This window comes from Gossypium hirsutum, chromosome A05 (genome assembly GCF_007990345.1).
Source record: "Gossypium hirsutum isolate 1008001.06 chromosome A05, Gossypium_hirsutum_v2.1, whole genome shotgun sequence".
Lineage (NCBI taxonomy): Eukaryota > Viridiplantae > Streptophyta > Magnoliopsida > Malvales > Malvaceae > Gossypium > Gossypium hirsutum.
In genome coordinates, this window is record NC_053428.1 from 103676057 (window position 1) to 103730465 (window position 54409).

Below are 54409 nucleotides of genomic sequence, written 5' to 3' on the forward strand. Positions count from 1 at the left end.
CAAAATAAACAACTAAAAAAAATCCAAAATCTAATGAAATAATGCAATTTGATATAGTGAAACACTAATTTCACTTTTTGGACCACCTAAGAGAACTTCAATTTAAACCACCTCAAATTGAAATCTAATAGTTTGCTAATGGTTTAAAAGTCATAATCACTCTAAACCTCTCTTAATTACCAGTAAGAACACTGAGAATTTCTTCTCTCTCTTTATATATTCACCTTGATTCAAAATTTCAAAAACTTACTTACCAAATCTTATATTTCTTTGTTTTAAAATTATTCTAAACTTAAGAATACTCCAAATCTAATCTAAAAATCACTAAGAGCACATCAAAGTCGAGTGCTTCCTCTCACTACCTCCTTACTAAGGTAAGTTGAAAGGATGAGAAGAAAATGATGAAATCTCAAATTCAAGAATTAAATTGATAAATTAGTAGAAATCCCATTTACCTCAATGAATTTAATGGGTTAAGATCAAACTTCCTCTATTGTCACCGATTAAAGAAAGAATGAAGAATATGATGAAATTGATTTTCCTAGAAGAAATTTGTAAGAGATTGACTTACCAAACTGAAATAAATGAATTAAAATGAAGATCTATCATGAAATGAAAACCAACTCAACTATCCCCTCTTTTGGCATCCATCAAATGGTTCTTTTGGTCTTATGCCCTTGGGCTACTTACCTCTTAAAACCTCTTACTAATACTAATCCAAGGTTTCACCTTAAGACATTTGCCTCACAATTTGTGTTTTTCTTACAAAATAATTCATACTTCAAATTCTAATTTCTTTAATACCAACCAAATAAAGTTCAAAAGCAAATTATTACCCACAAATAAAGAATTATAAAATCAACTCGATACCCATTTTTAGAAACCTCTTGATTTAAATTCTTGAAATCTTTCGAATTGTCCATTTCGACACAAAATTGAATTTTTTGACACTAAAAAATTTCAAACCGTTACATGATTCCAAGTTTAATTCATTACCACAAGATAAAATTATATTTCATGTCATGTAGTACCCTTTCCATGTCTAACTTAACTATCCCCACTAATATTATTAATTAACTTAAGTTTCTTCTCTTGATTTTTTTATCACTATTTTTCATTCTTGGTATAGTAACATTAATGACACCAAAATTTTAAGGGTGTTATAAGATCTCTGTTAGAACTTAGACTATTTGAAGACATTTTATATGATTATTTTAGTGGAATAAGCGATTGTAATTTATTGAAATTCAACAAGCTTTTTAATTTTCATATATTACACGACTTGTTTAGGTTATAAGTTAATTGTAACTTCTTCTGGAAGCACAATACTTATTCATCTAAGAATTTTTTCAGTTGAAAATTTTGTAAGTATATTTGATTCAATCAATCAATTTACATATTTAAGCTTTCAAGAGGAAAACTTAGAGGGAGAGTAATTTAAATAAAAGTATAGGTGTGAAGTTATAATTTAGGTGTGTGAGTTGAACACTAGTCATCGTTGTTGATAGTGCATAGTATATTTTTGAATCGGAGTGAAAAGTTTTTTAGTGTCCATATTTTTTTTCCTTTTTAAATAGTTATTTCATTCAATTGTAACTAAGTGAATAGTTTAAAAAATAAAAACAATGAATTTACAATTGGTATCAAGGTGAGACACTTGATGCGCTAAGTGGATATCTTGTTAATTTTGTATTGAAAAGGGAGGTGCTTTAGAGCTTGTTTAGTAGCGCTTAAAAAAAAACACTTTTGGTTCTAAAACAAATTGTTTTTGGTTAAAATTTTTAACTTTTTAGAAGCACTTCTGAAAAGGAGAAGCTAAAATTTTAACTTTTCCTCTCCTAAAAGCACTATTAATGCTTAATTACTTTTTCACCCTTCCAATAATATAGTGCTTTCACTCCTTTTTTTATTGGTGACTAATTACAAATGTATTAAAATCATTAATTAAAAATAAAAAAAATATTTTTTAAAATAATACAATTGTGTTAATATCTAATTACAAATATTTAACGGTTATATTTATATATTTCAAATATAATTTATATATTCTAATTAAATTTTATAAATAATTAATATGTATTGCTTAAAAATATTTAAAATTTATATTTCATATAGTAAAATATTAATACAAGTTATAATAAAATTTTTTATATTCTTATTAAAATATAAAAATATGAATTAATTTGATCACTATTTAAATAAATATTTGTTACTTGATAATAACATATCTAAAATAGACATTTTATTTTTCAAAAGTATTTTTTGACAGTAATACTAAATACTCAAATCTTAAATCAAAATTTTTAAAAATATTTCTCAAAAACACTTTTTCATAACATTTTTCAAAAACACTTTATAAAAGCATGGTTAAACTAACCCTTAATTACCAAACGCTGTATGTTGGATGTCTCCAATTATACTTGTACTAGAAAAAGTCAAGAAGAGGGCTTTCATAAAGTCTATGGATAAAAAAAGCATGACACTCAATTCTAACACCTCCAACTATTGATCAAACCCGTACCAATAAATGTACCGTTTTCTATTAACATTCATACATACTAAGATGTACCGTTTTGGATTTATTACTATATTTTAAAAAATATTTAATATATATTTATAAAATACATGCAAAATCAAACATTGAAATCACAAATTCATATTCAAAATCAATATCCATTTTGGTCTAAAATACCTGTAAAGCATCAATATCCATTTCTAATTATTTGAAATACATGAGCAAAATACAACACAACCTGACATCTAAAATCAATTCATGATTTCTCCTATTTTGCCTCCATGAAACCGTTTCTTCTATTTCTTCTACTAATGAATGAAAAATAAGTAACCACCGGAATAAAATAAAAGACTAGAAAAAGAAAGAGGATCACACTATCTAACAGAACACTAACCCTCAAACAGAAACAGGATGCTGCAGAAGGATGGATGCTAACGATGGCTTCAGATACTAACCTTACATATGCTGCTTCCGTTACCGGCTGGGTGGCGGAGGAGCGGTAGTGAAGGGGCAGCTGGGTAGAGGCGCAAAAATACAGAGGTACAGTGACAGACACGATCGGGAATTTGTCGGCCAAATATCAATTTTGACCTTACATTGATTGTTAAGCCTTTCATTAAGCATTGGTTTGGTACCGCACGGTACCTTTAATTCCACCGGAATAGCCGAAAATTACTGAAACAGCCCGAAACCACCGAAACAGAGCCGAATTTCAAGTGAAACGGAATTTACCCCTAATCATCCCGGTTGAGCACTGAAACAGAGCGTTCCACTAGGTACGGAACTGACTCTCGTGGTAAAGACTCTTACGCTTGTATTGACTTGGACGAGTGACGAAATGAAGTTGGCTAGTGGCAGCTTAAAGGCCCTTAATGCGATCTTTTCTAGAGTTGACCCTCAGGAATTTATAGAATTTTCAAATGTACCGCTATCAAGGAAGCTTCTTTAGTTTTTGCGACTCAGGCAATATTTACTGCGGGTTTAGTATTATTTTTTAACAAGTGTTTTAAAAGTGCTTTTGACAAATGTTTTTGATAAATTTAGTTTAAGAATTGAGCATTTAACATTATTGCTAAAAAGTGTTTTTGAAAAATAAAATATTTATTTTAAACATTATATTATAAAATAAATATATATTTAAATAATATTTAAATTAGTTAATATTATGATATTTTAGTAATAATATAAAAATAATTTATTATAATTTATTGTTAATATTTTAATATATGAAATACTAATGTTAAATATTTCTAAGTAATTAATATTAATTATTTATAAAATCTAATTAAAATATATAAATTATGTTTTAAATATTTAAATATAATTATTAAATATTTGTAATTAAATATTAATATAGTTGTATTATTTTTAAAAATATATATTTTTTTAAATCTTGAGGATCTTGAAAATGGAAGAAAATGGAAGGAAAATAAAAAATAAGCAGAGGGAAGAAGAAATGAAGAAAAAATTGTTACCGTGAAAAATGATGAGGACAAAAAGGTAATTAATTAGTCAAAAGCATTTTTTTTCTAGAAAAAGTTTAAAATTTCAACTTTTTTAACCGAGGAAAAATGATTTTTTAAACGGGCTTTTTAAGTTGAATTGAAGTTTGTTTAGTAAATAATTTAAGGAAAAAATATTTTTTGAATGAAAAATGTTTTTTGGAAGCACAAGCAAACAATGCTTTAGTTCGATTTACATGAAAATTATTATTAATATAGAAAAATATGGGTACAGTAGCTAAAGCGTATTAAGAGTGATTATGAGTAATTCTAAATATTATGTAAAAAATACAAATAAAATTAGAATTTATAATGAAATTATTCAAAAATATCATTTACACTAAAAGAGGAGTTCGTGCTCTCCTTTTACCACGTGTTGTGATAAAAGTAATGTTGTAAAAATTACATTGGTAGTTAAACCAATCAAATCACTAATTTTCGATTCAATCATTATAAAAAAACATATAAATTAAATTATTTTAAAAACTTGAACAAAATTATTAACATAAACCTTCATTTTATTAATCCTAATAACTTAAATTCGATTTGAATGATTTTTTAATTAATTTTTTAATGATTCAACTAATTTTACATTAATTTATTTTTAATCGATTTACTATATTTTTTGAATCAATTAAAAAAATATAAATTTTCGATTTAACCAATTATTTTGTACGAAGTAGAATAAAAATTTGTATTATCAAATAATATGTAGATAGGTGAGACAATCCTTTCCCTTCTTATAAAAGAAAATTAATTTTTTTTTATTTTTTAAGTTTCTATTGAAACGATTCTAATAATTAATTCTTTGTATTCTATAGACCTCTTAAGTAGTAGACGCGGAACATGAGTTTTAAAATTAATAAATTTTAATAAATACTTAATGAACAATTGGAAAATCGTACCTCCCAAGTTTGCAATTCGTCGCCGATACGATATTTGGGTGAGGCCTTTGACTTCGTGCGTATTGCTTCAGTCGTTACGCTATTCTCTTCCACAGCAAGCTTTATTATGTTGGTTTTATTCGTAAATTGGACCTTCAATTATACCTCAATTTTTAGATTAGTCCTTAAATTTCTTCAAAATTTATCTAAATCAAAGATTTTGTTACATTAGGAATGAGACACATTATAAGTTCTTATTAAATACCATACGATTTTTGAATCATACCTCAATTTTTAGATTAGTCCGTATGATTTTTGAATAGATGAGATAAATTGATCATTTAGTTTAAAGACCAATATGCAAATTGGATATAATTCAGGGACCAATTCACTAATAAATCATAGTCTGTTTAATGAAAAACAGTGTATTAAAGAAGGTTAAAACATGGGTATAGTCCCTTTACTTTTTGAGAATTAATAATTTAGTCCTTGTACTCGTATTTTTAGAAATTTAATCCTCCTACTTTTGCGATTTCAAAAATTTAAGTCTAACCAAGGGGCAGATCCAGAAAATTTTTTTAAGGGGGGACAGAATTGAATTATAATTTTTTGAGAGGTTAAAATATAATTTTATTATGTATTATTTTATGATTTCATTATTTTTTGAAGGGATTTCATAGAATTATTTACATTTTTGAGGGTCCAAACTGTAGTTTGACCATATACTATTTATAATTTAAACATTTTTTAAAGGGCCTGCATAGAAAATTTTCCATTTTGGTGGCCAATCGCCCGAGTCCAACTATTGTAGAGGGACTAAATTCCTGGAGATACAAGTACAGAGACTAAATTCTTAATTTTCGAAAATAACAGGAACTATAAGCATATTTTAACCATTAAAGAAACAAGAGTGTATATATAGTTTTACTTTTTCTCTGAAACTAAAACCCCATCCTAGCCCCAGGCTTCATAGAAGATACATGAAAGAACATCCATTCATGGCAGAAGTTGGGGAATCCTCTGGTTCACAATCATCCTCCCAAATTTGGGCTAAGCTTGGTATTACCTTTTCCCCACCCAATTTCCCATTCTTCAGTCGCCAGTCTTCTGACTTGTATTATTCCCTTTATGCTTTCATTTATCACTTATTTTTCCACAAAATTCAATTGGGATTTCTTAGTTAGGTTCTTTTATTGCAATAGCTGCATTTATTCAAAAGGCATATTGTACCTGAAACGTGAAAAGATTTATCTCTGGCATCACCCCCAAGGACTAAAATCATGAATTGAGAGCATGCTATTTCATTCTTGAATTTTTTAATCGAATAATTTCAAGGGCATGCTTTAAAGAGCGTAGTTTCTATCACGGAAACGGAAAAATGTTAACTTTAGTATCTCTGGAATGTCCATTCGATCACCCAGTTAGAAGCTATTCTGATGAGTGTCTATTCTTTAAGCAGTTCATTAATTTAGGCAAGTCCTTGGCCGTTCTTTGATTTCACTGCAAACAAACAAGTCTTGTATCTTCATTACCTTTAATTCTTGACTTATTACTAAAATGTACCATTGTTGTCGGATATTTTGCAACTCCTATTGCTACAAATTTTAGTGCAATTGGGATGATTTCTGATATGAGGAGTTCTCAAAGAATCAAATGCCAGATTTTGACATGAAAATTCTTTTGCTTGCGATATTGAATACATGAAGGAAGATTTTACTGTATATTTTTGGTGATTTATTTACTGTTAAGGCTTTGGATATTCATCAAATTCTTACTTTTGCAGTTCCCTTACACGCGCAACAGTCGGATATTGAGGTATGTTCAGAAGAGATGATAGTAAGTTCTCAGATCACATCTTCTTCCCAAGTGAAGCATGACTGGTGCAAAATAACAAGGAATGCAGATATGTTAACTGCAATGATGCAAAATAAAAGGTATCTAAAAACCATTGACATGCCCGTGCGTGCTTTCTTTTTTGGGTAGCTAATGAGGTTTAGTAGAAGCTTGCGTCTTATGTCATGAATAATAGGTTGTCTTGATCAAGTTATCTGTTCTGATCTCTAAATGTCGGTCTTACTGTCATTATGAAAGAAAAATGTGCATGCACAATTACTACCAGCCGCCTCCATAATATTGTTCGATAATGTATAGGATCAAGATATAATTCTACCTGCCTTTTCTTTTAGAAGATTTTACTGAAGTTATTTGTGAATGCTATAGATTTCTTGACCCTTCAAAGTTTATATGATGCAACAAAGTAGTTACAGAGATAAAGTAGCATTAACAAAGGATATTGATAGAAGTGAAACATCAAAGTAACAATAAGATCAGGTTTTCAGTAGCTCTGGTGTAGTGGAACACGGTCCCCATTTTAAATAATGTATTCTATTATGCAAAATACTACAACTTATATTTGTTTTTACTTTATTCTCTTTTCTACTTATGCTTTGAGCTACTGCAGTTCAAATGATATTCTTGTTGATGATGCTGTTGTCCGAAGAGAAGATGTTGTTGAAATCAAATGTGGAACTGAAATGGTTTTGGGTCCTAATAGAGAAGGTCAGTTTTAATTTTATTTGATTGTTATGTTTCCATAACTGACCTTTCATGACTTAAAATTACACCTGTTGAATAATTTTAATAGATCACTCTGTAACTCGTTCTTTTAATTGTTTATGTTAGATAGTAATTTATGCAAACTGTTTCTCATTGATTAAAATTGCTAAAAAATATCAGTGGTTGGATTGTAAAGTGTTAAGATTGTTTTCTGATTTGTTTTTTTCAAATCAAAGGGAAGTTAAGAGTTTAGTATCTATTGAAATTAAGTACATTATCATTTTCTTAAATATTTATCCTTGGACTGGTGGGAGGTAGACATTGTTCTCATCTATCAAGGGCTTCTCTCACTCCACAAAAGGTGATAGTTTGGTTTAATATTGTTTGGAGTGATGGAAAGTTATATGAATGGGGAACATCATTGTGAATAATATGCTATTGCTTTTTGGACTTTACTGTTTGGTTCATACCCTGCTGCTACTTATTTTTATAAACAGAAGTTATCACTAATACATCTTAATCAAATACAAACCATTTTTTTATTTGCATTTTTCTGCTTATGAGCAAGTTAAGTCTTGTTGGTTACTCCAAAAACACTATGGCAAAATGGACCTACCAGTTAGCACAATACTGACAACAAATGTGTTGTGTAAGTTTTAGGCTTAATATATAGATTGACCCCTGAACTTGGCAACTTTTCTCGCATTGGCCCCTAAACTTTTTTTTTGGATCATATTGGTCCTTAAGGTTAGGGTTGAGCGTTTGATCGAATTGAGTGAAAAAATTTCGAGTTAATCTAGTTGACGAGTCCTATTTTGTCATCCTAACTTGAATTGAAATTTTTTCGATTGAGTGAAATAAAATTCAAGTCGACTCGAATAGAGTGAATTGTTCGAGTTAAATTAAAAAATTAAACATGTCAAATTAAAATTTTTTAAAATATGACTAATTTCATGTTAGAGCACATAAATTTGAAACCATATATCTTTGGAAACTTTTCCAAAGCAAAATAAGAAAAAAAAGACATTTTAAATATTAATTTGATAAAATTAAATTATTAATTAATTTATTTAAGTTCCAAAAATTACTATTTTAGAAAATTTTTAAAATTTTAACTTTTTCAAATATTCTTTAGAATTTATTTTTAAATTTTTATAATTTTTTAAAAAAAATATAATTTTTAGAATTTTTATAAATATTTTGAATTTTAAAACTTATTTTGAATTTTTGAAAATTATTTTGAACTATTTTGTAATTTTTGTTAAGAGAGAGACCAATTTGCTCATTTTCAAAATTGGTAGGGACCAAAGGGGTATTTACATCAATCTGTTATTCGAATTATTTGAATTGTAAAATTCAACTTGACTTGAACTTGAAACTTGAATTACTTATTTGAGTTGACTCGAAAAAATTGAATAATTCGAATAACACGATTTGATTAAATCAAAATTCGATTTTTCTAATCGAATCGAGTTTTGCTCACCACTACCTAAGGTTGACATTACCCAAATTGGTCTCTACATGTTTTTTTTAAGAATTTGTTGATGTGGACAAGCATGGGGCTGACAAGTGGAGAAATAAGGGGACGACACATGGATTCATATTTATCCATTCATAAAAAAATTTAAAATTTGTTAAAAAATATAAGAAATATATAAATCATAAAACTTTAAAAAAAGAATATATATATGTATATAAATTGAAAATAAAAAACATAAAAAATAATATGTATAAATTGAAAATAAAAAACATAAAAAATAATATGTATAATTTGAAAATAAAAATATCAAATTTAGTTAAATTTCAAAAAATTAAAAAAAATGTTTAAAAATAAATAAATTTGGTTAAAATTTTAGTAAATTACAAGAAATTGTAAAAATATAAAATTAAAAATATTTTAAACATTAAAGAAACAAAAATTGACTGGTTGACGTCGGTCAATGCTAGTCAAGCCCGGTTAACTTTGGTCAAGGCCTGATCAATTTTTCATTATTTTTTGTTTTCTTTTTTACTTTTTGTAAATTTCTAAAAAAATTTACTTTTATTTATTTGTATATTTTTAATTTTATTTGTTATATATTTTTAGATTTAAAATTTTTTTTAAAGTTGAATATTTGAAGAGTAAGCTTTTAAATGTTAAATTTTAACTTAATTTTTTTTTTGTATATTTACTTTTTTGAATTTTTATAATTTATAATCTCCCTTAAAAGTTTTAATTTTTTTTCAAAATTTTAAGGTTTTTTTTTTTAAAATATTTTAAGAATGATTAAAGATGAATCCATGCGTTGTTTCCCTTATTTCTCCACGTGTCACCCCCATACTTGTCCACAGCAGCAAATTCTTCAAAAACAAACTGTGTCAGTGTAGGGACTAATTTATGCAATGGATGCCAATCTTAGGGACCACTATGACCCCAAAAAAAAAAGTTTAGGGGCCAATCTGTATATTAAGCCTTAAAAAAACTAACGGTGTTAACCATAGGGACCGATTTATGTAACGGATGCCAACCTTAGGGACCAATGTGATCCAAAAAAATGTTTAGGAGCTAATTTGAGAAAAGTTGCCAAGTTTAGGAGCCAATCTATATTTTAAGCCTAAGTTTTATATTGCTTTATATATGCCACATTTAAGGACCATTTTAACTGAAAAATCATGGTCATACTCAGATGGCTTTTAAATAACTGGTTTTGAAGCTATGGTTGAAGGATGTTATGGCCTCTATTAGACTATATCTTTCTTTACTTTTTCCTGCTTACCTTCTCACCATATTTTCTTTTTCCTGTTATCCTCCTCTTTAAGCAATGTCATTGTTGTATTTTCTATTACTGTGCTGCTTTCCTGAGTTTAACCAAAATTGACAATAGTCTGAGTTTTTCTGTTAAAAGATAAACATATTATTCAAGTTGTCCATAAGCCAATACGTGTCAATTTGAATACTTCTTTTTTCTGAAGGAACTCATCTTTGGTACTACAAAACTTGGTATTTTGTTATTATTACATTAAATAATAGTAGTAGTAGTTTTTTAAGTGATGTAACATGTTCTAGTTGGTTTATGGCATTATTTGCTCTTGTTTCTTCCAGAATACTTGAGCTACATATTTAAACTGATGCCCAGTCAAGAAACCTGCAAAAAGAAATTGAAGGTGAAACAAAGATATCATTAATATTTTTCTCTCATGTTGACTATTACATCTATTGGTATGCTTATAGCATATATATACATTTATTTTCTTTTCCTGGTATTTTTTCAGATCTCTGTAGATGTTGAACATGCAAAATGCAGCATCTGCTTGAATATATGGCATGATGTTATCACTATTGCTCCTTGCCTTCATAATTTCTGGTTTGTAATTTATTTCTTGCTTAATTCAGTATTATAGATTGCCATAATTGATTTTAATTCTAGATTCCTTCTATTGCCTTCAGCAACGGATGCTTTTCTGAGTGGTTAAAGAGGTCACAGAAGAAACATTCAGGTGTGCTATGTCCCCAGTGTAGAGCTGTTGTACAATTTGCTGGAAGAAACCCATTTCTGCACAATATCGAGGAGGTAAAATTCTGAATTTCTTTTTATTTTATAACTATTTGGGTAATATGGCTTGAATCATCTCCTATGACTAGAGCACCCTATAAAGTAAATCACAAATTATAAATTTAATCAAAGGTATTGACTTGACACCTTGTTTGAAGGAAGAGAAATTATTGCTCTTATTTTGTAAAAAAGGTTACTTGAAATCCTAAATTACCCTAAACTTGCCCGACCAAGGATGACCTGGGCTATGAAGAGTTGAAATGGATTTGAATCTAGAAAGACATGAACCTCTGAACCAAATCTGAAACTGTTTGGATCCGAAGACAACTTGACTTAAACTTTCTCATTTGCTATCTCTAGATATAGCAGGATAACTTTTATTGACGAATCCCTTTTGTGTTAACAATTTATTGCTCTTGTCCTGAGAGCTACTTGTTGATATTTGTTGTTTGGGTCTCTTCTGTATGTATTGAGGTCTCCTTAACACATCATGGTTTTTTTTTTTTTTGGTATTTCAATTTGTGAGCACTTTAAGGGTTTGAAACCCGTGTCATCATCCTAGAGTAGGGTGTGATATTATTTTTATCTTATCGTTTTTATTGAATTAACTTCTTTTTTGTTCAGGAGATCCTGGAAGCTGATCCTTCTTTAAAACGTTCAGATGAAGAAATTGCACTTATAGACTCTTACGCAACGATAAGATCAAATCTTGTGAGTAGTTGCACTCTGTCTTGTTGTAATTTGTATGTTTGCTTCTTTTATCTTTTATTTTTTATGATGTCAACAAGAGACCTTTACTAAGATAAATTGCCTCGAGTATTAATGTTCCAGGTTAGGCAATTGTGACATCTAATGATTAACATGCATATATTGGTTGTTCATCCTAACCAATTGCTAGCACCCAATCCTTGTAAGTTAGCTTTTGTTTTGTTATGTTGTGTAATAACAGGAGGGTAAATTTTCCAAGGTTAAATGTCTTGCACAAGATTAAATGTAGTTTTGGTGTATAATTATTGCTGGACATCTAGGAGTTCTTCCAGCTGAAAATAGAGCAAACATTGTGTTTAATTTGTACCCACTTCACCTCATCAGGTCTTCATTTTATTTGGGAAAGCACTAAGCGATGCCTTCAAGATTATCCACAGATAATAATTATAAATTCTAGAGCACTAGAATTCTAGAATGTATGTGTTACAAAATATTCATTTTAGTTGATGTCCCTCTAGAATTAATTTCTTTCTGATAACATCCAGCCTTAGAGGTAAGCCATAGTTATTGTATCGCATAAATTATTTAGCTATCATCTATTTGTGATTTTCTCTTTTTTCTCCTATTGTTGGTTATTGTTTGTACTTGTTCTAGGCCATTAGGTCTGAAAGAGGTTCGCGAAGGAAAAGGGGTTGGGCGTATGATGGTGACGAATATGCTAGTGAGGAGAGTGATGACGTAGGAACTCAATGCCCTCAATGTGGTGAGAATTTTTTTCCCTATTTTTCCGAATTCTTGATTTTTTTTCTCTTTATATTATGTAGTGCCAATTTCTCTTTCTCTGTCTTTAATAGTTCTATTGTGCAAATAAAGAAGGGGATAACATCAATATCTCTCTGTTTCTTTTCCTACCTTTAGTTAGTGTTTCATACTTGCACTAGATTTTATTCCCCGCAAGGCAGGGGATTTAAATAATTAATTACAAAAATTTTAATTTTAATTATATTAAATAATTATTATTTACATATTTAAATATTTTTATATTATATATACATAATTTAAAATTTTATATAATAATTCTGATAAATATGGCATGTCATTCAATATATGGATCAATCTGTTTAAATAGCATGATTTAAAAAAAAAAGCTGACTGAGTGTTAGCTCAGTTGATACCGTTGCTATTATAATAATTAGGTGGATGTGGGTTTGAACGCATTTAGGTGCGTCCTTTCCTCCGGTTTAAGAATGATGACGGGTATGGGTAGAAGTAAACTTCATATAAAAAGAAGTAATAGAATATTTTTCTAAATTTAATTACTATTTAAATAATTTAAAATCAAATCATTGTGATTATGAACACGAACACAATTTTTTTGTAAATTGATTTAGGATAACAAACTATGTGCAACATTAAGTGCTTAGAATATGACATAAACAAAACATAGGATAAACAATTATAAAGCAACAATAAAAATAAAATGAACACAATATGAATAAATAAATATGTGAAAAGATACATGAATTATTAATGTATATAAAAAATCATATTGTATAGTAATAAATCTATAATATTTTAAATATATTAAAATAGCTAAAAATCACAGAGAAGATCTCTTTCCTTTTTTTTCCTTCTCATTTCTTTCTTTTTTCCCTCTATCTTTCCTCCCTTTGCTCGCCCGTTTCTTTTTACCTTCCATCCAATGTCCCCATTTTCACCCCTCTTTCTAATTTACCTTCCATCCAATGTCCCCAACTAAAATAAGAATGGGCAGATGTCAAAATCTTAAGGCCTAATATTTACTATAAATTTTTGTATCCAACTCTTATATATAATCATAGATGCTTTGGATAATAAGCTTACAGCATTTTTGGTTCGTTGAAAGGAATACATGAGGAATCGAATATATATTTGATAGGGAATTGCATAGAGGGAGAATAAGTATTACATAATTTGGTTTGTCGAATATGATAAAAGAATACTGCTATTACATTGTTTAATTGTCTGAATTTATAGATAAGGAATGTGTGTAAAATGACCATTTTCCCATGAATTAAATAATAATATTTTATTTATAATATTAGTAATAGATAATAGTACCATAAACACTATAATATGTATAATAATATCATAAAATATTATTAACATAATATATAAAATACAATTAAACATGCTACAATAGTAATAAATTATCAAATACAAATAATAAAATTATTTTAAAAAATATTTTTAAGAAATGTAGTATATGAAAGTTTATTTTAATAATTTTTTCTTTAAGAATTATATTTAAATTATTTTGGAAATAATATTTAGAAATATAATTAAAAAATATATTTATATATAATATATAGTATTTAATATAAATTATATAAAAATAATTTGATATAATTTCTTATGCATATTATAACTTGTAAGTAGCTTTATTTTATTTTCTCCTCTATCACTATAACTTCGCCTAAACCTCTCTTTCTATCTTAAATTTAAGCAACCACCTTCTTATTACATGAATCTTCAATAGAGCCAGATTCTGGCAGCTGAAACCTAGTATCTAGTCTCTGTCCAACATTGACTACTAATCCAGAGATGATCCACGATAGACATGAACCTTCCCTTTTGTTTTTAATAAAGATGACTGGAAAAGCCTAGACCTACAAAAAACTGTGCCAATGATATGCCCATCTCTTGAATGTCCTCTTCAGCCTTGAAGCCTAAGACTCAAAAGTTCTCTTAACAATGCCTTAGGAGAAAGAAGCTCTGCCTGCATGGCCCGGCATCATTTCCTTCTCCATTTCACCTTTTTCCTTCCGTTCCTCCTTTCTCTAGTATCTACTCTTGTTTTAGAAGGGCAAAATGGGAAGATTATTTTCTGGCCTATTCCTTGCTGAATGGAGTAGGCATGAGTAGCCAGTATTTTTTGCTCTCAACCAATAATAGCTATTACAGCCTCGGTAATGAGGTTGTAAGGCTATTCCATTGATTAACCATTATGTGAAGTGAACATCTGCATCAGGATTGGAGATTGAATGTTGGGGAATGGAATGTTTATGCCCTGACCAAACACTACGTTAGCTCTTTTTAAGTACTTTTTGCCTAGTTCTTGTTTCTTTTTTTCTAAGTGATGACCTTTCAATTGCAACTTTCAGGCTCCGCAATTGGTGGATTTCAGTGCAACCAGCAGACCATCCATATACAATGTCAAAATTGTGGTGGAATGATGCCTTCTAGGGCTGATATAGATGTACCACAACACTGTAAGTATCAGATTGTGGGATTGATGGGGAATAAAAAATACATACTTGTCTAAATACTTTATTTATCAACGCTGTTATGTTTTATGAGTTCAATTGTTATCATTCTTTAGGATGCTTTGTGTTAATTTCACTCCTTTGATATTTAGATATACATGACCTTAAATGTGATATATACAAAAATAAGTCTGGATACAACTCAAATTTTTTCCTAGGTCCACAATTATTCCCATCTAATCATCCTTAGGATTGGTCAAGAAATTTATTTCCTACAAGATATATATATTTCTATTTAAACTGACTTCCTGAAATAAGAATTTCTTTTGATTTTGGGTTATTCATATGAAAAATATTGGTCAAATTCTGTTATTAGATCATGTTCTTTGCATAACTTGTAGATTTAGTACTTATACTTTAATTTGATCAATTTTAGTCCCTGTACTTCTCAAAATTTGAAGAGTTAGTCATGACCAAACAGTAGCTGTTAAATATGTTTGGTTAAATTATACTATTTAGAGATTTAGTCCATTTTCTCCAATTAGATCATTTTTAATTGCTATATTTTTTGAATTTTGAAATTTTAGTCTTAATGTAAACGATAGTAGTTAAATCTATTAACTGACTTTTTTGTTAGTAATATGTAGAGATGTCAAGCTGACATGGCATTATGCATGTGATAATATGTTTGACGCATCAAATTTTGAAAATAACAAAACTTAATGAATTTAATAGTTGCCATTTGGTCTAGACTAAAATTTTGAAATTCTAAAAGTACAGGGACTGAAAATGACTAAATTAGATTTGAAGTACAAGTACTAAATCCACAACTTACTCAAAGTACATGGTCTAATAGCTAAATTTTACCAAAATAGTTTCTGGTGTTTGTAATGCAGTGAAAATTTTATCAAGATTTACCAACATAAATGCTTATAATATGATACAACCCAATTTTTTATTTTCCTTCAAAAGTTAGAACACAACAATGGTCCTCCTAGTGTATTGCTATTTTTATTTTTTGTTCAAGAAAAATCACCAAACAGTTTTCCTTATTCTCATTTAGAACTATAAAACACTTTAAATAAATACGATATCCCATTACCTCAATTTCAGATAAATAAAGAAGGAAAACAAACAATAACCTCATGAACTTGGACAAATTTTGTGTTTGGAAAGTTTTTATTATATATATAATATATGACAAAGAACAAGAAAAAGAAAACTGAAATCAAGGGCTATTTTGGGATGTTAAGCGCTGGTTATAGAACAGAATAGATATTAATGATGAAAAAAGGGGAAGGGGAATGTAGCTGCTGGGTTGAGGCTTGAAAGAGAAAGAGAAAAGGGAGATCTGAGCTGGCAATGAGAAAAGTGCAATGGGTGGCTGGGTGCTGAGTTCGGGTCTTGATGACTCATGGGTTCCTATGGTGGAAGTGAAGGGTGGAATGCTTTGATATGTTTCAAAGTTGTTTTACTCCCAATTAAAAGAGACAACTTTTGTGTTCTGGCCTCTTCTTTTTTTTTTTTTCTGCTGACCGCTATATTTTCTGCCATCCAAACATTTGAAAATGAAGAACTGAACTTCCTGAAGTTAATTTTATCGGGAGTGATGTTTGGTATTTTTGGGGTTTATGGCTTGTTTATAAGTATGTTATTTCAGTTTTCAGAAGGTTAGATGTATAATATCTGTTATTTTTAGTGTTGAATTTTGTCTCTTTCTGGTTTACCCTCAAAATTTCCCCCGCTGTTCCTCTCTAGTTTATTTTCTCTACCTTGCATTTTCTCGCTACAACTTTTTTCCTTGTCCAACCGTGGGAAGTAATTGAATGGGTGATTGGTTTAAATACCATTCCATCGCTCAGAATTTATTAAAATCTCAATTTAGTCCCTGTCCAGCTGTATGCATACTTTGAAATTTGGAATTTCTAGTCTGAACCTCTTGGGAATGTCACATAACATTCCAAATCAAGCCGCTTTCTTTTCTTAGCAATTTTTGATTCACTTTTGCAGGTTCAGGATGTGACAGATCATTTTGTGGTGCATATTGGCATGCCCAAAGGGTTACCAGAAGTGAATATCATCCTGTGTGCAATCATGAGACATTTAGACCGGTATACGCTGCTAGTTAAAACATATTGATCTAACATCCATGTCTATTGTTTGTAGACAAGTTCCCCAATGTGTCACTGTTTTCTTTGTTCTCTTAATATGTGGTGTTTGTTTACATATGACCAATGTTGCATATTTCATTAAACATTCCTTTCACTACAAGCAAGCCTACCTTGATGTTCTGTCCTAGAGTCTTTCAAATTTCACACACTTTGGAAATAAAAAGGTGGCTGCATGAGCGATTTGGTTTCACAGTACCCCTCCTCTTTAGAGAAAGGTCTTCTATGAAATTGCTTAGTGCTCCCTCATTTTCTGTAATCTCCCTCTCTCTTGGACCCCTGCTTATTATGCCTTCCATTTCATAGACATAAGTGGTATTCTTGAGCAGATTACTAGTTATTGAGTATTATTATTTTCGATCTTTCATTCCCCACTATAGTTGCTGAATTTTTATTTCTTGAAAAGTTCCTCTTTATCTCTGTTTGCAAGACTACTGTACAATTTCATGTTGCCAAAACTCTTTTGGGCTCCAATGTTTTGACGTACAAAAATTTACAACTTTTACTGATAAATACGTTGGGCAGATTTCTGAGCACACTATCACTAGGATTCCTTTCTTGGCACATGAAATGAACAGACATGAACAAGATGTATGGTTCTCTTCAACATATTGTTATTATATTATACTACATTACTAGTAAAATTCTGATTTCGTGCACCTTTTTCCATAGATTACAGAAAGGTGTATTAGTCAGTCTGGCAGAACCCTGCAAGCAGTTGTTGCAGAATGGATTAGAAAGCTAAACAATAGGGAAATTGGTATGTTGATATTTTAACATGTTCTTTTTGCTCCAAAATTGGGCAAGTAATTGTCTTGTGTGTTTGAACTCTAGTTCCTAAAACCCATTGATCAAATTTAATATTTCAAAGCCAGCACGGGAATGGGGGTTGCAACTTCAGAAGAATAGAATGCAACTGTAATATACTCGTGTTTGATTCTGACACTAATTAACAAAGGTTCTATTGGTACATCATCTTAGTTTCATCCGTTCTCTCTCTCTTTTTTATTTTTTAAAAAAAATTAAATAGTGTTGCATCTAGAGCTTATTCCATCTGTGCACAAAATGTGTCTCATTCATTTTATCTCTGTTGGATGCTTTGGTAGAGCACATTTGCTTAACTAAACATAGGACCAAAATAATCTGTACCTTTGTGCTAACTGTTTCGGTTTTTCTTAAAACAGTATGTTCTATTTATTTCATTTCATTGGTGCAGATGATTTATCATTAATGCAGCTTATATATTTCAATAGCATCTTTATATGCAGTATGTTGTACATAATTAAGAACAATATGAAGAAAATTTGAATATTAAAATGAAAGATAAGGAAAACGTTCCCATATTAGGTGAGTTCAATTAACAGAATGATTTTAGATTTCTTATTACCAATTTTTAGCTGCCTACTAGAATTGAATACTTTCATGTTTTACGCATACCCACAATCACACCAAAAGATAATACTGGAGCATTTCTCCCCTAAAATTATCCTCACACCACTGCCTCTATGGCCTGCTTCAGTTCTCTACTTTCCTCTCTGATTTTAGTGGAGACTTCAAAGCTAATATAGAACTCTAATACGTTCTTCTGAAAAAGCCTCTGATCTTTGAAATTGTTGATAACTATCATTATGGTCACCACTAAAACTTGGACCGTCTATCATGGCTTTTGCACATTGATGAGGGGAAAGAAATGCCTTTTACAAGGAAAAACCAAGAGAAGAATGTGAGGGTGGTTTTTCTCAGAGCACTTTCAATGTATTTGAATACAAATTGCTTCAAATAGACTGAAACTGCCTATAAGATTAACTGGTCCTAGTGGTAGAGTATTAAACAAAATTAAGTTTATAATATACTGTTTTCATCAGCTTGTAAAACCGCTACCAAAACAGTAGTAAACTTATGCACAGTTTTGTTTGTGAGGATAGTTTCTGATGCTTTTTTGCAGACCGAACAAGGATGCCGCTCAATCATGCTGAGAGGATAACTGCAGCAACTCATGTTTGCAGGTTGTTTTTTCTTCTGTTTGAAGCTTTTATCTTCTATGCCTTCTCTTTCTTTGGGTTGGCTAATGAAACCCTAACCCTAAACCAACTAATTTAGGGTTTCTATAGGTCTGGTAATATGCTGGCTTCCCGTGTTCAATAATTGGTGGTTACTAGTATTTTTTTTTATATACCATGTTAAAACTTTTTCTATCCTCTGTAAGGGAGTAATGTGCCAAAGCAGGTGCAGTTCCGTGTGTTGTGGGGCAAAGGTACAGGAATATTCTAAATACAATTTGCTAAGCAGAATTGCTATTTTGAAGTGGTATATAAAACAACCCTGTCCTATAAGTTCAGATTACTTCATTTCTTTAAACAGATTGAGTCATTCCACATTGAGAGGCTGAGTCATTTTACTCGTGATCCTAACCCCTCTTAAGAAAATGCTATGATGGTTTATGGATGATTATATTTGTGGTCCTAAACCCTCCTTTGTGAACCTGACCAAAAGAACCCTTATATTTCCTGCAAGGCTTCACCATTTTATTTGATTCTTCTCATATTATAATGAAGGTGGGAGTGTCTTGTGTCTGCTTGGTTTTCCTTAGCTGGTAGTATCATTTTATGTGAAAAATGGTGAATTTATAGTAATCTATTTTGAATGCAGCACTTGTTATGAAAAGTTGGTCTCCTTTCTTTTGTATTGGTTCCGGATTTCACTGCCCAAATATGTAAGCTCTTCTATTTATTCATGGATAATTATTGCATTATAAGCTGAAGTTGAGTTTGCTTAGATAATATATATGTATAATTTGACATAATGTAATAGCATCTGCCCTCGGATGCATCACAAAGGGAGGATTGCTGGTATGGTTATGCATGTCGAACGCAGCACCACAATGAAGAACATGCTCGGAAAAGGAACCATGTTTGTCGTCCAACTAGGGGCGCTTAAATCGTGTTAGTAATGTCTCTTTTTAACTAATTTAAACGCAAGCTACAGTTTTCTCCCCCAAAAGAGATCAGGTAATATTACTGCTACATTTAATCAACTCTCTATTTTTATTTTGCTGCAAAAACAGTCCTGTTATTTATTTGGCTATGTTATACTTTCACTTAGTTTCCTTTTTTACGCACCCATACGTCATTGGCTGTTAGCCATCGAAAAGATGATGATGTGACGATTTTAAAAAAAAATAAAAAAAAATGAAAAAAAATCAAATTAGTAGTCAAAATATTGTTCCATTAATGTTCAGATTTGTCCCTTTTTTCATGTCTGCATTGTGTTTTTATAAGTAAAGAAACTATGTACCATGAAATGCTCCCAAAGTTGAAAGTACTTTTAAAACTGATGATGTGAGATCCTAATGATAAAATAACAATAAAATAGAAAAAGGAAAAACAAGCTTCATTTTGAAAATTTTTATAGATTTTTTAAGAATTTCAATATTGGTTAAAAGATGTCGCTTACTTAATATTAGAGTGGTTTGAATTTGGTTTGGTTATTATATTACTAGTATTTTATTGTTATTATATAAATATTATATAATTTTTATTTGTTTACTAAATTACAATTATTTTAATGTTATTTAAATTACTTAAAATTTTTAAATTTATTTTTATAAAAAATATTATTTTTTATTAGATTTAAATAAAATTTTAAACTATTTTTAAGAACTAAAATTTTAGGTGAACCCGAACCTGGCGGATAATGTAGAAGTCTGCACTGCATGCTGATGCTCCATTGTATTTTCAAACAAAATAGAAAAAAAAAAAAAACAAAAGATGTGCTAAGGGACATTTATTAATATTTATTTATTTGTATGGAAACAAAGGGCGAAAGCAGCCATTGTCATGCATGCATATACTTCCAAGTTCTAACTAACAGTTCCTAGTACAGAAGCAACGGTGGCGGAACCCTCGGCACCACCCATCCAAGAAACCTTCGTTCCTACACACCAGCCCGCAGTTGTGATCACTCAGACACACTCCCTTAAATCTATGGCTCTTCGATTCGCATATTCTGCCCTCCACCACCCCTCCATCTGCAATACCACATCTATATCATCACATATGCTACCTATAATATATTAAAAAAAAAAAAATAGCAGATACAGAAAAATTGAAGAGATTTACGAGAAGCCAAAGCAACGAGGAGCAGCAACATGAACATCATCCCAAACAGCTTCTTCGTCCCCATCTCAACGGCTAGCTCAGATACTTTCTCCATCGAATAATGTGTATATATATACAAGTTGGTGGTGTAGGGAAGTGGCTGCAGGCTAGCTTGTGGTTGACAAGTGGGTCGATGCGGTGCAACCTGCTTCGTTACGTGTTAGGAGAAACGCCACAGTTGTCACTGCAATCGACCAGCAACCTTTGTCTTCTTTTCTCACTCGCGGTTTGCTCTTGTGTGTACGTACAAACAAAATATTTACTTTTGTTTTTGTGGGTTCAAAATACTATAAATACAGTTTTAATTCGTTTTATATAAATTTCAATGAGTTTCTTTAGAAAATATTTGATACATTCACCATTAATAAATATTAACATGGCATTTTATCATTAAATAATAAAAATAAAAAAAATGAATATCAATAATTTTATTTAAATATAATTAAATAATAAATTATAAATAAATGTTAAAATTTAGGATTTTAAATTTAAAAGTTCATATTTTTTTTATTTAATTTAATAATAAAATGTTATATTATTATTCATCGGTGAATAAGACTTATGTGATGGTACATCAAATATAATTATTATTTTTAAAGATATATAAATATATTTTTTTATTTTTTAAGATATCTACTATAACTAGTCTAGTAACTAATCTTTCACATTCTATTGACTCATTAAAGAATAAATGTTGATCACGAATTTTAAAACTACTCCCTTCCATAATCAAAACTACAAAAGCGAAACAAAATATCAGAGAAGAAAATAAGCGAAAAGTAATGGAAGCCAACAAACTTTCTCCGTACACTCAATTCTAGAGTCCTTCCTCACAAATTTTAGCAAATGCATGAGACATAAGAGTATTCGTTAAACAAGCTAATAGGATGATGCACTAATTTGATAATTACATTTTTGCAATGTAAAATAGAAGCTAAATGACTGGAATGTTTGCAATTATATAAATATTTATAATTTGATTCGCGCGCTTTAAATATACTCCATGATAATTATATTTGGACAACTATTCAACACCTAAATTATGATTAAACTAACTAAAGGACTTAATTATTAAGATATTAATATTTTAAAGACTCAATTAAAGCATTTAGAAGTTTGAGAATGAATTTAGAATGTGAACTAAGACTTAAAAAACTTAAAAAGATATATGTTGCAATTAACTTTTTTTTTCTTTAATAACAATATCGTATGATTTTCATTTCAATTCCACTATCATCCAAGGCTTTAGATATATGAAAAATTGCATTCATAGACAGTATCTATAATAATAGTAATAGAGCAAAATGAATATTTCCAATAAAAAAATTAATGACAACTTCACTTTGGCCCTATACCTATCATTTTGGGAATCTCAATCACCAATTCTTTACCAAGTTCATTTGATACAATTAAATAAATGGGTAGCCAATTCATTCAATGCATGCATGCTACTCGATTAACTCTACTAGAGTATTAGCCAATATGATAGTTTCAATGGATACCTCAAAAAATTAAAAAAAACAATTACGCATAAAATTTAATATTTCTAATCTACAAATATAATCAAAACCTCAAAAAAAAAATGCTCTCATTTAATTTATAATGAAATATTTATGTTAACTTCACCTTCAATTCAATATTTTGCTAAAGGGGTGAAAAAATACCTTGTAGGGAGAGCTTTAATATTCATTGTTGTTTGATTTAAGGAAAATAAAATTTATATGATACAAGTTATATAATATATAAAAAAATTCAAAAAAATAAATTATAAAAAACTCACGTTGAACATTTTCCTATCATCCCTCTCACACGCCACCATTAAACATCAAAAACAGAAAGAGAAAAGAGGGGCTTTTTCACCATTTTTCTTCATCCCTCTTGACTCCCTCACCACCACCCTTGACCAAGCCCACTATCATTTAATCACCATACTAGCATCATTTACTGTCACTTCTTTGCCAATACACCACCACTATTACCACCAAATCTCAACCCCTAAACATTCTAGACCCATGAAATCCCGACCAAAAACAAAAATACCAAATAGCAAGCATCCAAAATCAAACCAGCAAAAAGAGAACATGTGACTCCTCAAACCTGACCCAGTCATTATAGTCGAATTAGGAAAGTTACAAATGGCCTAGAAAATCTTCTTGGTTTTCAAACAAACTTTTTAAACCATTTCTATAAATCGTTCAAAACTAATGAAATCAAATATTTAACTTAATATCACAAAAGTATGAGAATTATAGAAATAAATGATTTTGGTATTTGTAAAAGTTTGATTGTTATTCAAAACTTTCATAATTTCAATCATATTTCAAAACCATTCATTTATTTATTCAAAACTAAAGAACTTGGTTATTCGTCGTTATTTAGGAAAAACACGTTAACTTCAAAAATGAAATGTCTTAAAATTTCTCATTCGTAAATATTAGTAATTTTGAAAACTAAGCCTAATTTTATTAAAAACTCGTTCTCAGAATTGCAGCGGAAAAATGTAATATTGACATATTTTTTATAAGAATCGCAACGAAAAATTTTACTAAAACAATATTTTTTTAAAAATCAATATTTCATGTAAATTCGATAAAATATCAATAGATAATTTAAAACCTCAAAAATCAAGTCGTATTTTTGTCTAAAACTCATTTTCATTGTCGAAGAGAAAAATAGTGATTTTGTCAAGTTTTAATAGAAATCAAGTTTCACGTGTATTCTTATCAAATACAAATGTATGCATTTTTTAAAAAAAAATTTAATGTTATGCAATCAACTCATGCAATGAAAAATCCCCAAAGTAAAGTCTCATACCACAGTCCATACTCAAACTTATTACAATTTCAAAATAAAAAAAATATTAAGATAAAATTTAATTACTTTAATTTAAAAAGAATTCTGAGAAACTCCAGCAAATGCTGTCATTGAATCCTAACCTCGAGGTTATCTATAAAATCAAAAATATTAAAGGAGGTGAGCTGTAAAGCTCAGTGTGAGTCTTAGCTCAAGTATTAAATAAGAATTCAATATACAAAACAAATAACAATAAGCACTTACTCATAATTCAAAATATCCAATATTTATGCATATGACCATGGCAATGCAATGTTTGTAAAACAATTATGAAAATCTTTTTAAAACATCTTACCTATCATCGCTACACTCCAAAATTGAGTTCCCTAGAACTTGCCCATCCAATCACTCCAAATTTACAGATAAGCTGCTAAGTAGGTTGTGGATAAACCACTAATATTCGCAGATAGGTTGCCATGTAAGTTGTGGATGAAGCCACCAATATTCATAGACAAACTGTCATGTAGGTTGTGGACGAAGCCACTAATTCTTTCTTCCTTACAGTGTCGCACCCCATGTATGTGATATGGCCACAATAAACATATGTATACATATTTTTTATTTCAAGACATCACTTGTCACATTGGCACGTTGCAACATGCAAATCAAATTTCTCAATATATAATATCATGTAGGGTATGTTTAACATATGTTTAACATGCGTTTCACGTATTATTTCAAGATATCGAAATATCACAATTTATATGTCATGTGAAATCGATTATGGCATAATATCACATAACATGAGAATGAGAATAACATACTTTTCAAACAATGAAAATCATAACCACACAACATACTTTTCATAAGCTAGTTGGTTTGGGTCACTTACTTGGTATAATACACATTGATGGGTTTAATCCCCCTTTTTGGAATACTTTATGTATTCACATAAAACACAATATAAATAATATTATTTATTTAAATACTAGAATTAACATATATCAATTTTTATTTCATATTGACCCACACCTGATAGAAGATCCAAAACGAATCACCCCTCTAAAGAATGCTCATGCTTGGATCTAATCAATAAGTCACCTACTTATCAACAAACGTGATTTCTCATTAGGGAGGTTTTTTTTAACGTTTTATGAAATAAGTCAATGTAATAAAATTTCCATCAGCATTTACTTTTATAAAAATCAATTGAAATGTGAATACTAATTGCCTGTCATGTCATTTTCATACAATTGCCTTAGGAAAGAGACAAATCAGTTTCTATTTTTATGACTAACACTATTAAGCTTCTTTAGTTTCAAATATGATTTGGATTAAAGTGCATGATTATTGTTTGGTTATTGTACATGACAGAAATGGATTTTTTTGTATTAAATTATTTTTGTTTTGGTTATTGTCTACCATTGCCTCGGTTGTATTAAAGTGTTTGGTTATTGTTTGCCATGTATATGACAAAAATAGATTTGTTTGTATTAAATTATTTGGTTTTTGTATTGGTTATTATATGTTATTGCCTAGGTTGTATTAAAGTGTTTGATTATTTTTTGCCACTACCTTTATTGATATTAAATTTGTTTGGTATGTTTAATTGATGATGAATTTAATGAGAGTGAAGGAGAAATGTCTGATTTTGATGTGTATGATAGTGATGTGTCTAGTAGGATTAGGGTTAATCTAGATGGCTTAAACATGTATGATATAGAAGTAGGGGAACTGTGTGATAGTGATGATTCTGATAGGTTAAATAATGCACATGAATCTAATTTAGATGGCCAAAATTGGCCTGAGTTCAACCCAGACAGTGACATGAGTAATCTAAAACTTCAGGTTGGAATGTTATTTAGGTCCAAAGACAATCTAAAAGAAGCTATCAAGCAGTATGGTAGGTTGAATAATTATTTTATTAAGTTCTTAAAAAATGATCTAAAGAGGTTAAAGGCAGTTTACAGTTCAAAATGTTCATGGTATATATAGGCCTTTAAACTACATCCCAATGGCTCTACTGACTAGACTTGGCAAATTAGGGGTTTGATAAGCATACTTGCTCTAAAGTCTATAAAACTAAGAATATAACCTCAGATTGGATAGGTTAACATTATAAAGACAAGTTCATTACTGATCTTGATTATTCTTTGACATCATTGCAACAAGATGTCAAAAGAGATTTCCTTTGCCTTGTCTCACTAACCAAATGTAGGAAGGCTAAACTTAGGGCATTAAAATTTACTTGAAGGATCTCATAAGGCTCAATATGAGAATACTTATAAGTATCTGTTAGAGGTTAGGATCCAAAATTTTGGAACAACAATAATCTATTATCGGATAACAGGTTGTTTCAAAGGATGTATGTCTGTTTGCAAGCATGAAAAAATATGTATAAGGTTGGTTGTAAGAGGATAATAGGTTTAAATAGATGTTTCTTGAATGGCTACTTTGGTGGCTACCTATTGGCAGCTGTTGGGATAAATGCAAATAATGGCATCTATCTTATTGCGTATGCTATTATTGAAAGTGAAACCAAGCATCATGGCTCTAGTTTTTGGAATTGCTTGTATTGGACTTGGAAATTGTGAGTTCATATCAAGTATCTTTCATGTTTGAAAAAAAGAAGGTAAAAATCCATTTGTTTGCTATGTTTTATGTTGTTTATGTTTAGGATGGTAAGTTAAAGAATTAATATAACACCCAATATTAGTGGGTCCTGAGTCTAGGCGAGTAACCCAAAAGAATCTAAAGGGTGTGGTCCTATCCGTTTAATTGAAACTTCCAACATATACGGAGGGTGCATAGCTAATGTTAAAATATAAGGTAAGGATTGCTATAAAAAATGCGCGAATATGTATAAAAGAAGATATTGATAAGTGTGTCAAAGGTTCACGGTGAACTTTGAAGAAAATGCCTTTGTGGCGGATCTTGAGGGAAAGATATGCCATTCACGGTGAACTCTGAAGGAACGATAGTTGTAATGAACTCAAAAGGAAAATCCCATATGGCGCATCATGTTATACCTTCTATGAGATATTCTAATGAGCTTCCTTTGTGGCAAGCTTTGTATGAACTGTTATGGCGTATCCTACATGGTCTTAAGATAAGAGCAAAGAAACTGTAATGCACCAGAGTATGTGGTGAATTCAAAGTATAGGTTAATTAGACTTGAAGAACAAATCTGAATAAGGGTTATGTTTGGTAAATTGAAGAAGGTTATCTATTTGTAATTATTAGATGGAAAAAAGGGTATTCTCCACAAAGGATCAAATTGTATAGTTAAAGAATGTATCTTCTATCTAAGTACAAAAAAATTCATGGATTGCAAAGAAATGATGGCTTATGTATGTAAGAATAATAGTATTTTGTCCCTATGAGGCTCTAGAATGGGTATGGTTAATAAATCATGAAAGTGCTGAGTGAAGAACATGAGTAATTTATCAAAGATGTGGAAAGTAAGGCATAATCTCAAAGTCAGGGGTCACATCTAGGGTACGAGGAATGACATTTTGGGAGGGTATTCGCTAGATACAAGTTGAAGAATGAAGAACAATGAGATGATGAATTGAATTGCCAAATAAAAATGCTTCAAGTAAATTGGTGTTTATCTTATTAAGTTCTCATGAGCTTACCTCTGTACCTTATGTTGCAGGTAAGTTGATTTAATTGTATGCCAAAAAAATGGCAGGGTTGGCTATTATGCATACAGAACGAGTTGGTAGCATAAATGTAGTCAGTAACATTGTTTAAGATTTACACTTTGAGATAATGTAATTAAGTTATGAGCCTTGTCTAAAAGTCCTTGAAGTAGAAATTCTTGTACAATAATAATTGTCCAATGTATATTCAATTGAACTTTTGGTTGAGAGATTATTTTAATTAAGTTGTATTAGTTATGAAAGTCGGGTATGAGTATATAAGCACAAGTTTGTATTTGTGTTGTAACACCCAAGATCCGAATCCATTAAATCAGATTGGGTTAAGGACATTATAATTAAATTGTTTTTATTCTATTTTTAGGGACTTGTAAAAGCAATATCCTTGTTGTTTCTTAATGTAGAAACAAGACATTGTGTTAAACACCTACATGCCAATTTCAAGAAAGCTAGTTTTCGAAAAAAAGAATTGAAAGACTTGCTTTGGAAAGTTACCAGAGCAAGCACTTCAAGGGATTTTGAGGATGAAATGGTTGAACTGAAGAATACCTGTAATGGCCTAATTTCAGTGGTGTCAAAAATAGTGATTTGAGATCACTAAATTCGATGAGTGGGGTGAAAATTTGGTAAATTATTATTTATGAATTAAGTGTGAGTATGGAAGAATTTTTTTTGAATTGGTAAATTATGTGTTTAAAAAGAAATTATTAGGTAAATTAGGTCAAAAATAAATTATCGAGACTTTGGATCCATAAACCGAACCATAAATATTTTTAGAAATATTTATGGAGTGTTATTGAGTTAGTATTAAAGTTTCATCAAAAAATTTTAGTGTTTGGATGGTTAATTAATTAAAAAGGATTAAATTGTAAGAATTGGAAATTTTACTAAAGTGCTTAAATTGTATAAATAATAAAGAAAGAGGGATTTAAAAGGCAACTAGACCTAAAAGAGTATGGGCTGGATGGTTGGCCATAAAATAGGCTGAGAAAACAACAAGAATTAGGTGTAACAAGGGGCAAAATTGGAAATTTTGCAAAACTAATCAAATAAAATAAGAGTAAATTGTAATTCTAGATAAATCTTCATCTTTCTCTAGCAAAAACAACCATAGAAGAGTTCTTCAAAACTGGTTTTTCATATTTTTGAAGCAAGTAAGTTCATCCTTGATTATTTCTTATATTTTTTGTGATTTTGGTACTTTTACAACTAGGTCCAACTATGTAATTCATTAGTTTTTGATTTTATGGACAAAATTTAAATTTACCATGAGTGAGTGCTGGAAGCTTGTGATGAATTATCATGTGTTTGAGATTTTAATTTCACTATGTGATGATTTTATTAAGTGAAATTAAGATAAATTGATTTTAGGACCTAGTTGTGAAAAAGTTAGAAATTAGGGTTTGATGTGGAAATTCTGAACATCAAAGGTTGAACTGAAGAATACCAATCAACATGCTTATGATTGGTTGAAGGAAAAGAACTCTATTCACTGGTCAAGGTCCCACTTGTCAATTAAGAGTCATTCTGACATGTTGGTGAATAATCTTTATGAATACTTTAACAAGGTAAACCAGACCTTGTCTCACAAATCATTTATGTTACTTACTAGTAGGTGATATTGGAAGCAAGAAGGAAGTCCATTTTGACCATGATAGAAACAATTAAGACCAAAATTATATTGCTGATTTTTAAAAAGAAAAAATAAGTTGAAAAAATTAAAGGAATCTTGCCTCCAAAGATAAAGAAAAAGCTGGATGTCAATATGAAATATTCACTGAGATAAATAGATACTTTTTAAAGATATTTATGCCTTTATTCTGCAATCACATGTTGGTGAGGCTGGCCACATGTTGTTTTTAATATATGTGTGCCTTTATTCTGCTATCACTTTACTTGAGTATAATATGATATGTTTTAGTGATTGTTTTTTAAGTGTGTTCCATCACATGCTAGTGGAGGATAGATATCAAGTTGAATGTGGTCCATGCAGTCAGCATATGGTGGACCTAGTTAAGAATTCCTATTATTGCAGGAATTGGGATCTCACTGGCATCCCTTGCATGCATGCAGTAGTTGTTATTCATAAAAAAGATGAATACCCTAAAACTTATGTAAAAACCTAGTCCACCAAGCAAACCCAGTTTGCTATTTACTCAAACTTCATAAGGCCAGTAAGAGGTCCTAAGCAATGGGAGTCTGTACCAAACATGCTGAGAAGGAAACCTACTATGGTGAAAAGGAAAGAATCTGATGAACCACAAAAAACATAAAGACTGACCAAGAGAGGGGCAGACATGAGGTGCAATAAATGCAAGAAATTATGCAACAATAAAATGAGTTGCAAATGGGAAGTTGGTCAAAACATTTTAGTAACTCATCTACCTTGGCTTTATTAGATTACTTATATATGCGATGCATTTGATGGATTTCACTTGTACGTGTAGGTCAAAAGACACAAAGTTGGTGTTCATAATCAAGTGGTTGCCCCAGTTCAGCACGAAGCTACCCCAACTCAGTAATAACCTACTCTAACTCAGCAAAAAGCTGCCCCAACTCATCAACAAACTACCCCAACTTACCAACAAGTTGCTGCCCCAAGAGAAAAGCTTTTACTCAAGAGAAAACCAACCACTGTTAGATGGATGCCTTTTACTCAAGAGTTGTTTGTGTCACACCAATCGATGACATTGTGAACCGACCGTTTATTTTGTTAACTTCTTGAACTTATGTAAATTTGCCTAGTACTACTACTGATTTCTTAATTTAGGCAAATTATTTTTTGTAAATTTGCATATTATTGCTACTGTTATCTAAACTTAGGCATATAGTTACTGAATTTTTTTTTTAAAATTTACCTACAATTCAAATCTATTCAATTGTACTGAATTGTTAGCCCTTCTTTTTGTAAACAGTTTGGCCTGAATTTATGAATGAAAGTTTAATGCTGACTAATATTCTATGCTTTTTTTCATCTGTTTTGTCTCTTCTACCATTCTGAGCACTGATCCATGCAATGAAAGAAAATAAAAAACAATAACTAAATACTTTTTCAAGTCTTAAAAGAAGATTAAACATTCCACATGGTATTCAAAAAATCAGATGAAATGAAATACAAATGTATGAGATTGGCATTAGTCTTTCAACTTTCAACTTTCAACTTTCAACTAAAACATACCAGCAAACTAATACCCTTTACAGGCCATGACATTTAGATCTGTAAGCTTCCACTTACTATGAAAGAATACTTTTCCAATACCAGCAGCCATATAAGCTAGTTTTCCATTTCAACAACAACAACACCAGCTATCACATAAGCTGGTTTTTCATTTAAACAACAACAACAAAAATATTACAAATAAAAACACCAAACACCATGTTTTTCTCCCCCTCTTCATTGCATCCTCCAATGTCTTCACTTTTTTCAGAAGACTCAAAAATACAATTCGTGAACGAGGCGTCAATGGTGGATCAAATCAGGCGAAAAAAATGACATGGATTTCAAACCCACTCCCATTCTTCTTACACTCTAAAAACCTCCTACCAGGATTGTCATTGGACCAAGACGTCTTTAAATTGGCTGGGTTTCCACAATAGCACACCAGTATCACAGTCAATATCTCCATTTCTTCTCTTATTTTTCTTTTTTTCTTCTTTTCCTCCTCCTCTTCTTCTTCTACTATCTAAACCTTAAACTCTTAAATGGGGCTATTTAAATTGATGTTAACTGTCCAGCTGGCCGATTAATGACAACAAGGACTCCGTTAAATGCCATGTCACTTTTCTGTTACATCTGTAATGGAAAATGATTAAAAGGGTTGATTTATTATTTTTTGAAAGTTGAGTAACTAAATTGAAATCAGAGTGACTATCTTGTCAACTACATCAAAATTGAGTAACTGTTGGTGTAATTTACCCAAATTTTAATTAAATCCTACTTTTTAAAATTTTCATTAAATCCAAAAATTTTGAAATTTTAATTAGTACCCATAAAGCTTAGTACTAAGATGAACCACTAGTGATTAATCATCAAAAAATTTTCCATTATGGGTTCCTCATTAATGCTTAGCCTCCACAAGAAAACCTAATTGCTTCCTCATCAAGACCCTTGTGGTACGTGGTCTTCATGGATAAATAATTGCATGATTTTTTGTTCTTCCCATTAAAAATGTAAGCTTGCATGCATAAGATCTGGATGGAATGTTTGAATAAAATACTCTCTTCATATGTTGATTGAGGAGTTTGAAGAGTTTTTTTTATGTTAGCTTCAATTTAATGTGATATTTAAATTGTTCATACGATAAACATATATGTATTTTTAATTTGATTAACGTGTTTTAAATGTATTTCTTATTATATTTGAACAAATATTTAATATCTAAATTAATGATTAGGTGACTGTAAAACCTAATTGACAGAATACTCTTACTTTAAAATTTTAGTTAAAGCATTTTGAAATTTCAGGCCAATTTAAAACTTTGTATAGATCATAGATTGGATCAAGCAAATGTGTTCAATGTTTGTTTGTTTTATCTTTTTTACTGGTCTAAATATTTCTTTTAATTTTTTTAACTGCAATTTCGACATTATTAATTCATATTTATTTTCGAATGATGAATTAAAAGCTTTAAGGAAAAAAAATTGGGATAACATATATATAAAATAAAAGTTAAATGATTCAAATAATAATAATAATAATATGATAGAAGAAAAGCAAATTATTATATTGCCATAACAAGTAAAGATCATTACAATATATCGATTATATTACTACTGCCATAATAAGGAATGCAACCTCCACAACAGGTAAAGTCACAACAAATTACCATGCACGGCTGCTTGTGTCTCAAGTAAAGTCTTAAAACTATTCCCGAATCAGTGTGTGACCAATGGATTTAATTAAATATTAAAATCTCAGCATCCAATCCCAATATACTTTCCCTATTAAAATATGCTCTATTAGAATGCTATATAGCTTTGTTGCTTATCATAATTTATACTTTTCAGGCATAGAGAGAGAGTATGTGTGTTGGATTTAGTGGAACAACGACAATATTCCCCACTGGTGTAGAAATCCCTCTCCAATTGTGACCTCCAGTAGCAGCAGCACAAGCACTGCCAGCATGGCTGCTCTGCCATTCCAAGTTTCAGCACTTTTCCTCCAAACCCATTCCCAACGGTCAGCGGTGCTGGGAGCTCCCTTCGTTGCGAATCATAAGTTGCCAATAACTCTTCCACACTTCCAAGTGGAACTAATGACCGCACAGAAAACAAACACATCTCCCACTCAACCAAAACTGTTAGAGTTATTGTTAAAGTCAGTTAGTATGTAGTTGCTAAAGCAGTTAAGCTGTTAAAGATTCTAGTACTACAGCAGTCTCTCTTTCTTCTCTATAAATGCATGTACTGCCTACTCATAAAAGATAAGAAAAGTTTTATGAATACAGAAGACTTAGTTCTACAGTTTTGTCTTTAATTCAACATGGTATCAGAAGTTCAGGTTATCTTCAAACTGCAGGTCTAAGCGTCTTCGCTGTTCATGGCCCCACCAATCAGTCCGTCCGTGGTTCCTCCTTCTCCTCCTGCAATGGTGTCGAATCTTGTCGATAGCATAGTAGATGGTCAATTTTTTTCCACCAAGAAAATGAGTATTCTTCTTGATGATTCTAATTACCTTTTATGGCGTCAACAGATTATGTTAGCTGTTAAAACCTATCAACTTCAACGTTTTCTTGATCTGTACACGGTTCCGCCGCCTCGGATAATTCCTAGTGAAGATGGTGACCTTCAAGAAATGTTGCGTTCTCAAGGTTCGAACAACAAGACAGTGCGATTGCTTCTTGACTCCTGTCTTCAGTCAGCCAGGCTGTGCTTCCCCATCTAATTGGCATGGACACCAGTGCTCAGATCTAGAATGCTATTGTCTCTCTGTATGGTAGCAAAACTACTTTACGTCTGATGTTCAATCGGTGTGCTCTTCATTCGCAACGAAAAGGCGACCTGTCAATGAGAGAGTTTCTAATGTGACAGTCTGGCAAGCTGTGGTGAAATTATCAGTGATCACGAACATGTTACTACAATTCTCAATGGCTTGCCACCTGATTATGAGTCCATTATTTCAATCATTGTTGCCAGTCAACTTCCCTACAGTGTCCAGGCAGTCACGACCTTGTTAATTGATGCTGAAGTGTGCCAACAGGTCACAGTGGTTGAGAGCCCTAGCTCGGCCAATCTTGTCTCCCAACATCATCTAGAGGCTGTGTCTGACAGTTCTACATCTGTCTATCGCCCATCTTCTCGTGGTCACAGTGGTCACGGTCGTAGTCGTTCCTCAGGATTACGGGTGCAGTGTCAGTTGTATGGCAAGACAGGGCATCTGGTTGATCGATGCTATAATCAATTTGATGCAACCTACAATAGTGCTAGGTACAGGCCTCCACCTCAGGCAAACATGTGTCTCTACATGCCTAATCAGACTCCCTAGGCGCTACGCTCTCTATCCCAATGTCCATGCCTTCACCCTCAGGCTGGCCATATTAGATGGCGCTTACTACAAACTGGTCAAATCCTTTTTTGGGCGCACCTCTACAATCTACTCCTCCATCCCAACTGTGCAGCCTCATGTTCTTCTGGCAACACCTGAGACCGTAGGCGACAATGCCTGGTACCCCAATTCTGGTGCCACACATCATTTGACTCATTCAGTTGCCACTATTGAAGATGATCCCTCATATGATGGCCCAAGTAAAGTTTTTGTTGGGAACGGTAATGCTCTTCTGGTGTTATACTCTAGTCAATCCTCTCTAATTACTAAGACACGGCCATTGCATCTGAAGTCGTTATTCTTTGCACCTGGCATAACTAAAAATTTACTTTCTATGTCAAAATTCACGAGGGATAATTAGGTCATGTTTGAGTTTCTACCCACACAATGCCAAGTTCATGACTTACGAACCAAGGAGGTGCTTCTACGAGAGTCCTTACATCGTGGTCTATACAGGCTTCATTTACCAGATGCTTGCATGAAAGACAAGGACAGTCACACAACTCAGTGTCTTACAGTCAAGCTTCAGCTCCTCTAAATGTGTGGCACTCTAAACTAGGTCATCCATGTAAAAGCATACCGCTCAAGGCGTTACTACATTGTAATGTGTCTGTTAAGGACAATAAAACAGATTTTTCTTGTGTTGCTTGTCATCTAAGCAAAGAGTGTAAGCTGCCATTTTCTCAGTCACTCTCTCAGTATACTGCTCCTCTACAGCTTGTAATAGCCGATGTTTGGGGGCCAGCTCCCTTTCCGTCCAACGGTTTCCAGTACTATGTGGCTTTTATTGATGCATGTACTCGGTATACGTGGCTTTATTTTCTGAGCTAGAAATCTGAAGTTCTTACTGTGTTTCAATTGTTCTATATACAAGTCGAGAGAGCCCTTGGCAAGCAACTGTGTACTTTACATAGAATCACTCAGAGGTTCACCTGTCCGTACACTTCAGCACAAAAAGGCATAGTTGAACAAAAACACCATTAGATTGTCGAAACCGGGTTATCCATGTTAGCTCAAGCCTTCATGCTTGTCACCTATTGGAATGAAGCTTTTAGCCATGCCATTTACCTTATCAATAGATTACCTTCAGCCCCACTAGGTTTTATTTCTCCTTATGAAAAACTTTTTCAAACTAAAACCAGCTACATGCTCCTTAGAACCTTTGGCTGTCTCTGTTTCCAAAACCTCAGACCATACAATACCCATAAACTTCAATTTAGATCCACACCATGTACGTTCTTGGGCTACTCTTCAATTCACAAAGGGTATCACTGTCGAGCCACTGATGGTCGAGTGTACATCTCCAGACATATTACATTCCATGAAGAAATATTTCCATTCAAAAATATCATTACCAAACTTGTTATAGTCAAGTCTCAACCTCACACTAGTTCTAAGTTACTTGTTTTAGCCTCTCAGAATCAGACAAATAGTCCCATGTCACCTATGCCTATCCCTACTACTCTACACACACCACCCACAACAACCCAATCAACCTCTACTCATTCAAGCTCCCCTATTTCTAATAATCATATCCTTCCACCCTTACATCCTATTACACAAAACATACATGCTATGACCACCCGAAGTAAAGCTAGAGTATTCAAGTCTAAGGTTTATCTGACTGGTGTTACACATACTGTCCCAGACAATGTCCATGAAGCCCAGGCACATACAGAATGGAAAGATGCTATTCATGCTGAGCTACGTGCGCTAGTGCAAACAACACCTGGACTATTTGTCCGTTACCCTCCCATCGACGCACCATTGGCTGCAAATGGCTGTTTAAAATTAAACAAAAAGCCGATGGCACTGTAGAGCGATACAAAGCGCGACTGGTGGCGAAGGGCTTCTCTCAACATGCAGGCACTGATTTTCAATATACATTTAGTACAGTGGTAAAAGCTGCCACCATCAGGACTGTTCTTGCACTTGCTGTGACAAAGAGGTGGCCATTGCGTCAAGTAAATGTCAACAATGCATTTTTGAATGGGGAGCTCACAGAAGAAATCTTTATGAATCAGCCACCTGGGTTTGAGATACCAGACCTCAATGGGCAAAAAATGGTGTGTAAGTTGAATAAAGCACTATATGGACTCCGACAGGCAAGCTTGGATTCTAGTCCTCAAAGGCTGACCATTCGTTGTTTACCCGCAAGTCATCAGAGTGTCACCTACTGCTAATGGCTTATGTTGATGATATAATGATCACTGGCATCTCATGTCAAGGCATTGATAATGTTGTGTAGCAGCTTCATGCAAAATTTACCCTCAGACATAGGCCAATTACATTACTTTCTTGGCATTGAAGTATAAGACAGAAATGGAAGTAGCAGCTACTACTCCTACTCTAATGGTAGTCACGCCTAAGTTGATGGCAGTCAGGCCCTTGCAGACAGCACCCTCTATCGAAGTACTGTTGGTATACTGTAGTACCTATGTATTACAAGACCGGATTTATCATACTGTGTGAATAAACTTAGCCAGTATATGAATGCCCCAAGTGAAAGTCATTGGCGAGCAGTCAAACGTGTTCTATGCTATCTTATTGGTACTATGAATCATGGTTTATGGTTCTCTCACGGTCTGTTACAACTGGTCAGCTATTCTGATGCCGACTGGGCCTCTTCAGTTGATGACAGGCGGTCAACTACAGGATATGTCATATTCTTAGGGTCGAATCCAATAGCCTGGTGCTCAAAGAAGCAGGCAGTGGTTTCTAGGTCATCTTCAAAAGCTGAGTATCGCAGCCTGGAAAACTGTGTCAAAACTGCTGGGGATCAAGCAACTGCTAGAAGAAGTTGGTATCACTGTGGAACAGACACCCATAGTCTGGTGTGACAACACCTCCACTGTCTCTATGTCAGCTAATCCCACTCACCATGCTAGAGTCAAACATGTTGAAATTGATTATCATTTTATTAGAGAAAAAGTGGTAAATGGCACCATACAAGTGGTCGATGGCACCATACAAGTTAACTTTGTCCCGTCAGCTCATCAAATCGCTGATGTGCTTACTAAACCAATTGCTCCCAAGCAGTTTGTCGTGCTTCGTAGCGCTTTACAAGTCACAACAAGAGATGCAGCTTTCAGACTTCAACAAATTAGAGAACCAGAAGAATGTTAGAGTTATTGTTAAAGTCAGTTAGTAGGTAGTTGCTAAAGTAGTTAAGCTGTTAAAGATTCTAGTCCTACAGTAGTCTCTCTCTCTTCTCTATAAATGCATGTACTACCGGGGGTGGAAACCCTTGATCATCATAAACTCCAACCTAACCTAATTCGTATATGTGGAACAATAAATACTTTTTGCAACCATAAAACCTGAGAATCCCAACCTGACTAGCTTCACTAATTCAGCGAGACCGAGCATGGATCCACCAAAAGAAGGTTACTACCAATACACAAAGTGACTCATTCAAAACAACCTAAAATTTATCATTAGTTCAACAAATAGATTTCTATAGTTTTTGAAACACAGAGAGGAAGTCTGAAGGGGAGTAAAGGTTTGAACGTAAAACCAAAACCCCTCTAAAGAGGAACAACAACTACTCAAAATCTAAAAATATCTATACTCATATAAAGTAGAAATGTAACGGAAACAACCTGTAGCTAACAGAGAATCGTAAGGCAACTTTAATTAACTTCAAAGTCAAATATAGTTATAGGGTACATTGTCTTCAGGTTGTTTTTTCTTTTTTCCGACACTAGAAATTTCAGACTGTAGTATTTCTCAAGTATCTAGAATACTATGGATGATAAATTTCATTTATGCTGTAAGTATTGTCATGAGTTGTGGCAATCAATTTCCAAAAGAATAGTAGAATTCTTTCTTCCTTTCCCAAATAAGACTCAATTTAAATTGTTAAGTCCCAAAAAAAAAAATCCTATTAAGGCTTTCCAGACATGTAAGCAAGAAGGAAGTGAGTTTGAATCCCCAAAGAACACAGTTCATCATTAATCCTTTATCCTCTCATTGCTGCAAACAAATGCTAGTCTACCCTTTAATCCACTCATTATAAGCTTTTATGAACTCTTGTCCTCCATCATGTTCAAAATTGTTGAATGCTATTTAACTAGCTCTTCAAAGCGCTCTTGGAAAGGGTTAGACATCTTAGCAAGGATAAAATCCAACCATTTCTGTAAATCTAGATTAATTACAAAAATAGCAATGACTGGTAGCTGAATACATGGAATAATGTCAATATAAGTACAGTAGAGGCTTATTTATAGAGGCTTATTTATACTGAGCATTAGCCCTCATCAAAGTAAATAATATTGCAACAAGTGAAAATTACATTTAGCCACAGCATTATCCCAACAGCACAGGCATCTTCTGAAGAGAAAATTAGAATCTCTGTAAGCATTTTTACATTGGGACTTTACTACCCATCCACATAATTCCAGAATCCTGACTTCGCACATATCAAAAACCCATAACTTGAAAATTAAGAAGTGAAATACATGAGTCAGGAGTAATATGCCAACAAGAAGTACCTGATAAGCAAGAGTGTATGCATTAGTGATCTTCCTCTTCTCTAATTCCTCTATTATCAAGTCCACACATTCTTCCATCTCTGCCTTATAAGGATCACCTGCCTCTTCTACATACGCAAGTGGCACCCCATGTGCAGTAAAAAATATTACCACCTGCAACATGTACTCTCATTTAATATGCAGATTTATTGTAAGGTGACAAATTTTAAATTTTGGATAGGCAAAAGCACCTAAATAACTAGAAAATCAAGGAAGCACAAATCTAAGAAAAAATTGCATCTTGCAAGAGGATAACAGCCAAGGCCATCTTCACCACACACAGCCAAAGAAACTTCCCACGTGATCACTAAAAGTTCAAGAGCTTTAATAGGGAATAATATCAAGAGAAACACAGTTTCTTATTTCGTGATACAGGATTCTTTAAATGTAAATAAATAGACAACAAAAATGAAAGGAAGAGGTCACTAGACACCCCAATAAATACATAATGATTTCAAACTAACTTGCAATTAAAATCTGGTTCTCAAATATTCTAAAAAATAGGCACAATAGAAAGGCCAAAGCTAAGAAGCCAAAAAGGCAGGAATCAAATGCAAAACTGCTATCTACCCGTGCAAATTCATATGACAAGAAGACATGTTCAACTTTTAAAAGAGTTCATGATTTTGACTAGTCAATCAAGACCAAAATCAAACTTTAGCAATCAGAAACAGGAACTTTTTCATGTATTATTATGCTGCTTACAGTCTTAATGTACAAATTTCTGAAGATATTTTAATAACTAACAAACCGTAGCTCTGGCAGAGATAATGAGTGAGGGCTATTGCTGGAGAGATCAAGAGGGACACTATAATATCGTAATCGAATGGTCATCAGAGTTTCCGATTCTCCAGGCCTTCAAGATGATTGATACCTTCTACAAATACAAAAGCCCAAGCCATTGAAATTTGACTTGTCCTTGGAGATGACATATTTAACTCTAAAAAACTGAACATGCGTAGCAGTAATGCCTCCTAAGACAGACTTACCACGGTAAAGGTCAGTAGCATATTTCAAAAATTTATAATTTAACATGTAGCATCAGATTCTCAATGAAAACCCTTTGAAATCCCACCACTAGAAAAGACTGTTGGTAAGAAGATTTCAGAAATTGACCCTACAACATCCCAAGAATAAGAAATCTTCTTTACCCAGAACTATACCTTAAGATTTCCTATGCATTATTTACACATCAATAAGCTTGACCTCTCCAACATTTACCTCAGATTCCTTTTAACCACAGTAGCCGCTTTCCTGCGTTATTGCAGACAAGCTATTCACTAGACATTTCGTACTGGGCTACATAAATTTTGGAGATTTCATTTTTCACCATCAACAGACAACATGCAAATTTTTGACAGTAATCCTTGTTCATTCAGCCACATTCAAGATTTTAGTTATATATTCCCAAACAATTACTTTATAACAGATTGCTTAAGCTAATTTCTGCTAGTATTAACAAAAGGCATAAAAGTGCTAAAGAAAAAAAAACTGTTTGTATTTAACAGCATAACTATTCTTTTAATAAACACAAGAAATTTCAAAGCTATGATAAACTCACTTAGGCTGAGAACATATACAAAATATATGATCCACTTTGTTTTCTTGATCTGTCTTAAAATAAATAGAAACTAGTAACTTTAACCCCCATCGTCCAAAGGCTTAGCCTGAGCATCTAGGCAACAATATCTATCTCACTGCTGCATGGAAGTTTTATTTCAAGCAAGAGAATCAAACACTCCAAAACTTAATATGTGTGCTTTTAGCAATCAATTACTAACCAATATTCTTGCTATGTGGCCATATTATAAAACAGAAATAACAAATCCAACTGCTTGAGCTAAAATTTCCAACATTCGTTAAATTTCTGCAATAGGCAATTTTGGCAAAATAGACTACATTCTTAGACAAAAGATAGATTTAATTGCCGGGGACATATTTCTCCTCCTTATATTGCACAAGTAATAAACCAAGCTCTTTTTTTTTCTCCTTTTTTGGTACAAATAAAGCTAACCATGTAAGATATTTACAAACCAACAATAACCAGGCAATTCCCATGAGTAATAATACTAAAATCCAATAATGCAAAAGGTCAATAGTTTGAAAACCATTTTTAAAGGTAAGATTTAAACTGGCTGTGCTTATTTGCTTACTCAAAATAGCATTCCTCAACTTCAAAAGGATAATTTTCTGATGATCAAGAGGAAGTCAACCACATCCATTAAGGATTGTCATGAGGTAGCTTCCAAGTTTCAAGTACTAAATAGTGAAGCAAAACTTGACAAGAGAATTAGAAACTCACTTAGGAACAATGCATCAGTTCCATACAAAATTTAGGTTCAACTTCAACAACCTTTCTTCTGACGTGAAAATCAAAAAGTAAATAGCACAACTACCTCTCGTATTAATTCAGATAATGACCAGCCATGAAAGAAAAAATTGCCAAAACTCAGTCAACAAGATTACAGAAAAGGTTTTAAGGACATACCTTTTCAGGACGGTCAAACTTTTTCAACGCTTTTTCAATTAAATTTGCCATAGATTTTATATATCCTTCACGTTGATACCAAGAAGGTATGACTGTATGCTGCATGTTCACTAGATACTCATCATCGCTGATGAACCAATTGATTACATGGTCAGAGGAGTCTAAGATTATATTTTAAGATTACATCAAGCAATGTAAGAAAAGTGTCCTTCTTCCTCACCAAAATATACTTTCCAAGAGTCGAAGGCTTGAACCGCTAGTTGATTTTGAAAATTGAGGATAAAGTGGAAGTACAACAAGCTTTGTTGTTCCATCCTTTTTTATCTACATTATTGTTAGGAGGAAAGTAAAAATAATTATGTATCACCAGAATCAATGTTCAAATAAGAAAAGGCAAAGGGAAAAAGGATTTTCTTTTAAACCAGATTAATGCATTCAGAGGCCACCAGATAGACAGCAGAACTACCAAAAGAAACAAGCAGATCATTATAAGTAATACCTGAATGAAACTATATACATACATATTTTTATGTAGAAGGAATATTATCTGTTAAAAAGTGGACTCGTTTTAAGAATAGAAGAAAACAAGCAGACACCTAACCTCAAGTCAGTTCAATCTAATTATAAAGCATTCATATATTAGCAACCCATAAATTTAAAAAGTAAGGTTTAAAATGTTCGCATGGAAATAATAACTTACAGTTGAAACATTACAATACATAAATAATACTTTGGTGATTTTTCCCTTCCTTCTACATCAGGAAAAATAGTAAAGAAATTTCATATCGAATCAAGATTGAAAAAGTTCATCATGAAACTTCAAAAATGAAAAGCAATACCCTCATCCAACAAGTTCAAATGATTTCAAATCGAAGACTAAAGTTAACTGCTTCAGGAGACATACAGCAACTGCATATACACCATCCTTCTTCAGTCCTCATCAAACATGCAGGAAAACAACACAAGGAAACATGAATATTGGGCCATCCTTAAATATAGTTTAAACTTCAAATTCATTACTTACACAAATAAATCCAATAATTACTTTTCACCGTTCCGTCCCAATATTAGCAGGTGGCAATAGACAGAAGAACATCAAAAGTTAGTTTTCTGACATGTGTTAGCCAATATGAACTAACATTAATTTGGGATACAAAACACCATATGGAGGATCTAGGAAGAGCCTTCAAATTTCCAAAGACCCATGTGATTGTTTATTTGAATATATATACATATATATATGATACATCACATTCTGATTGTAAATTACCATCAGAATGAAGTTCTGTCAAGTACAACGTTTCAAATATCATTGACATGCCCAAAGTCAAGTGGAAAAGAAATAGAAGTGGATTAACAAAATAAGAGAAGGCAGACACATCAGAGTTTCAGCCATCCAAAAAAGAAGACTAAAACTAACCAAATACCTGCTCAATTGCTTCTTCAGTGAATGGATGCCAGTAACGCAGACCAACGTACACTTTTGCAGGGACATCCTTCGCCCAAAGTGACTTTTCTTCATCCTGAAATGAATCATGAGAGGCGAAACGTATTAAAGACTGGCAGAAGAGATACTAACATGAAGCAGATCAGGATTGCTTCAGCTATATATTTCCCTTTTGATAGCCTAGGAATCATCCAAACCATCAGCCAAAACAATGGCAATTATATATCTATTCTATTAAGGAAGAAGTTAAAATCCAACCATAAACAAATAAACTCTAGAAATGACAATTAATCGATTTCCACAATTTGGACTTGTCAATTTTTTCAGTTACATATAAAACAATATATTTTAAAAAATTAATTGGCTGTCACAATGAACAGAGCTATAAAAGTCAAAACTAGAAGCAGTACCCTCTAGGTTGAAAGTTTCCATTACCAGTTCCAATGTTTAATTAATTTCATTTTAAAATTTCTATAACTCTTTGAGTCAAGGTTGCAAGATAAAGGATACACGTCTCTGACAGAACTTATTGAGGGGGGAAAGGGAATACACAACAAAAGTGAAACAAAAATAGAACAAAAGAAAATGAGCAAAAACTAATGGAAGCCAACAAGCTTTCCCCATGCACTCAATTCTAGTGTCCTTCCTCACAAATATTAGCAAATGCATGAGACATAAGAGTATTCGTTAAACTTGCAAATAGAATGATGCAATAATTTAATAATCACATTTTTACACCCTTGTTTAAGATTTCGCAGGTTTGCTTCGATATGGAAAGAATGGCAGACTTAGATCGAAACTTCACTGAGGAAGAAGATGAAGTCATTATCGGCTTACTTGGAAACAAGTATATATAGTGAACTTAAACAATGCGAGTGTGGTTCATCTGTTTTTTTATTGAAACTCAAATGTGATGCTCTCTAATCGCTGCAAGATTACCGGGAAGAACCGATAGCGAGATCAACAACTACTGGAACACTCAAATAAAAAGAAAGTTATACATCTACCATTGCTCAAACATATAAATGTTGAATAGAAGCTAAATGATTGGAATGTTTGCAATTATAGAAGAAAAGGCAGTCTTTTATTCAAGTAAAGATAAAGATGATTACAATATATCCATTCTTCTTCTTAGATAATCTCCTTCAAGAGAGAAACAAATTGAACGACCATGGTCACAGCCGAAGCCACAGCCATAATGTAATGTATGAACGAAACAAAAAATCCAAACATTTTGCTTTTGCTTTTGCTTCACTACTCAGATCTGCCTGCTCAAAAGGGTGGACTGACTTGATCATTTACAAAAAAGATGTATTTATAAGGAACAAAAGCAGTCAACTGACTTTTCAGCTTTCCCACTCCAACCCCATTGTTTTGAGAAGTTCAATCACCAAAAACCATGTAAATTAATTAATACAATTTTTTTTAAAAAAAATTGAAAAGTTGATCCAATAATAAAAAATTGCTAATTGCATGAATTTTTTTATGGAATGTTTGCATAGAATGCTGTCTTCATATGTTGATAAAGGAGTTTGAACAATTTTATCAATCTTTTTAAGATATAAAGTCTAAATTTTTTGGAGTGTTTTACAAAGGTATAATAAAATGTTAAAAGAATAAATATTAAAGAAAATGAGATATGATAATTTTTTTAAAATGTTTGTGTGGTATAAAAAAAGTACATTATCAGTATATCAAATACTAAACTTAAAAATATACATATTTATAATTTGATTCGCGCGCTTTAAATATACTCCATGTTACATTTGAACAAGTATTCAATACCCAAACTGTGATTAAGCTAACAAAAGGACGTAATTATTAGAATATTAATACTTTAAAGATTATATGCTAACTAAAACTTAAAAATATATGTTGCAATTAACTCTTTTTCTAATAACAATATCCTATGATTTTCATTTCAATTCCACTATCATCCAAGACTTTAGGTATATTAAAATTGCATTCCTAGACAGTATCCATAATACTAGTAATAGAGCAAAATGAATAATTCCAATAGAAAAATTAATGAATTATTAATTTCTATATTGCATTAAATAAAATAAATGTCAACTAATTCACTTTGGCTCTACACCCATCATTTTGGGAATTTCAATCATCAATTTTTTACCAGGTTCATCGGATACAATTAAATAAATCAGTAGCCAATTCATTTAATGCATGCATGCTGCTCAATCCATTAATTCTATCAATATGATAGTTTCAATGGATACCTTAAAATAATAATAATAATAATAATAATAATTACACATAAAATTTAATATTTGTAATCTACAAATTTATCTGATATTCATAGATGTTTGATTTAAAGAAAATAAAATTTATCTGGTATGAATTATATAATATATAAAAAATTAAAAAAATAAATTATAAAAAAACTCACATTGGACATTTTCTATCATTCCTATCAGATGCCACCATTAAATAGTAAAAACAAAAAGAGAAAAGGGGGCTTTTTCACCATTTTTCTTCATCCTTCTTGACTCCCTCACCACCACTCTCAACGTTGACCACCTCTACAAGCCCACTATCATTTAATCGCCACACCAGCATCACTTACTGTCACTCATTTGCCAATACATCACCACTATAGCCACCAAATCTCAACCCCTAAACACTCTAGACCAGTGAAACCCAACCAAAAACAAAAATACCAAATAGCAAGCATCCAAAATCAAATCAATAAAAAGAGAACATGTAACTCCCCAAACTCGACCCAATCATTCAAAATCATTTGTTTATTTATTCAAAACTAAATACCTTGGCTATTCGTCATTATTCAGGAAAAACACATTAACTTCAGAATCAAATGTCTTAAGAAATCTCATTTGTAAATACTAGTAATTTTGAAAACTAAGTCTAAGTTTCTTTAAAACTCGTTTCTCAGGATTACAGTGGAAAAATGTAATATTGACATATTTTTATAAGAATTGCAACAAAAAATTTTACTAAAACCATATTTTGTTAAAAATCAATATTTCATATAAATTCTATAAAACATCAATAGACAATTGAAAACCTCAAAAACCAAGTCGTATTTTCATCTAAAACTCATTTTCATTGTCAAAGCGAAAAATAGCAATTTTATCAAGTTTTAATAGATACCAAGTTACATGCATATTCTTATCAAATACTAATTTATGCAATTTTTAAAACTTAATGTCATGAAATCAACTCATGCATATCAAAATGAAAAATCCCTAAAGTAAAGTCTCATGCCACAGTCCATACTCAAACTTATTACAATCCCAAAATAACAAAATATTAAGATAAACTTTAATTACATTAATTTAAAAAGAATTCTCAGAAACTTCTGCAAATGTCATCATTGAATCCTAACCTCGAGGTTATCTGTAAAATTAGAAAACTAAAGAAGGTAAGCTATAAAGCTCAGTGTGAATCTTAACTCAAGTATTAAGCAGGAATTCAATATACAAAACAAATAACAATAAGCGCTTACTCATAATTCAAAATATCCAATATTTATACATATGACCATGGCAATGCAGTTTTTGTAAAACAATTATGCAAATCTTTTTAAAACATCTTACCTATCACCGTTACACTCCAAAATTGAGTTTCCTAGAACTCGTCCATCCAATCACTCCAAATTTACAGATAAGCTGCTAAGTAGGTTGTGGATAAACCACTAATATTTGCAGACAAGTTGCCATGTAGGTTGTGGATGAAGCCACCAATATTCATAGACAAGCTGTCATATAGGTTGTGGATGAAGCCACTAATTCTTCCTTCCTTACAGTGTCGCACCTCATATATGTGATATTGTAACACCCCCTAACCCCAAGCCGTCATCGGAATAAGGCTACGAGGCATTACTGGACTTATACACTAACATTTATACAAAACCGAGTCATAAACTTTACATTCCAGATCAATTCTTATCAAATTTCATCTTAAAATCCTTAATATAGGTCTACGGGGCCCAATATATGTTTTAGAAGTGATTCGGAACTAAACTGATAACTTTAGAAATTTTTCCTTGAAGATAGGGGCACATGCCCGTGTGGCCTAATACACGCCCGTGTAGCCTGGAACATGCCCGTGCGGCCTGCCCATGGGTAGATTCTAACTTATTCACACGGCCATGAAACTAACCTATAGCCAATTCTGACTTTTCCACACGGCCTGGGCACACGCCCATGTGACTTGGCCGTGTGAAAACATAATTTTTGATCACTTTAAAGCTATTTTCACATACTAAACATACCCTATTCATGCCCAAAACATTTACTTATATATCTTGATTAAATAACATTCATCAAACCTTTCAAACTTAGCAAATTATCATTCATTCATTTCATTACCTCTTAAGGATTATGCACCACATTTACATTCAGAATATAAAACATTTACAAGTGACAAACACCAAACCTAGTACATGCCACATTTCTAAAAGATAGATGTATCACCAAAAGTTGAGATGAGGCCGAGATTGACTCGGATGCTTGACTGAACTTCAACTTTACCTAACCTGCGCACGGAAAACAACCGTACGCTGAGTATTGGAAATACTTAGTGGTATTATCATAATTCAAATTATAACAACAATAAAATATCATAACATACATAGATAATTAGCAAATCATACATACAAATCATACATATAAATTCATACCAAACTATCATATTTCTATTATATCATTTTTAAAGGTTAGATCCAATAAATCATCAATGGGATTTCAATTAACTCATGAACCTTTGATTCATCTCTCAACCACATATAATTATTCAATTCACATTTCAAATATAAATACTTCATAAACATTTGGTTCATGCCTTCAATCTCTTTACAAATTTCATCTCACATTCCATCTTACAATATCACTTTCTCATTTTATTCGATAGCTCAATTAATCAAATTCATTTGATTTTATTATTTCACTTATTTTCCCCTATTAACATGACTCGGACTTTGGCGGATACACGGATCCACCCAAACACGCCAGAATGGCGACCAACGCCTTATCGGATAGTTCAAAGCAAATAAGTGACAACCAACGTCTCATCGGCTAAGCCGAAGCAAAGTGGCGACCAACGCCTCATCGAATCTATCTGAAGTAAATATGACACACTAAGTGTCTCATTGACTCGAGGTCGAAGAATCCCTGAATTCTTCCTATCCTATGGCATGCCAACTATATCCACCCTAGCCCGACTAATTAATAGGGTATCAAAATCACATATTCATATTACTTTCACTTTCAGCTGATCGTAATCATTCGAATTCAAATCCATCGCAATAACAATTCAATCACAATCTCAAATTCACCACAAATCTTTATACAATTCAATTTCACACATGTATACATTCACCAATCAAATCCAATACAAATATCACTACTTACCTCTCATTCAAATTCCATACACATATATTAAAATTAAACATTTAATAAGAAATAACTTGAATTATGATAATACAAACCGATATTTTTCTTGAGCTATTCCTTGATCACTTTTTCCTTTCCCTTCTCATTCAACGACGGTTCCGGTGCTATGTTAGCTACGAACAATTATACAATTAAAATTTATCAATACACTAATTCATAAATCACATTTTCACTTTCTATCAAACTTTTACAAAAATTCCAATTTCGTCATTTTTCCATAACCAATCTTTTTCTTTAACTTAATCTTCATATTTTCATTTAATCATCTCATTAATAAATCCTAGCTCATAAAATTCATCATAAAACATAACTTTTGAGCTACTTTACTTAAACCTAACTTAAAATTCTTTTAACAATTCACTCATTTTTCACTTTTAACTTAAATTTCTATCAAATTAACCCATAAATCCTCAAATTATTCATCTAAATAAACATCTAAAAATTCATTATTTTTCTTCATATTAACCTCATACATGTAGAACTTTGAATTAGGATTCCATACACATAAAAATCACAAGAAAAAGAACTAAATCAACTTACCAATCAAGCTTTAAGCCCTTAACCTTCAATTTTCCCTTTTTCTTTTTCTTTTCTTCTTTCTTTCTCTCTTTCACGTTTCTTTCTCTGTAATTTTCTATTCTTTTTCTTTTGTTTCTTTATTTTATTATTCTTTATTTCATTTTATTTACTTAATTAATATTTAATTATAAAATATCTATATAATAACAAATAAAAATGATACATGTGTCTTTATACACACATGTACACATGTGTTAATCCCACACCATACATTTGTTATTATCTCCATTAATAGATAAAATATAAATAAACAAATATATTTAACTTAATAAACAAGTAAATATATATATAACATACATTTGTACTAATAATTTAAAAACACATGTATTTATTCTCTATCTTCACATGTTACTAATTTGGTTTAATTGCTAATTTAGTCATTTATCCTTTCTCTATATAAAATTAATGTATATCAATTTTTATTTTAGATTAGACCCACACCTGATAGTAGATCCAAAACAAATCACCCCTCTAAAGAACGCTCACACTTGGATCTAATCGATAGGTCACCTACTTATCAACAAACGTGATTTCTTATTAGGGAGATTACTTTTAATGCTTTATGAAATAAGTAAATTTAATAAAATTCCCACTAATTGCATGTCATGTCATGTGCATACTAATTGCCCTAGGAAGTAGACAAATCGGTTCCTATTTTTATGGCTACCAATATCAAGCTTCTTTAGTTTCAAATATGATTTGGATTAAAGTGCATGATTATTGTTTGGTTATTGTACATGAAAAAAATAGATTTTTTTTGTGTTAAATTATCTTGTTATTGGTTATTGTCTGCCATTGCCTAGGTTGTATTAAAGTTTTTGGTTATTGTCTGGCATGTGTATGAAAAAAATAGATTTGTTTGTATTAAATTATTTGGTTATTGTACATGATATAAATGAATGTGTTTGTATTAAATTTTTTTATATTGGTTATTGTCTGCCATTACCTAGGTTGTATTAAAGTGTTTGGTTATTGTCTACCACTACCTTTATTGATATTAAATTTTTTTGGCAGGTTTAATTGATGACGAATTTAATGAGAGTGAAGAAGAAATGTCTAATTTTGATGTGTATGATAGGATATGTCTAGTAGGATTAGGGTTAATCTAGATGGCTTAAACATGGATGATATAAAAGTATGGGAACTGTTTGATAATGATGATTCTGAGAGGTTAAATAATGCACATGAATCTAACTCAGATGGCCAAAATTAGCCTGAGTTCAACCCAGACAATGACACGAATAATCTAAAACTTCAGGTTGGAATGTTATTTAGATCCAAAGACAATCTAAAAGAAGCTGCCAAGCAGTATGGTAGGTTGAATAATTATTTTATTAAGTTCCCAAAAAATGATCTAAAGAGGTTAAAGGCAGTTTGTAGTTCAAAATGTTCTTGTTACATATGGGCCTTTAGACTATACCCTAATGACCCTACTGACTAGGCTTGGCAAATTAGGAGTTCAAACCCTAAACATACTTGCTCTAAAGTCTATAAAACTAATAATATAACCTCAGCTTGGATAGGTCAACATTATAAAGACAAGTTCATTGTTGATCCTAATTATTCTTTGACATCACTGCAACAATATGTTAAAAGAGATTTCCTTTGCCTTGTCTCACTAACCAAATGTAGGAAGGCTAAATTTAAGGCATTAGAATTTACTTGAATGAGCTTATAAGGTTTGATATAAGAAGATTTATGAATATCTGTTGGAGGTTAGGACCTAAAATGTTGGAACAACAATAATTTGTTATCTAGATAACAGATTGTTTCAAAAGATATAAGTTTGTTTACAGGCATGCAAATATGGGTATAGGGTCGGTTGTAAAAGGATAATAGGTTTAGATGGTTGTTCTTGAAGGGCTACTTTAGTGGCTACCTATTGGCAGCTGTTGGGATAAATTCAAATAATAGCATCTATCCTATTGCATAAGCTACTGTTGAAAGTGAAACCAAGTATCATGGCTCTAGTTCTTTGAGTTGTTTGCATTGGGCTTGGAAATTGTGAGTTCATATCAGATATATTTCATGTCTGACAAGCAGAAGGTAAAACTCCATTTGTCTGCTATGTTTTATGTTGTTTTTATTTAGGATGGTATGTCAAAGAATTAATGTAACATCCAATATTGATGGGTCTTTAGTCTAGTCGAGTAACTCGAAGGAATCTGAATGATGTGGACCTATTCATCCAATTGAAACTTTTGGCATATATGGAGGACGCATAGCTAATGTTATAATATAAGGTAATGATTACTCTCGGAAATGTGTAAATATGTATAAAAGAATAGATTGATAAGTGTGTCAAGGGTTCTTAGGTAATGAGGTTATCGCCAAAGGTAAGGTATACCGAGTTTGTCTAGTTATGGTGCAAGTGACATTCTAACGAGATGGTCAGGAATGAAAATAGGGCTAAATTAAGGATACATAAAGATTTTGGATTCTTGTGTACGTTTCTCTACAAATGTAAGCCACTATTAAGGACAATTTTGAAAGTTGGTGACATGTGTTAAGTTCCACTATGAGAACATGGGTTTTACATATAAATTAATGTGAGCTTTATAAGAAATGAGGAGTTATCTTCTTCCTTCTAGTTCAATCACAATTGTTAACTTATTTCGAAGTTGATCAAGGATCTTTCTTGCTAAGCTAAAACTAAAGATCGAAGTTCGTGCAGAAGGTTGTTCATATTCTGGGTAAGTATTATGGACTTGCATGTTGACTTTTGAAAGAGTAAGCCTATCTTATGTGTGTAAATAGTAAGATGAGGAAGTGAGGCATTGCATAGAGGTTATCTAGGTTTCAAATGACGATAAAAGTTATACAAATGAGTTTTAATGGTACCCCAATGTCTTATAGCAATGAATTACTGATATTTCGTGATAGGTGTTTGGATTTGGAGACTAAGCTGTTGTTCATGGGTGTAACGTGAGTTCCTAAGATGACTCATATGTACGTAAATTGGTTTAGTCTAGATACTTCAGTGAAGAATCGTATGAACTATGAATTGAGATTAGAAAATGATGGTACGATGAGTATGTTGATATATGAATGTTAAATAAGATTTACATGTATATTTTGTATGATTCTGAAAAGTATAGAGTATGTGATATGAGATCTAGAGCAAAAAATATAACTGTAAGAGTATGTCTGATATGTATGTTAAGCTTAGTGCTAATGCATGAAAGGTTTGTTACGTGATTTTGTGTCTATTCACAGCGGTGGAGTCTAAAAGGGGTCCATCGCGACTTTAAACACGATATCTGAAAGGAAAAGCCTATGGCTATGGCACCATATTGTGTAATACCATAGTTGGGCTATGGCGTTATGTGGAAAAGAACTAAAAGAATGTGATTACATAAAGGGGTTATCTACGTGACCCAGGACGATGAGAGGAAAACATCACGAAAAGGAAGCTTTTGTGGCTATCTATGAAAATGAAGCCTTTATGGCCATATTTGAAAAGGAAGCCTTCGTGGCGATCTATGAAGACAATGCCCTTATAGCGCACTCTGAAGAATTGTATTCATGGTGAACTCTGAAGGAAATGCCTTTGTGGTGGACCCTAAGGGAAAGAAATTGCATTCATTGTGAACTTTGAAGGAATGATAGTTGTAATAAACTCAAAAGGAAAAGTTAATATGGCGTATCATGTTATACATTCGATGAGATATTCTAATGAACTTCTTTTGTGGCGAGCTTCGTATGAACTGTTATGGCATATCCTACATGTCTAAAGATAAGAGCAAAGAAACTGTAATGTGCTAGAGCATGTGGCAAATTCAGAGTATGGGTTAATTAGAATTGAAGACCAAATCTGAGTTCGGGTTATGTCTAATAAATTGAAGAAGGTTATCTATCTATAATTATTAGAAGAAAAATGGTATTCTCCACAAAGGATCAAATCATATAATTAAAGAATGTATATTCTAAGTACAAAACCATTCATGGATTGCGAAGAAACGAAGACTTAGAGTATGTATGTAAAAATAACAATATGTTGTCCTTGTAAGCCTCTGGAATGGGTAAGGTTAAGAAATCAAAAAAGCACAAGTGAAGAACATAAGTAATGTATCAAATATGCAGAAAGTAATGCATGATCTCAAAGTCAAGGGTGACAACTAAGATACGAGGAATGACATTCTGGAAAGGTATTCGCTAGAAACAAGTTGAAGAACAAAGAACAATAAGATGATGAATTGAATTGCCAAATGCGAAATACAAAAATGATTCAGTAAATGGGTGTTTACCTCACTAAGTTCTCATGAACTTACCTCTATGCCTTATGTTGCAAGTTAGTTGATTTAATTTTACACTAGGAGGGACGACGCCAGGGCTACGCCAAAAAACTAGAAGGCAGGTTATTATGCTTACAGAATGAGTTGGTAGCATAAATGTAGTCTGTAACATTATTTAAGATTTACACTTTGAGATAATGTAATTAAGTTATGAGCCTTGTCTAAAAGTCCTTGAAGTAGAAATTGTTGTACAATAATAATTTTCCAATGTATATTCAACTGAACTTTTGGTTGAGAGATTATTTTAATTAAGTTGTATTAGTTATGAAAATCGGGTATGAGTATATAAGCAAAAGTTTGTATTTGTGTTGTAACACCCAAGACCAGAATCCAGTGAATCAGATCGAGTTGAGGGCGTTATAATAAATTATTTTTGTTCTATTTGCAGGGACTTGTAGAAGCAATATCCATGTTGTTTCTTAATGCAGAAACAAGACATTGTGTTAAACACCTACATGTCGATTTCAAGAAAGCTGGTTTTTGAACAAAGAAACTGAAAGATTTGCTTTGGAAAGTTGCCAGAGCAAGCACTCCAAGGGATTTTGAGGATGTAATGTTTGAACTGAAGAATACCAATCAACATGCTTATGATTGGTTGAAGGAAAAGAACTCTACTCACTAGTCAAAGTCCCACTTGTCAATTAGGGGTCATTCTGACATGTTGGTGAATAATCTTTCTGAATACTTTAACAAGGTAAACCCCTATTTATTTTCTACTTGCAATTCATTAAGGACCTTGTCTCACTAATCATTTATGTTACTTGCTAGTAGGTGATATTAGAAGCAAGAGGGAAGTCCATTCTGACCATGATGTAAACAATTAAAACCAAAATTATATTGTTGATTGTCAAGAAGAAAAAAGAAGTTGGAAAAATTAAAGGAATCTTACCTCCAAAGATTAAGAAAAAGCTGGATGTCAATATGAAAAATTCATTGAGGTAAATAGATGCTTTTTTAATATATTTATGCCTTTATTCTACCATCACATGTTGGTAAAGCTAGCCACATGTTGTTTTTAATATATGTGTGCCTTTGTTCTGCCATCAGTTTACTTGAGTATAATATGATATGTTTTAGTGATTGTTTTTAGGTGTGTTCCATCGCATGCTGGTGAGGGATAGATATCAAGTTGAATGTGGTCCAAGTAATCAGCATATGGTGGACCTAGTTGAGAATTCCTACTATTGCAGGAATTGGGATCTCACTAGCATCCCTTGCATGCATGCAGTGGTTGTTATTCATAAAAAAGATGAATACCCTGAAACTTATGTAAAAACCTAATACACCAAGCAAACACAGCTTGCCATTTACTCCAACTTCATAAGGCCAGTAAGAGGTTTTAAGCAAATGGAGTCTGTACCAGACATGCTGC

General features: G+C 31.9%; 2 protein-coding genes and 1 long non-coding RNA gene across 3 annotated transcripts; 1 reads left to right on the forward strand and 2 right to left on the reverse strand.

Moving 5' to 3' along the window:
• Positions 1 to 5735: 5735 nt before the first annotated feature.
• On the forward strand, positions 5736 to 20187 carry LOC107937640 (E3 ubiquitin-protein ligase CHFR). Its single transcript, XM_016870567.2, has 15 exons — positions 5736 to 5960; positions 6685 to 6835; positions 7363 to 7460; positions 10540 to 10601; positions 10710 to 10801; positions 10885 to 11008; positions 11615 to 11701; positions 12353 to 12461; positions 14842 to 14949; positions 16954 to 17054; positions 17637 to 17702; positions 17784 to 17871; positions 19057 to 19117; positions 19761 to 19824; positions 19923 to 20187. Exons 1-15 carry the CDS (start codon positions 5882 to 5884, stop codon positions 20046 to 20048), a joined length of 1416 nt encoding a protein of 471 aa, XP_016726056.1. The 5' UTR covers positions 5736 to 5881; the 3' UTR covers positions 20049 to 20187.
• Positions 20188 to 20879: 692 nt separating this feature from the next.
• On the reverse strand, positions 20880 to 21638 carry LOC121229638 (uncharacterized). Its single transcript, XR_005927487.1, has 2 exons — positions 21230 to 21638; positions 20880 to 21138 (listed from the first exon to the last, which is right to left on the reverse strand). It is a non-coding gene; the product is annotated as an uncharacterized lncRNA (long non-coding RNA).
• Positions 21639 to 38419: 16781 nt separating this feature from the next.
• On the reverse strand, positions 38420 to 43166 carry LOC107941128 (ferrochelatase-2, chloroplastic-like). Its single transcript, XM_041112038.1, has 6 exons — positions 43113 to 43166; positions 42715 to 42810; positions 41508 to 41611; positions 41288 to 41414; positions 38761 to 38913; positions 38420 to 38599 (listed from the first exon to the last, which is right to left on the reverse strand). The coding sequence occupies exons 1-6, from the start codon at positions 43164 to 43166 to the stop codon at positions 38576 to 38578; spliced, it is 558 nt and encodes a 185-aa protein (XP_040967972.1). The 3' UTR covers positions 38420 to 38575.
• Between the last annotated feature and the right edge of the window lie 11243 nt (positions 43167 to 54409).

What these genes read in the sequence shown, in the direction of transcription:
- LOC107937640 (XM_016870567.2), top strand. Translation starts at nt 5,882, where the DNA reads ATGAAAGAACATCCATTCATGGCAGAAGTTGGGGAATCCTCTGGTTCA. An exon ending in TTCTGCACAATATCGAGGAG is followed by an intron (nt 11,009 to 11,614) that starts GTAAAATTCTGA and finishes TTTTTTGTTCAG; the next exon opens with GAGATCCTGGAAGCTGATCC. An exon ending in TATAGATGTACCACAACACT is followed by an intron (nt 14,950 to 16,953) that starts GTAAGTATCAGA and finishes TCACTTTTGCAG; the next exon opens with GTTCAGGATGTGACAGATCA.
- LOC107941128 (XM_041112038.1), bottom strand. Translation starts at nt 43,166, where the DNA reads ATGGAAACTTTCAACCTAGAGGGTACTGCTTCTAGTTTTGACTTTTAT. An exon ending in GTTTTGACTTTTATAGCTCT is followed by an intron (nt 42,811 to 43,112) that starts GTTCATTGTGAC and finishes GATTCATTTCAG; the next exon opens with GATGAAGAAAAGTCACTTTG. An exon ending in CTCTTGGAAAGTATATTTTG is followed by an intron (nt 41,415 to 41,507) that starts GTGAGGAAGAAG and finishes TTGGTTCATCAG; the next exon opens with CGATGATGAGTATCTAGTGA.